Raw genomic sequence first — 72,089 nt, forward strand, 5'->3', positions numbered from 1 at the left:
CCTTTACTTTATTTTTACTTTACTTTAACTTTAATAATTCACTTTAATAATTCATACTTTAATAGTTTATACTTTAATAATTCACTTTAATAATTCATACTTTAATAATTCACTTTAATAATTCATACTTTAATAATTCACTTTAATAATTCATACTTTAATAATTCACTTTAATAATTCAAAAATCTATTATATATAGAATTCAATAGTTTCATTATTTCATAGAAACTTGAAAATATTTTTCTCTAAACTCTCTCAATCGATTTACATATATATATTTACTCCGTATTATTTCAAGATATTATTAGTATACATAAAATATTACGACGGAGTGTTGTCCGAGTGATTTCGAAATTGTTTTTCGAGTAGGATAGGATTAAGGAAATTATGGGTTATAGCTATGGAGGTGATTGAGTATGGTTCATGGGTATGCTCGTGAGGTCAATATAGTGTTTATCATTTTCGTTGCGTCTACGTACCTTTCCTGCAATATTGAATCTCAATATTGATACGTGAGTACTCATAATTTAACTTTTACATACTAATAGTGTATCCCTGACTAGTGCTCGAGTATTTAGGATTATGCATGCTTGTACTTTTGATATTGCCCTTAGACAGGTTAGGTTGAATCTTGAATTAGTTACACTTGCGGTTGAGATAAGGTATAAGATATGCATGTCCTTGGAAAGCTAGCGAAAAATTAAGAACTTTTCCTTTAGATATCGAATGGTTTCGATGAACGGATTAGAAGTTATAATTAATTGAATTTTCGATATTTTTATTAAAAATGATTATTATTATCGTCGTTTTTATCGTCGTTCTAGTTTTATCTTATTATTATAATTATTATTATCTTTATCAATAAAAGGGATTTATCATTAAAAATTGTTTTTTTTATTACTATCGTTATTATCGTTAAAGTTATAATTAGTATTATTATTATTATTATCCAATTATCATTATTATTATTATTATTATTATTAGTATTATTATATTATTATTATTATCATTATTAATATATATATATATCATTATTTAAAAATGGTTATTGTTATTGTTATTATTATTATTACTATATTATCATTAAGGTAATTATTAGTATTATCGTTAATAATATTATAGTAACTATCATTATTAATATTAGTATAATTAAAACAAATAATTGTAACACCTAAATATTTTGATTACTATTATTATCATTATTATGAACACGATATAAAAGACGATTAAAAGCTATTAAACGAAACGATTAGGAAATAATGAGTAAGAGTATCATGATAAAATTAAAATATTATAAGATATTAATTTAGATAAAATTATCGTTCTTATTATTTTTATCATTACTATTATTATTAAAAGTATCGTTAGTATTAAAACTATCATTTTAACAAAAATTATCATTTTAATAGAAATGTCATTGTTACTATAAAATATCATTATTATTATTATTTTAAAGATAATATTAAAAATTATCGTAAATATTAAAGTTATCATAATTAGAATTATCGTTTTATCATAATATCATCTTAGTAATTATAAATATTGATATTTTTATAATAATAATTATTATTACAAAATAATACAACTTTTACTTACTATCATTATAGATATTATTTTATCAAATAAATATGTGATACAAACATATTTTACTACGTGTAATAACTTACTTTAATAATACCTATCATATTATCTTTATGATATTAAATGAATCCTATAAATTTTATTACTTAATATATATAAAAGTATATTTTATTATATTAATTTAATATAAAATTTTATTTATTAATAAATAAATTATATTATTTACTCTAATAAATCTTTTAAAAATATTTAAAAATATAAAACGATGATATTTAAACTATATATTAATCATGTATAGATTTTTGGAAATTATTTTGAGTCAAATTTACTTTTGTTGACTTTTGCATATTAGTCTCGAGCATTAGGATTGTGGTACACTATGACTTGACCTAATTTGTTAGACAAATATTGACCAACATATAAATATATATAATTAATTTAGGTTCGTGAACCCGAGGCCAACCTTGCACTTGTTCAATGACGTTATATGTATTTTTACTACGAAATACAGTATGGTGAGTTTCATTAATCCCTTTTTAAATGCTTTTGTAATATATATTTTTGGGACTGAGAATACATGCAAATGCTTTATTAACTGTTTTACAATATTTATATGCGTGAGTTTCATTTGCCTTTTTACCCTTTATATTTTTGGGCTGAGAATACATGCGCAACTTTTATAAATGTTTTACGAAATAGACACAATTACGTGAAACTATATTCTATGGTTGAATTATCGAAATCGAATATGCCCCTTTTTATTAAGTCTGGTAATCTAAGAATTAGGGAACAGACACCCTAATTGACGCGAATCCTAAAGATAGATCTATTGGGCCTAACAAACCCCATCCAAAGTACCGGATGCTTTAGTACTTCGAAATTTATATCATGTTCGAAGGAGGATCCCGGAATGATAGGGGATATTCTTATATGTATCTAGTTAATGTCGGTTACCAGGTGTTCACCATATGAATGATTATTTTTGTCTCTATGCATGGAACGTATATTTATGAGAACTGAAAATGAAATTCTTGTGGTCTATTAAAATGATGGAAATAAATGATTATGATAAACTAATGAACTCACCAACCTTTTGGTTGACACTTTAAAGCATGTTTATTCTCAGGTATTAAAGAAATCTTCCGCTGTGCATTTGCTCATTTTAAAGATATTACTTGGAGTCTTTCATAGCATATTTCGAAGAACGTTGCATTCGAGTCATTGAGTACATCAAAGATTATTATTAAATCAATTTATAGTTGGATAGTGGATATTATGAAATGGTATGCATGCCTGTCAATTTTCGATGTAAAGAAAGTTTGTCTTTTAAAAACGAATGCAATGTTTGTAAAATGTATCATATAGAGGTCAAATATCTCGCAATGTAATCAACTATTGTGAATCATTTATAATGTATATGAACGGGTCCTTTCAGTTGGTATCAGAGCGGTGGTCTTAGCGAACCAGGTCTGCATTAGTGTGTCTAACTGATAAGTCGATAGGATGCATTAGTGAGTCTGGACTTCGACCGTATCTGCATGTCAAAAGTTTTGCTTATCATTTTGTGTCGAAAATTAACTACTTATCATCCTCACGAAATTACCTGCTTATCATTTTTAGTCTAAGACACGTCTTGCTGTATTGATTGCATGAATAGTGTATAGACAAAAATTCATATCTTAGCATATCTGCTAAATCATATCTTATCGTATCTGTTACTTTAAACTTTTCCTGACATATCCCGCAAAGTCCTCCGTAATCTATGAAATCTTTTGATCTATATATATATATATATATATATATATATATATATATATATATATATATATATATATATATATATATATATATATATATATATATATATTCTATGTAATTAGAATACCATCCGTTAGCCAAAATCATTTCATATCGAAAAAAAAATCCTTTATCCAATCGTACGAAATGGAATTCGTCATCAGTTCAAGTCACTCAGATTCCGAAATGGAATCCCATTCAAGCTCCGAAAGCAGTGTGACCGGAATAGATCAACCAATCAGTCATCACCTATTTTGGATGAATTGGGGATGGGTTCGTAGCCTCCTCAATCATTGGAGACAAGAAGAAGGTGATCCCTTCCATCCACCACATTGCCCTCTTGATGAAGAACCTGAAGCACTTACCGGCGAACCTGTCCGAAACACCATTTTCTCGCTCATTTCCAGAGTATCTCGTCACGATTATATATTACATCAAATTTTAGATTTTATTTATCCGCTCGTCCGAACCGACAATCACCCCGGTGTAATAGAAGAAGTCAACGAGCTTCGCGCTCGGGTAGTGGCTTTGGAGAATATGGTGCAGAGATTACAAACACCAGCAGCAGCATCAGCAGCATAACCAGTACCACCATCATCAACGCCAACAGTACCATTACCACCTCCAACCACAACCGCGTCGTAAACCTCAACTTCACAATCTGTCCCACGAGCATCAACGTCATACGCACCATAGATACCAAGGAGTACCAACAACAATAACTGACGAAGTATTAATTCATAACTTCATTGGAGAAACATTCCGTGGCGATTATGTAATCTCTAAAGTCTTAGAGATTATCTAATCTAGCCCTAACCATAAATCAGTTAAGCGAACCAAAATGATGAAAGGAAGAGTAGAAACCCTGACAAAAATGGTGTGTGATTAACAAGCTAAACTTGCTTTACCAACAACATCAATAGTACCATCAGCGTTACCAGCATCGTCAGTACAGTCAACATCCGAATCAACAACATCGATAACATCACAAACTCCATCAGTTCAAGAATCACTGTGGACATCATTACGAATCAATAACGTTTATATTGTAACAACGAGTTATGAAGAATTAACTCATTTCCTCTGAAGAAATTATATGTATATTATATATATATATATATATATATATATATATATATATATATATATATATATATATATATATATATATTGAAATAAATCTTTCAGTGCTAAGCTATTGTGTGTGAATCTTAACTACTCGGTTAATTCATATTACAAATACGCAATAATGTACGTCATTCGGTCGCAACTTAACCAGCGTTAACTACAATCTCTGTCGCAATTCAACAAATTCCAATTCATAATAAATCAAGTATATATTTGATTTTACACTTTCATCATCAATGTACCCGAAACTTTTCAGATAACATCATTCGTACTTTGCGAAATTCACAAGAATTCCACGAACCGAACACCATACATCAACAAATAACGAAGTATTGATTCATAATTTCAATGTCATTAAAGAAATACTGCGTAAAAGTTATGTACTTTTTAAAGCCTTTAGGGATTATTCAATTCTAGTTTCAACCGTAAATCAAATGAGTTTAATTTAACATTAACTCATTAAATCTATGTTACATCTGAAGAAAATATACATATATATAGTTTCATAAAGACTGTAATAAAATTCTTTTGTACAAAATATTAATTGTGAATTTTTTTTTAACGGGTACGTAATACCCGAGAGATATATAAATTCACAATTAATATGTTACATTCTTCGAATCTGATTCAGTAAATCATCCATTATACTCCCTACTTTCACAACAATATACATTCTTTTATAGAAATCAAAACAACCATACTCATTCAAAATTTAATTACATATTCTGATTTTGAAATCTCAAAATTTAACTTGAGATATGACCAAAATCATCACTCTTAGATCCTTACATCTTTCACAAGCTATATTTTGACTTCAAAACTGTGTTAGAACATCAAATGTATGTTAACGATTACAATCTGTGTTCAAACCCTTCGAAAATTTCTGAAGACACTTCGAATGATGAGCAATCGAGATGATGATCCAACCACATGTTACCCACAGTTATGTACCCGAAAAACTCTTGAAACCAAAGTAAAAATTTAAACAACGTATCCGCGTCAGATTCTTTGGCATTTATTAGCAAAAATAACTTTGCGACTCCTATTCAAAGTAGCCAGTTTTGTCACAGCTCCAGCAAGTCAACTTCGACTTTTCAGTCAGATTAACCTTATTATAACCTTGAGATATACACCATCGTTACCAGGGAACCTTTTACATTCCACCATATTATTAGCAGATGTACCAACAACTTCATTACCCTTTGACTTTAGCCTCTCCAAAAAGTCATCATAATTATTCATTGAAACCCCATCATTTACTCATTCGCATCTTGTAATGAGAATTTCCATACGAATCATTGGGAATTAGCAATCAGTATTTTGAAATCTTGCAGCATGTCTGCGCCAACAGTTATATGTGTATATATAACGTCTATCTTCTGGACTTAATTTGAATGTGAAGTTTCTGAAAAACACTCCGAACTACGAATTGGTTCTTCGAAAATGGAAAAAATGCTGATGAAGCAGCAAAAACTATAAACGACTTTAAATGGTAAAAGCTGGATAATAATGATGAAGTGTGCTGGCAAAGCGCAGAAAAAGAGAAGTTTTGGAACTGGAAAACGGATTGAGCAAAGTAGGAAGGAGGCTGTGGACAAATTACAAAGACTGAACCTGACTTTAAAGGATCCAAATGATTCAGTACCTGCTGAAGTCATTAACGAATACCTTGCTCCTGACTCTAAACCCCTGCGGACAATATTCTTCATCATCCTCTGATATTAGAAATTCTAAAATATCATCATATCTTTCATTATAAATATCCTCCATATTTCTGAAGATATTTTCTTAATTTTTCTTATTTGAAATCATTTACCTCTTCGCGCTATCTGTATTACATTATAAAAGAAACTATTTTAGTTTCTAAATTCTGAAAGATTCAAGTTTAAAATAGGAATATTTTGAAGTAGTGTTGAGAACTGAAGCATGAATTAGTATAATATAATGACACTTGATCAATGTGATTATATTACAGTAAGTCATGCTGAGTTTCTAAATGGAACGTGATGATTCACAGATCATAACATCATCATGTGCCATGTTATACGACTCTTGTATTCTATTTAACCTCTAAAATATCAAGAAAATATTTCTTGATGATTCGGCCTTTTCCAAGGTATTCTAGTAATTTGACAAGTCAAGATCGTGCCATCACAATTTCCTTCCTAGAACATTAACAATGTTCATTCCGAAATTCATATCTGTGAATTCTAGACCATTACAAGCGGTGCTTAATCGCAAGAAGAAGAAACGAAAGGACAAAACTCCGAAATAGAAATTGGGGTATAAATTGCAGCAAATAAAAGAGAGCATTAACTGTGAATGATAATGATTATAGAAGACAGAAGCAGAGACTTTGAAATATAAGGGAACATATAAAGCCCAACGACAAACCAGAAATTATAAACCATATATCGATGCATATAGCAATATAAAGACACGGGAGAACTAGAAACACTATAAACCCAAGAGTATAGTAGAAGTAAATAGATTCTTCCGGCGGTAGATGAAAAAGAAGAATGACCGATATGAAAGTTAGAAGTATATCGAGAATCAGAGCTGGATGGAGCATATTGTTGAATACTTTAAAATATGAGTTGAGGGAGAAAGAATAGAAGGTGATGAAACATGACTAGGAACTTAGAAATCAACAGATTTAACTCACACAATGGCAGAATAAGTGAATCAAACCCTCTAGTGAATAGGTTAAGTTTTTTTTTTTTTTTTGATTAATTTAGTCAAACCACAACTAAATCAAGTGTGATTAGATCAACACCTAGAGCTATTATTCACTACATGGGTGATTTGGACTGAGAGAGAATCGGAGGAGCTCACTAGATCTGAGTGTGTGTAACAAATAAGAGGCTTAACCTAAAATGAAGAACATAAGACTTTATATACCCCTGCTGTTGACTCACCCATACGATTCATTCATCACACGTACGAGTTGGCTTCATCAGCCGTACGGGTGATCACTCACTCGTGTCTTCTCATTTAGGTTGTAATTGTGACTTAGCTCAGCATCAACCGTGCGTATGAGCCTGTCAGCCGTACTAGTGAGGCTTCACTCGTACGTCTGACTAAGTCTAACATAGTCAAACATCTAAATCTCGTTCCTGCAGTTCCTGTAACCACATACAAACACAGGATAATAATGAGCAATCATGGTGGCCTGTAAACTGTTATACCTGCAATGGACGTGGGTAGATGTCTAGGGACTTGCATAAAATGCATCAACAGAAGGTGTGAGTTGTAAGGAAACGAAGGAGGTAAATTTATAAGAAAATCTCCGACAGAATAATTAAAATGGACGATCGCATTTAAAGCGGATCCTAATTTCCTTGATTACCGGAGAGTCAAATCTTATTAAGAAGATTTTCTTCAAATCCCTTGAAATCTGGGAATCAATCATATCTACGTCAAATGATAAGATGAATCTACACTTACTCATTTCACTCTTCTATGTTAGCTTCATTCGTACTCTTCATATAAATGGATTGTTTATCCAAATTATTCGCTGATGATAAAACTCTAATTTTCAGCCCGTATGTATCATGAAAACATACTTATTATCATTCACGACCTTTCCACTTAAATTTCAGGACGAAATTTCTTTAACGGGTAGGTACTGTGACAACCCGGAAATTTCCAACGAAATTTAAACTTTAATCTTTATATGTTTCCGACACAATAAGCAATATTTGTTAAGTTAAATTTCAAGAATTTTAAACTATATTCATACATTCATTCAACCTCGACCAAGTTCCAACGATTCACGAACCATTAAACGAATATGATTATATATGTATATGTGTATATATATTATAACTTGAAACGTAAACAAAATATTAGATTAAATACTTTATATGATTGTATCTGTTTCAAAATGTTTATCAATGGAATTAGAAGATAAGATCAAATGATTGAATTATCAGATATATTAAATTATGATTACAAGTCTCTGTTGAAAGGCCCACGTTGATTTGAGAAATCTTTCCATTTTAACAATATTCGGAAAATGGTAAAGTAATTTATAAATAAGAACAAATTGTCAATCATTGAGAACTAGATAAAGGATAGTGGAAGATTGAATCTCATAAAGACTCGATTGATCTATTTAGTTTCAAACGTACAAAAATGTTTTCAGTTTAAAAAGAACTTTATTATTAAAACGTATATAACTTTTATAAATATCTAGAACCACTTTTGACAACTCATTACTTAACTAGTATGATAAAGATAACGATATTTATATTTTATTTTATTAAATATATATAACGATTTAAATTAATATTATATATATTTATACGCGTATAATACGTACATAGTTTTATACTTTTACTATACTTAAACTTTACCTTTACTTTATTTTTACTTTACTTTAACTTTAATAATTCACTTTAATAATTCATACTTTAATAATTTATACTTTAATAATTCACTTTAATAATTCATACTTTAATAATTCACTTTAATAATTCATACTTTAATAATTCACTTTAATAATTCATACTTTAATAATTCACTTTAATAATTCAAAAATCTATTATAAATAGAATTCAATAGGTTTCATTATTTCATAGAAACTTGAAAATATTTTTCTCTAAACTCTCTCAATCGATTTACATATATATATTTACTCCGTATTATTTCAAGATATTATTAGTATACATAAAATATTACGACGGAGTGTTGTCCGAGTGATTTCGAAATTGTTTTTCGAGTAGGATAGGATTAAGGAAATTATGGGTTATAGCTATGGAGGTGATTGAGTATGGTTCATGGGTATGCTCGTGAGGTCAATATAGTGTTTATCATTTCCGTTGCGTCTACGTACCTTTCCTGCAATATTGAATCTCAATATTGATACGTGAGTACTCATAATTTAACTTTTACATACTAATAGTGTATCCCTGACTAGTGCTCGAGTATTTAGGATTATGCATGCTTGTACTTTTGATATTGCCCTTAGACAGGTTAGGTTGAATCTTGAATTAGTTACACTTGCGGTTGAGATAAGGTATAAGATATGCATGTCCTTGGAAAGCTAGCTAAAAATTAAGAACTTTTCCTTTAGATATCGAATGGTTTCGATGAACGGATTAGAAGTTATAATCAATTGAATTTTCGATATTTTTATTAAAAATGATTATTATTATCGTCGTTTTTATCGTCGTTCTAGTTTTATCTTATTATTATCATTATTATTATCTTTATCAATAAAAGGGATTTATCATTAAAAATTATTTTTTTTATTACTATCGTTATTATCGTTAAAGTTATAATTAGTATTATTATTATTATTATCCAATTATCATTATTATTATTATTATTATTATTATTAGTATTATTATTATTATTATCATTATTAATATATATATATCATTATTTAAAAATGGTTATTGTTATTGTTATTATTATTATTACTATATTATCATTAAGATAATTATTAGTATTATCGTTAATAATATTATAGTAACTATCATTATTAATATTAGTGTAATTAAAACAAATAATTGTAACACCTAAATATTTTGATTACTATTATTATCATTATTATGAACACGATATAAAAGATGATTAAAAGCTATTAAACGAAACGATTAGGAAATAATGAGTAAGAGTATCATGATAAAATTAAAATATTATAAGATATTAATTTAGATAAAATTATCGTTCTTATTATTTTTATCATTACTATTCTTATTAAAAGTATCGTTAGTATTAAAACTATCATTTTAATAAAAATTATCATTTTAATAGAAATGTCATTGTTACTATAAAATATCATTATTATTATTATTTTAAATAGAATTATTATTTTAAAGATAATATTAAAAATTATCGTAAATATTAAAGTTATCATAATTAGAATTATCGTTTTATCATAATGTCATCTTAGTAATTATAAATATTGATATTTTTATAATAATAATTATTATTACAAAAAATACAACTTTTACTTACTATCATTATAGATATTATTTTATCAAATAAATATGTGATACAAACATATTTTACTACGTGTAATAACTTACTTTAATAATACCTATCATATTATCTTTATGATATTAAATGAACCCTATAAATATTATTACTTAATATATATAAAAGTATATTTTATTATATAAATTTAATATAAAATTTTATTTATTAATAAATAAATTATATTATTTACTCTAATAAATCTTTTAAAAATATTTAAAAATATAAAACGACGATATTTAAACTATATATTAATCATGTATAGATTTTTGGAAATTATTTTGAGTCAAATTTACTTTTGTTGACTTTTGCATATTAGTCTCGAGCATTAGGATTGTGGTACACTATGACTTGACCTAATTTGTTAGACAAATATTGACCAACATATAAATATATATAATTAATTTAGGTTCGTGAACCCGAGGCCAACCTTGCACTTGTTCAATGACGTTATATGTATTTTTACTACGAAATACAGTATGGTGAGTTTCATTAATCCCTTTTTAAATGCTTTTGTAATATATATTTTTGGGACTGAGAATACATGCAAATGCTTTATTAACTGTTTTACAATATTTATATGCGTGAGTTTCATTTTCCTTTTTACCTTTTATATTTTTGGGCTGAGAATACATGCGCAACTTTTATAAATGTTTTACGAAATAGACACAAGTACGTGAAACTACATTCTATGGTTGAATTATCGAAATCGAATATGCCCCTTTTTATTAAGTCTGGTAATCTAAGAATTAGGGAACAGACACCCTAATTGACGCGAATCCTAAAGATAGATCTATTGGGCCTAACAAACCCCATCCAAAGTACCGGATGCTTTAGTACTTCGAAATTTATATCATGTCCGAAGGAGGATCCCGGAATGATAGGGGATATTCTTATATGTATCTAGTTAATGTCGGTTACCAGGTGTTCACCATATGAATGATTATTTTTGTCTCTATGCTTGGGACGTATATTTATGAGAACTGAAAATGAAATTCTTGTGGTCTATTAAAATGATGGAAATAAATGATTATGATAAACTAATGAACTCACCACCCTTTTGGTTGACACTTTAAAGCATGTTTATTCTCAGGTGTTAAAGAAATCTTCCGCTGTGCATTTGCTCATTTTAAAGATATTACTTGGAGTCTTTCATAGCATATTTCGAAGAACGTTGCATTCGAGTCATTGAGTACATCAAAGATTATTATTAAATCAATTTATAGTTGGATAGTGGATATTATGAAATGGTATGCATGCCTGTCAATTTTCGATGTAAAGAAAGTTTGTCTTTTAAAAACGAATGCAATGTTTGTAAAATGTATCATATAGAGGTCAAATACCTCGCAATGTAATCAACTATTGTGAATCGTTTATAATGTATATGAACGGGTCCTTTCACGAGCACCAGCAGCAGCACCAGCAGCATAACCAACATCACCACCAGTACCAACAGCATCACCACCAACAGCATCAGCTTCACTAACAACAAACACCATAATCTGTACCTCGGATATCAACATCATACGCCCCATAGATACCAAGGAATATTAGTAATAATGAGTTAAGATGTATTGACTCATTCTTCCTGAAAATTATATATGTATACTTTATATATATATATATATATATATATATATATATATATATATATATATATATATATATATATATATATATATATATATGGTTTGGAACAATAATAAATCTTTTCGTATTAAGCTATTACGTGTGAATCTTAACTAGTATGTACTACTTGGTTAATTCATATCACTAATATGCTATGATGTACATCCCTAGTTAATGACTTAACAATCGTTAATCACTGCTTCATCACAATAAACTCCATTTCATAATAAACTAAGTGTATTATTCAAATACATGTTTGGTTTTACACTTTCATTTTCGATGTACTCAAAACTCTTTAGAAAACATCATTCGTGCCTTGTGAATTTCACAAGAATTCCACGAGCATCAACATCATATACCGAGGTATATCAATAATAATGAACGATTGAGTATTGATTCATAACTTCATTAAAGAAAGATTCTGCGATGATTATGTGATCTTTCAAGTTTTGAAGATTATTTATTCTCGCTTCAACCGCAAATCAAATGAGTTTAATAGTATATTAACTCATTAAATCTATATTATACGTGAAGAATACATATATGAACGTAAATCTTCATAAAGATTGTAATTAAAAATCCTTTTGTACAAACTGTTAATTGTGAAAATATTTTAACGGGTAGGTAAAACCCGAGAAATATTTATATCTCACATTAATATCTTACATTGTACATTCTTCAAATTCTGATTCAATAATTAGTAACTATACTACTTACATCCACATATGTATCCGTTCACTAAAGAACAACCATTTTCATACAAATTTAATTACCTATTCTGATTTGGACATATCGGAATCCAAGTAAAGCTTTAGCAAGTGTAATCTTCCTAAAGATCACTACATTCATGAATTATATTCATTCGTATTCTATGATGAATTATCACATCAAACCACCGAAATTATCGTTCATTACTTTTGAAATCAACAACGCCTATTCATCAACCATTAGATCCGTTGACGATTACAATCAGCGTTTAATCATCTAAAAACAAAATTTCTTGAAACCATCTCGGATTGATAACCGATGAATCAAATATGGCTGCATTAAATGCAGAGGAAACAGCAAAATTGCAGATGGCCTCAATGGCCAAAAGTTTGATAATAAAGAATGGTACGTTGGAAAAGCTCAAAAGAAAATTTGGAACTGAAAAACGGATTGAGCTAACCATGGAGGAGACCAAGGACAAATACAAGGACCAAACCCTATATTCAAAGAATCCAGGTAATTCTGGATCCGATGAAATCTTTAGAGAATATCTTGCTCTGAAGTTATGTTAAAAGCTTGCGGAAAATTTTTCTTCATCAACCTTCGAACTTAGAAATTCCAAAATGTCGTTATAAATATCCTCTATATTTCTGAAGATATTTTCATAACGATTCTTGCCCACAATTAAGTATCTCTTTGCGATATCTTTATAAAGGAAACTATTTTAGTTTCTATATTCAGTAAAATTCAAGTTTAAATTATAAATGTTTTGAAGAAATGTTGGAAATTGAAGCATGAGTTAGTATAATATAATGACGTCAGACCAACGTGATTATATTACAGTAAGTCATGCTAAATTTTTAATGGAAGATGATGATTCATAGACTTTATAATCATCATTTGCCATGTTACACAACTCTTACATTCTACTTAATCTCTGAACATATCAAGAACATATATTCTTGATAGTTCTTTCCTCAGTAATTCTGGTAATTTACCAAATCAAATCGTGATATTACGCTTAGAACATTAGGTTCATTCGAAACTTCATACCTACAAATTATGGACCATTACTCACTTAACTTAGAGTCGAGAGCAGAATAAAAAGGTAAAGAGCTCCGACATATAAGGAAAAATACAAAGCCCGATAACAACACGAAAATTACAAATCGTGTATATCAATGCGTATAGCAACATAAAGACACGGGATAATTAAAAACACTATAACCCCAAGAGCATAGTAGAAGTAAACAGATTCCTCTGGTGGTAAAAGAAAAAGAAGCATGACTGCATATATGGTCAATATAATAACAAGTATCAATACGGGATTAAGCATATTAACAAATCTTTTGGAAGTATGAATATAGGAAGAAAGTATAGAAGTGGTGAAGATAATGAAACGGAAGAAGCTAATTTATAGCAAAATTTTCAAACACAACAATCGAGGCAATTCACCGCATTTAATCAAAGAAATCCCAAAATTCCGTAAATACCGGAGAATCAAATCTTATAGATTACGAAGATTTCCTTTAATCCCTTGAATTCCGGAAATCAATCGTGACTAAGTCAAAAGTTAAGGCGAACATTTAATTTACTCATTCACTCTTTTACGATAGCTTCGTTTATACTCTTCCTATAATCGAATCGTTTTATCCATATTATTTAATAGTGATAAAACTTTATTCTTCAACTTATATTCATCATTACAATATTCTTGTTGTAAACAATGATGATCTCTATCAAACTTCATGACTATAATTTTCATGAAATACTCTCTGTTTTGTCTACCCTAATATTGTGGCATAAACGCTCAAGGTTTAAATGAGCTCGATATTATTCATAACACATTTTATATATCCAATTTACTGAAATAACTTGTATAACATCATCATTTTGAATGATCTTTGCATTAATAATAAAATGCACTTCGTAGAAGAACTTGTAGAAATTATGGTTTGTATGATTTTAATTCTTGAAACAGAACAATATTCTATCCGTTGGAATTCACGCAAGGCCCCGAGCATACCTGGGAACGTGAAAACCAAATAAAATGTAAATATCCTCGTCTATGTACGAACAACACCGATTAATGGCAACAACTAAATTTCGGGACGAAATTTCTTTTAACGGGTAGGTACTATAACAACCCTCATATTTCCATGCCTGAATTGACTAATTTGACTATAGGGTTGTTATCCATACGTAATATATAATTAAATTTGACATTGATCAAATATTTATTTTTTGTCGACACTTTTTGTTAACTAAAGTTTACACTAATTATATAAAATAACTTTAGTTAATATTAATATTAATGCGTATTATATTTAAAACTATATGAAATATAATTATTAATTAAATGATAAGTTATTTTAATCATTATATATATATATTTTTAGCTTATAAAAAAAAGAGATTTTTTTTATAATTTAAATAATGAGCTCATGAATTTTGACTAAATATTTTCAAAAACAAAAACTTATTAAAAATATTTTTAACATGTTTTTATTTTTTGTCAAAATTGTCACCTTTATTTTATTTATATTTTTTCTTTTCACCAACAATTTTTTTCCTATAAATACCCACTTCCATTTTATAAAAACTTGTATCAAATCTTTGGAAAAACTCTCTCACAAACTTGGGAAAGTACTTGAGGTATTTTCTATATTTTTTATCGAATTGCTTTTATTTTTTTATATATTCTTTAAAAATTTGAATTTAATATATATAAATTATTTTTACATGTTATAATTAGTATTATATAAGTATTATGATGTATAAAAATAATTTTGATAATTTATGGAATATTATTTATAATTAAATACGAATTATGTAGTATTTAAACATAAAAACAATATAAAATTCGTAATAAAATATTAAACAGTAATAAAAATAATTATAATTTTTTTTTGAGATCATTATACTTTTATAAACAAGGGAAAATTATAAAAATTAAATAAATGGGAAGATTAGTATTTAAAAAGAATTTACTTTTGCATTATTCTAAACCGAGAGAAATAATAAAGAAAATACAAAATAAATACAAACATGTATTAAATATTTTTATAAAATTTTTGTATGATTAGTAGCATCACTAGATACTTTAAAAAAATATAAAAATTAATTTTAAATTATTTTTCCTATTTATTTAATTATAAGTCGATTACAATGGTTAAATAATTAGAAAACATTAACTAAATAATATTTTGATATAAAATTTGATTTAATAATTTGTATAACATTTTTACATAATATAGAATCTGTAAAAAATATAAAATTATTTATTTAGATCGATTTAATATTTATTACCTAATTAAATTTGATTAATATAAACCGAGTATATATATAAAGAAAAGTGGGAAATAAATACAAAAACTTGATAAAATTATTTTTATAAAATATCCTACTGAATTGTATAATTAACTAAGTTTATAAAAATTATAAATATAATATTTAATGAATTAATATTCGAATTAACATATATTAGTATGATTTTCGATTAACATAAGTATATTACATATACTAAATTAATATTATTATTATAACTTACGGTTAATAACTAAGTATACTATATAATAAAGTATAATGCTTATAATGTAAGTTAATAACAATACATTATTAATAAACACTTATTTTATAACTATGCTAATTTTATAATAATAACTTATAGTATATAATATAAGATAATCAAATTGTTAATACATTAATAAATATAATATAACATATATAATAACATATAAACTTAAAGTGAAGGTTAATCAAAGATAATGTACAATTCATGTGAACTTCATCGCTACTCACGGTCGTAAGTGAATGATGTCTAGGTTGCCATTTATGGGTAAGCTTGTGGATCTCGAATGCCATGACTTAGATTCTGGTCAAGAGTCCTGGGCCCCCGGTTACATCTGGTCATTCCTGACTTATTTGATAGCAACGAAGTTTGAGTAAAGTTATACAACGTCTTGCTAAAGATTAACCCGAACTTTCTAAAATTGAAAAATTACTATAAGTGGAAACTTTCCATAAATAGTAACCTTCCGAAAATGGATATTCTTTAGTGAACCATTACTATCAATATAGTACTATATACTATTGTCTGTTAGGCAATGTCTGATCATACGTTCTATCTCTAGGTTGAGATCTCGGTCACGTCCTTCCGTTCAATTCTTTCGTGGAATACTCTTTTGTGCTACTAAGGTAAACTTCATAGCCCCACTTTTTACTGTTTCATAACTGTTTTACAACTTTTGGGGTGAGATACATGCTTGCTTTATAACAGTTTTACGCTTAGACACAAGTACTAAATTGTTAACTATGCTGTCATGCTTTGATTCATGCTAAATCCCTACCGTAATATCGTTAATTGCTACGTTTAAATGCAAACTTAATTATTGTGAGTAGGCCTATTGAGAGTAACGTCTCTAACCATTCGACCGTTGGTCTTTGGTTACATAATAATGATTCCACGACACTGACAGTACAAGGTGTCATAGGGTAAACTTGTTTAGTAGCGATATTACAAAATGCAGCAACACTTTTAGATTGATATTTCTATATCAATCAACTTTAAACTAAATCTTGTGGTCTAAAACTTTGGATATTATTTATAAACCTGTGAATTTCACTCAACCTTTTTGATTGACACTTTAAGCATGTTTTGTCTCGGGTGATGATTGAGCTAGGTGTTTGCAACTTTGTGATGATATATTTGATGCTTGCATGGAGTCCACATCGCATATTATATTTTAGTTCATAAACATTTATTTTACGTTTTAATAATAATGTAAACATGTATTACTGCTTTCGCTGTTTTATTAACAAATGTTTTATTTAAAAAGTCTCATATAGAGTCGTTCTCGTTTATACAACTGTGTTATGATATGACTGGTCACAATTTTCTCTGGTCCATTTTGGGGGGTGTGACAGCTCCATTTTTCATCATTTTTCCTACTGAACTACATACACTATTCCAAACACATAAAACATTAAATGTTCACGAAAATTGTACACAATTTAGTTTAAATGAGAAGAATATCAACTCAAATTGATTTGCAGAACATATGTATTAGATGATATTAGACCCCTTACACTTAAGCTTTGCGTGTCCTCAAAAAAGGATTAGCTTAGAAACACATTTTAGCTAAATTAAAATTATGAGATTATGAAAAACTCGCAACTTTTAAAACTTTATGAGAGATGATAAAACTCGCAACTTTTAAAACTTTATGAGAGATGATAAACTTTGAGTCCTTGCAATTTATCTCACTAACATTTTACTGATGTTACTGTTTCATCTCATATATTTTTTCACATAGTCAAAAGATGTCATTTAAATTATGTACTTGTGGTAGAGACAAATCTTTAACCAACCATGAAAATTAATTAAGTGCTTTTTTTTTTTTTTGCTATCGTGTTTGACTATTCTCTACGGTAGGAGATATAGCTACAAACTTGACAAAATTATCTTTAAGTTGACCCTCACTATGACTCTTTTTCTGCCTCAATGGTCTATGCTTATTATGTCATATGCTATTCACTATAAGTTTGCAATTGTTTCACAATATTTGACGTTTACTTCATATCTTAAACATGTAGTCCGATCTCGCATTTAAGAGTAGTTCTATATCGTTAAGATTAGATTAATGAAAAGACATAATTTTGACTAAGAAATTAAACTTTAAAAAAGGGTTAGGATTGAGTATTTGGTTCATTTGTGTTAATCCTAAAAGGTTAAGGTATATATGGTAAATAATTGTTTCTAGCACGCATACTAGGTGTTATTCGACCTGGGTAATTTGCTGAAAACGGTGTAAAATAAAAACGTTAAATGAACTAAAATCAATCACATAACAGTTAAAAATTTAAAAGTTACAGAAGTTATAATTCAATGATTACTCAGTACACTCATAATTAACAAGGAACCTAATAGTCAATTAAGGCACAATACCTCACAAGCCAATTATAATTTACCAATAAGTCATTAAAATCAAAAGTAAATTCTCGAATACATTTTTTTACATCTATTACAAATTTAAAAGTTTTGAAGTTTCGCATAATCAACGAAAGAATACTTAAACTTATAATGTGAAATTAAACTACTCCATCCGTCCTATTAGAGGTGTCCACTATTGACTTTAAAGGTTTTTCTTTTTCAATATTGACTGTAAGTATTTTTGTTTGTTTTACATAAGACGAACACAAATATTTAAATTCAAAGTTGAAAAAGAAAAACTATCAAAGTCAAAAGTGAACACTTTTGATCGTACGGATGGAGTAATATTTACAACAATGGAAGTTTTTAGCCAAAGTGAAGAATTCACTCCCCGAAACTTGAGATTAGGTGATACCCTCATTGCATGAAATCGAAAAATAAAGGTAAAGAAGACATAAATTTAAGGGAAATAATGACTTCTTAATTGAGCAAAGTTCCCGGAGATGGATGTGCAAGACATGTTTGTTGCAGATACCTTAGTAGTGATATGTGGTGTATTTTTTGTGGGTGTTATTAAGGATGATCTCCTAAAAAGATCAAATCAGCTTTTAAGCATGATTATACTCAATCGTTACAGGTTAATTAAACAGTTAGAGATTTATCATCTCATGGACTTTCAATGACATTTAGGTGTAATGTAGTATCTTCCTAACTTACATTATTTTTCTACCGACATTGATATGATGTTATGTGATGACCCGTCCTAATCCACCTGGACGAATACATCAACATCTGGTCCCATTGCGAGGTTTTGACCTCTATGTGATACGTTTTGTAACATTGCATTCGTTTGAGAAGGTATTTCATAAATGAATATATTAATTCCAGGTTTTTAACATCTGACGATTCCTACGTATAGACAATCACCATTTAAATGGTTTACAATAATACATCTGTTGACAATACAGTCAAAATAAGGTACATGGTAATGGTTTGGTGAATGCAAGTTTCTTGTATATAGCATGTATGACTCCAAGCACATATCTTGTATCACGTATAAGCAAACAGCGGAAGACTTCTAGAAACCTGAGAATAAACATGCTTCAAGTGTCAACACAAAGGTTGGTGAGTTCATAGTTTTAATATTACACATAATCCGTATATCAATGTGGATTACAAAAGTTCAGTTGTTTCATTCAAAACGTTTATCAATATGTTTTAACATTTCAAATCATCTGTATGTAAAGGTTGATCACAAGATCTCGGTTGTTTTATTCAAAACGTTTATCAATAGGTTTTACATAAAAGGTGGACCACAAGATTTCAGTTGTTTCATCCGAAACGTTTATCAATCGTTTCTACAAAATTGAGCACCCTGGTAACCAAGCCTTAACGTTTATAATAAGTACCCCTCGTTTAACATGCAACCAACATGTATAATACACGCAATCCAACGTGTACTAACTTCAAATAGCATACGTCTATTTTATAGTTCAGGCTAGAGTTTCTTTCTATACCTGGAACAGACGGGGATGTCAAGCCCTATGGATCCATATACTACTACTCGCGCCTACCAGTTCTTATAACTGGCAGTTACTAGTTACCAAAGCTAAGAGATTTTCGGTTCAAACTCGGTGTAGAATTTAGTATGTACTTGTATCCATTGCGTTTAAAATAAATTGCATGTATTCTCAGCACAAAAATATATATTGCAAAAGCAATTAAAAAGGGAGCAATGAAACTCACACTTTATAATTATTGTAAAACAGTTATTAAAGCATTTGCATGTATTCTCAGCCCAAAAATGTAAAGGGTAAAAGGGATCATATGAAACTCACGCATATAAATCTAGTATTTTCAGTATTTATAAACAGTCGCATGTATTCTCAGTCCCAAAAATATATATAAAAAGGAGCAAATGAAACTCACTGTTTAATATTGATATACAATATTGCAGGAAAGCACGTAGACGCATCGGAGATGATAAACACGAGGTTTGATTCACAAAAATACCCCCGAACATTACCCATAATTTCCTTGGTAGTAACCCATATTTTCCTTAGCTCTAGCTCGCTCGGAAATTCGTTTTGAAAATTACTTGGACAGCACTCCGTCGTAATATTTTATGTACATTATTATTTTTGTATCTTAAAAATAATAACACTAATAATAAAAATAATAAGATTAATAATAATCTTATTAATAATAATAATAATAATAATAATAATAATAATAATAATAATAATAATAATTTAAATAATTTAAATAATACGGAGTAAAATTAAATTAAATCAGAAGTAGAAATGGTCGAGCTTTTATAGTGTGGCCTGATTTCTCCTTCCATGCGATCGCATGGTTTCATGGGCATATGGCCATGCGATCGCATGGCCAACTGTCACCAGCCTGGTTCGTTTGTTTTTATCTTTGTCGACATAATATAAATATTAATATATAATATATATAATTTATATAATTAATTATATATTATATTAAATTCACGTGCATAGTTGACTTGTAATTTTTGTTCCGATATGTCGTACGTCGTCACTCGACTTATGTCCCGGTTCCGGTTTCTCGAACGCATTTTCGTACGCTTAGAAAACTTGCATTTTACATTTCGTGACTCGTACCTTTGTCAAAATATAGTCTTAAATCATCCATAAACTATACCACCGTAGCAATTCACTGTAGCAAAGGCAATTTTTACTGTAGCAATTCACTGTAGCAAATAGTGATTTTCAAAAACACGGTAGCATTTTGGGTACTGTAGCAATTTGAAAATGTTACTATCGTTTACTAAATAACTTGAAATTATATATATATATATATATATATATATATATATATATATATATATATATATATATATATATATGTATATATCTTTTTAATATACATAAATCAGTTTTTAAATACACATTGGAAGTTATTTATAAATAAATTTTAATAATAAATATTTCAACTTATGATATATATTCAAATAAATATTTAAACCAATAAGTTTAATGTACGGTATCAAATAATTAATACATTGTTACCTTTTCAAGTTATAGTATATATGTATCTATTTACATATAATTGTTCGCGAATCGTCGAAAACAACCGAAGGGTATTTAAATATATAAAAGTAGTTCAAAAATTTTGAGATTCAGTTTTACAGACTTTGCTTATCGTGTCGAAAATGTTAATCATACAAAGATTAAGTTTAAATTTGGTCAGAAATTTTCGGGTCATCACATATTAGGTACTGTGGGAAGGCTTGGCTTAACCAAGAGCGTGAAATCCGCAACAATAGCTTCGGCTTTCTAGTAGTAACGGGTACATTTTGTCCGTAATCCAATTGCCCCGTGAGGTTAAATCCGGAGGTCTATCTAGGGTAACAGCTGGAGCATTGAGTACAATGGGTGAAAGTCTAAATTGTGCAGTCTGAAACGATCATTTACCTTGGTGGATGATCCTTGTACAAACTGTCTGTCAAATGATTATTTCGTAAAAATTAGAGCCTTTTGGGGCTAAAGCCAACACATGAGAGCTACTCGGGGTCAAATCCAATAATCGTTTATCTAAATATTAGTCTAGTAGGACTTAAATTCCACGACTTTCCTTCATTTGTGCACCATACTCTAGAGTCATCAGAGTGATCGTTTGTACAATTGATGAATGTTATTGTCCTGAACAAGAGGACAACTATTTATGGCACACCCACCTTGTAACTAGGTTTCATCCGTTTAAAGCTACTTGGTAATTTGAGGTTCGAAAGTTTCAAAATGATTATGAAGTTTGTTCGAGAAGAGATTTTATTGTTTAAAGATTTGTGAAGATATTTTTGAAGATTAGTGTTGTTTGAGGACAAGCAATGATCAACAATCAATCATGCCTTCTACTTCATTCGTTCCTATTTAATTGTCTAATTGATAATTAAACACAATCTAAAAAAATTACAATGATTAATGTGCTAGAAATTAGGTTGCATTCTTTCTAACTAACTTAAAATATTTTTGATTGGTTAAAATAAAATTTTGAAAATTAATTTTAAGCATCTTAAAAATGGAGTAGGAGGGAGTATTTTTTCAATACTGTACTATTTTTCTCAATCGCCTCTTGTGGCACTCCTTAAACACCTCTTACACCAAACGACAAGAATTTTTTCAACGTGTAAACAAGGCTAGATGACACATCAGATATTATAATGCATTTAATAACCTTACTCGCAGTAAGCGCGTGTAATTTAAAGTACAGTCAAGTAGTAAAAGTTACTTTATGTGTGAAAGCATGAGTTGTAAATGTTGACCCCGTTATGCGATTGGGGAAGTAACATAAATAAAAAGCTGGCCCACTGACACGTCATTTTACCTGCAAACGTACATACTTTGAACGTGACAATAAGGCTAAAAAATACTTAAAGTAATAATTTTTGGGTTAGTTTAGAATTATTTAATTTAATGTAATTGAATAAAATTATTTATAGATCGGCAGCTACTATTTAAATGGGACCCACTTAATTGTTTCTCGGTAGTTCCGTGACTGTGACTTCAGACTCCCTTATCAACACCTCTGTGTACCATTATTTTTTCCACCGTTGGATGTATTATAGTTAATATTCGGCACGTTGATCCAGGCCCTACCCAAAACCTAAAAGTAAATCGAACCGTTCATTCTTATACTTTTCAACATATAGAACAGCAAGACAACCGTGGATTTGAGATGGGCCTACCTGCATTGTTTATTAGCTAGGATTATTTTACTATACTTTAATTAATTTTTAATATTTTATACCTAATTTTATATATTTTATATATATATATTTCATACTCCATATATGTTAAATAAATTGATTGATAATTGATATTTTATTTTATGTGGTCATCTAGATTCATTGCGATCGGCATCTAGTCCCTTTTTCAAAGTATTTTCCTTTTTGTAGCAAATACCGGGAATAGCCGGTAAGTGATATCAAAGTGACGTGGCTGTTGGAGTATTATATTGTCCGCTTACATGTGCCCATAATATGACCATCACCACGTATTAATTTAAATTTATAAATTTATTATTATATTTAACTTTTATATTTTAAATTAAAATATTAATAAAAGTGAGTATGAGTATTCAATATTTATAATGAATTAATAATTTAATAATTAATATTTAAAATGGATGGATTCAACTTAATTTTTTAAGACGAAGGTGGTCAGGAGCGATGCCAGAATTTACAAATGATGGTGGCTTAGTCGTTAATCGGATAATTACAAACAAAAGTTACATTAACAAGCCATAACATTATATTTGATACTTGAATTTTGCGGGAGGCTTACAATTATTTGTGCCTAATAATACAAATGAAATTTGGGTCTCGATTGGACCTTGGGGGAGGCTGAACACCCCTCATTCCCCCTTGTCTCCACCCCTGAAGGTGGTAATATTAATAATTTGAAGTCTTGAAGTTTTTTTTTTTCCAGAAAAAAAGAGAACTATATAAATCATATGGGACCTTCATTTAAAAAATAAATACCCACAAAACATATAATCAGAAAATTCTTGGACTATTATAACTGACTAGTTTATAACTTAAAATTTCAAGAAAGTAATATTTAATAATTAACAATTAAGTGTATAACTAATACGAGTAATTAATAATTAGTACCAATATAGAAAATTAATATTATTATTACTAACATAATAGTTGAAATTCAAATTAATGTTTAAAAAATAAAAGAGACAAAAAAAATATCATTATTACCTAAATTGATTAATAAAATTCAAAGTTACAAGTTCATTAAAAAATGTTGACATGATATAAATTATCCTTTATCCTACTATATAAAATAAGAGATATAATGTACACTATAAGAAAACAAGTAAATAAGTGTTCTAAAGCAAGAACTCCTTCACTTTTAATACGAAAAATGATATTTTCGTTATATATCCAGAAAATTCGTCATAAATGTATATTAATATCGAGTGGCATCAATGGCTTGTTAATTCTCGTTTTTATCTCGGCTCAAGCACTCGAAGAATGGGTATCGGTTGAGTTTCTGGTTCATTGGATGCTAATAGAATACATGTAAATTGTAATGTGTTTTTGGTTGTTGTGTGATAAGTTTTTGTATTTTATACGTGTAATCTTTGTCATGCTTCTGTAAATGCATATATATGCATGAAAAAGGTAATGTTTCCTGTAATGTTTTTGTTTTTGTTAATAAAAGTTGGCTTTTCTAAAAAAAAAATGTATATTAATATAAATTATATACTCCGTGTATATTTTTAACGGCTTTTAATTTTTTTTATCACTGTCTTACAGTATAATTATGTTTCTAATAGCAATATTATATAAGTGTGTATCATATATTGTATTATTGATTGATATGAAAAAAGTATTAGTATTTTATTTTATCAATAGTATATAAGTGTGTATCATATATTGTATTATTGATTGATATGAAAAAAAGATTACTATTTTATTTCATTTTGATTAGATTATATATGTAGTTTATATATATATATATATATATACATACATATATATATATATATATATATATATATATATATATATATATATATATATATATATATATATATATATATATATACTCGTAATATTATAGTTAAAGTTAGTATAAATTTATAAAATCATTGTGGAAATCAATAATAAATTAAAGTAATAGATTTTTTTGAGACGGAACAAGTAATATAATATATTTTTTTGAACAACTATTGGGATCATCCGAGGGGAACTAAACCACCCGTTGCGACCATCTTATGTTTCGACTATGCCGATGCAACGATAATAACCCCGCCCCATCGCTGCCCAGGAAGAAACCTTGAAACCGATCTAAGGCACGACCAAGTAAAACCCTCTTCCCTTTACCTCCCAAACGATGTGTGAAAGGTGTCATGGGTGGATACTTCATGGCAGAGATTAAATTGTGTTTTTAATATGTAGCCAACGAGGGTCGAATTCATGACCTTCTCTAAAGGAGGCATGCCACCAACCGCTGGACCACATCACAACTTCGGAAGAAGTAATATATTAAATTAAATTAAATAATGCTTTATAATACATAATAATTTATAATTAATTAAATTTTAATGAAAATAAAAATTATTTGTTTTTCTGATGGGTGATTAGGAATTTAAGGGAAGGTAGTTGAATAGATTATTTATTTATTATTATTTCACATAGTACTATTACAATTACAATAAAGTAATATTATATATATTACAGTATATATACTATATTATATATTATATTATATATATTTATTTATTTTATAGTAGCAAGAAAGGAGTAGTATTATATATGGAGTTTATTAATTATAACTATTATTATTATTATTATTATTATTATTATTATTATTATTATTATTATAAATTATAAATATAAATAAATTATAAATTATAAATATTAAATAAAAAATAAAATAATGGAAGCTTGTCTAGTAAGCAAAGACCGACACGTGTAGGTATAAGATCCAACGGACGATATACAGCCATGTAGGACAGAAGAAAAAAGATAGCCATGAGATTTAGTAGTGGGAAGGAACCGTCAAGATGAAAGTCTATGTGGAAAAAGAAGAGATCTGAACCGTCGATTAGGTTTGGGAGTAGGCTTCGTGGATAGTGAAATACCGAAAAGATGATGAGATAGAGAGAGTGTTGTGTGTGAGAAAAATAAGGAAGAGAGAGAAAAGAGAAAGTTAAGAAGATAGAAAGAGATCTGAGAGAGTGTGATTCATAAAAAAAAAAAATCATCAATCAACCTCTTCAATTCAATTTAAGAATAATAATATTTCAATTTCATTTCATTTGTGTATCTATCTATATCTATATCTATCTATCTCTCGGTTGATAATTTAGAAATTCGCCGGAGTAGCTGTTTTGTTGTAGTAAATTAGGTTTCCGGTAAGTTATGTGATGATAGATACAAGAGTATTAGTAGATCTGAGATTATTATATCTATATCTATATTTATCAATTATAAATGGATAGAAATCGAGAAGCAAGACGAGCAGCAGCTACTAATAATAATCATAATCATCATATGGCCGCTCCACCAAACGGATTATCATCTTCATCATCTAGACGAAGACATCGTAGTAATAGTCTACGTGATTCACCTGGTAAACTTTTTTGTTTTAATTGATAATTAATTTATATTATTTAGATCTGTTACCTAATTAATTGTGAAACTTACAGATGAGGATGGAGGTGTGGAGTTACATGAACAACAACAGCAACAGGGTAGGTTAAGAGAACGAGAACGGGAGCGGGGCGTGGTTAAAAAAGATCGAGATCGAGAACGGGAGAGAGCGAGTAGGAGTAAAAGGAGGAGAGAAAATAGGATGATGATGATGACTAGTCATAATAGTAATAGAGATACAGAAATTGATGATACATCTGAAGAAAGTGTAAATGATGAAGAAGAAGAAGAAGATGATGATGGTGGAAATGGTTTACAGCGGATGTTACCACCACCGTCGTCGAATCCGGTAGCTTCAGGAACAGTTGTGTCTACTAATCATCATAGTTTACATTCTCAACAGCAACTTCATCATCGGAAAACTTTTCCTCCGGCGGCTAATAAAGTTATTAGAGCGGCTGCGCCGCCGCCGGCGTGGAAAGCTGCCGATGAGATGATTGGTGTTTCTGTTCCAAGAAAAGCTCGGTCAGGTAAAAGAAATTAAATTATAATTTTTTTGATTTTTTAAAATTTGTTTGGGGTAAAGTTTTGATTTTTATCTGAAATGATTGCAGCATCTACAAAGAGGTCACATGAATGGGTTTCTGGTAGTGGTGTGGTTGGTGGAGGTGCAAGTACAGAGCAAAATCACCGGCAATCATCAGCGTCACCGGTGCATCTAGCTTCAGCAACTGCCTCACCGGTGCCGGCGGCTCCGCCATCTCCTTCTTCTTCAAGTGTTTCAGTCAGAAAGAAGATGGTTTGTTTTTTTGTTGTTGTGATTTTCACCGAAATATTAATAAAAAGTTTGACATTTTTGTGGTTTTTGCAGAAAGCAAATGGAGGGGGGTCAAAACCAAGGCCACCAAAATCATCATCAAAGTCATCATCTTCAAATCCAGAAGAGCTTGAAATAGAGATAGCAGAGGTTTTATATGGTCTTATGACACAATCACAAGCACCATCTAAGAAAGAAATCACACCATCAAATGATAACAAATCAACTAATGATAACAGCAAATCTAGAGTTTCATCTCCGATCTCAAACTCTACAGTCATACCTAAAAATTCAACGTCTTTGTCAACAGTAGGTATGATGATAGATTTACTTATCATTACTCTCTATTTAAGTCTTATCTTTAAAGTTAATGCTATTTTTGGATTTGTTATTGACCATCTGTTTTGTTGAAATTTACAGCACCAAAGAGGAAGAAACCAAGGCAAGTGTCAGAGAATACTTTTGGTGTACGAAACAATCCGGTCAAAACTGAGGTTGATCAACATAATCAGCAACATCATCATCATCATCAGTCTCCCAAGACTGATAGCTCAGGATCTGCTGCTGTTCCTCCTGTTGCAGCTGAGAATGGTGGCTCTTTTGGATTCACTAGTTTGCCAGGTCAGCAGCCTTCATCGACGCCATCTTCGGCGTTACCACAGGCGGTGGCGGCTAATGAGAGTAAATGTGATGTGGGTGTCGTGTTGACCAAACAAGAGGTTGAGAAGGAGGCTTCTGCTGTTGGTAAAAGTAAATTTACCGATGGCGTGACAACAACCACTGCATCGGTGACAACGACTACCCTGTGAGTAAATTTAGTGATACTACGCTTTTAATTGTTTGGTTTGGTGGATACAAAGGCATCTATGATTTTGATTATAAGTTGAATAATCTTCGCTTTTTGGTGTTTTCTGCAGGAAAACAGCAAATTTGGAGGCCGAAAGTCAAAAGGAAGAAAAATTTGAAATAGATCTGATGGTGAGATATTTCAAGCTTCATTTTTTCTTCTAAATTTCTGGCTGCTTTTCTCAAATTATGAATTCTGATTGATATTTATTACAGGCACCACCTCCTCAACAGAGAACTTCGCAAGAAAGTGATGGCGATATCGATTTTTCGGATCGGAAACAGATTGCAACTCAGGTGATACTGCGTTTCTTGATTTTTCTGTTCTTTCTCCAACTGGGGGGAGTTTTATTTTATCTTTAAGCTTAGCTCTAATTCTGACATTTATATTAATTGTGTGCAGGAATTGAACAAGATTAAGGAAGATGAGAAACTTGTGAAATGTGGCAAGTTAGAAACTTTGAGTTTGACTGAGGAGCTCAAGAATTCAAAGGCAGAATCATTAAAGCAATCTATGAATGAACAACTTCATATTGATTTGGAAAAACCGAATAAGGACAGTGCCAACTTGGTAAGTTGTAGCAGCAACAAATCACTTCATCAAGCTCTTAAGCATCAGCAATTATCAGCTAAACCTGAAACTCACTCTGAAAAGACAGGTAATTTAGTCTCATAACTTCCTCTTCATTCTTCTACTCTCAAGTTTCTATCTAGATAATCAACGTCTTTTTCGTCTTCTGAAATATTTAATTGGATTATTGAGTTTTTTTTTTTTTTTTTTTTCCATTTGCAGCTCAGCCGAGTTCTATGCAAATTCCAATGTCTGTGGCTAATTGGCCTCCAATGGGGTAAGCTTAAAAAGTTGTAAACTTTGTTCCCTTGAAAGTATGGAAACAACAAATACTGATCATATATGGCAATTTCAGGTATGTGGCACCATTGCAGGGAGTCATATCAATGGATGGCAACCCAATGCCTTCAGCAGCACCCATTCAGGTACTAAATTGTTTCCGACTTCGTCACCAGCCAAATGACAAATTTCTCGCTTACTTGTATCTGTACAAATTGTTGATTACAATTTTTGTATACACTGCAGCCAATATTTACACAGCCAAGACCAAAAAGGTGCGCCACACATTGCTACATTGCAAGGAACATTCACTATCTTCAACAATTCATGAAGATAAACCCATTTTGGCCAGCTGCATCTGCCCCTGCGCCAATATTTGGGGGCAAGCCTCACAATGTAAATGTCATGCCTTCTACCGAATTACATGGAAACATTCCACAGTCTTTGCAAGACAAATCACCCGGACTCAATATCTTCCCTGGTCATGCAGCTGCTAAAGAAAACAAGTCGTCTCAACCCACAACCGTTCCAGACCCTGCCCAAAGAAAGCAACAGGTTTTGCTTCAACAAGCAATGCCACCTGTCACTCCCAACAATATACTAGTAAGTTGCTCCTATTTCAATTCCTTAAAGTTCTTTCCTTTTGAAAGTTCAATATGTGTGTGTTAGTTTGGAAAGTTTGATTTTTTGTTTATATTTAATTTTGCAGCATGGGCCTGCTTTCATCTTTCCTTTCAACCAGCAACAAGCAGTGGCAGCTTCTGCTTCTGTTAGACCCGGATCTTCAAAGCTTAATAGTACTAGTGCCGCAGGTGGTTTGGTTGGTCCTTCAGGTGCTGTAGCAAATACAGCTACAGTTAGTACATCCACTTCAGCGGCTGCTCCTGCGTTGAGCTTCAATTATCCCAATATGAGCGCCAACGAAACACAATACCTGGCAATTTTGCAGAACAATCCATACACATTCCCAATACCTGCAGCAGTTGGAGCCCCACCGAATTATAGAGGCAACCCTCATGCACAAGCCATGCCTCTTTTCAACGGCTCTTTCTACTCATCTCAGATGATCCACCCGTCTCAAATCCCACAAACGTCCCAACAAGCCCCACCTGCTCAATCTCTGAATCATCACCCTTCGCAGTCTCAACAAGTCTCACAAACTCATCAGAACAGTAGTGGCTCTACCTCATCTTCACAAAAGCACTTGCAAGCTCAGCAGCGGCAGCAACAGCAGCAACAAGGCGGTAGTGCGGCGGTTAACGGTAGTGGGAGTGGAAATGGTGCAAGTTTACATAATAACTATCCTGCTGCCCATAAAAACAGATCAAATCAACCTTCCCAGCACCTGAACCCACCACTACAAGCTCGCCATCTTGAAAATGAAGTGACTGGTGGCGAGGATAGCCCATCGACTGCCGACAGTAGAGCCTCTCGGGCTGCAAACACTATGAGTGTTTATGGACATAATTTTGCTATGCCCGTTCATTCCCATAACTTTGCTCTCATGAACCCTCAAACTGCAATGTCAAATACTGCTGTTAGTGGCAACTCGAATGACAAGAAACAGCAGCATCAGCAATCGCAGCAACAAGGGTTAAAAAGGGGTGGTGCCGAGTCATCTTTGCCACAAACTTTTGCGATGTCTTTTGCTCCCATGAATGGTAGTACTGGTGCCATGGCTCAAAACCATGCAGCCATGTTTCAAAACTTACCGGAATCATTAAGGCAAACTTATCACCATATGATGACGGCGCCTGCATCAGCAGCATCGAGTCACCATTCTCAACAAAAGAAGGAATCTAGAGGAACCGAAGATGCTTCTCGAACCGCAGGTCATGAGTTTTCGAATGTTGATGAGGATAGAAAGGGCAGTGCAGGGTTGACCGCTAAATCCGGTCACTCCATTGCTTTTTCAAGACCAGACCTTGCCAAAGATGCCTCTGTGTCATCACCGGCTGTCTCTAGTACCTCTGTGATTGATAGTTCTTTGAGGACTAATATCAATCTTGGCGCAAATAACCGATCGACTCCTCGATCGGTTATTTCAAATTCTGTTGCAGCTCCTCAATCTAATCATCAGTTAAACACTCAATTACAGCAGCAACATCATCAACATCAGCAGCAAGTCCTTCAGCTTCAAAAGCAACAACAGCAACAACATCAACAACAACAACAGCATCAACATCACCAATTGAATGCTAGGAGTAAAAATCCACCATCAAGCAATGGAGGTGTGTACCCAGATCATCTTGTAACTTCATCATCTTCAAATGCTAATGCTAATAAGTTCCCGAGTTCCTTATCTTCATTTCCACTTCAAACAAGCAATGCTAGTAGTAGCCCGGTTCAATCTCCTCAGTGGAGAAACTCGGTTAGGGGTCCCGCTACCTCCCAAGTTCCATCATCACTTGCTACGTCAACCACATCATCTCTCAAGAATCTTCACCAATCCCCCCACCAAACCCAGCAACAACAGCAGTCAGGTAGACCCCACCAACAATCGCATACACAGATTTCGTTTGGTGCAGCAAGTCAGAAACTTCCTTCCACAACATCATCATCAACATCACACGTGCAACAACAGTCTCAGAATCAAAATCAAAATCAAAATCCAGGAAGCAATAGTAATAATAACCAGAGTCCATCTCCGCCAATGTTGGTTGGTTCTCCTACGACATCTTCGATGTCCAAAGGCGGTGGCGGAAGCCCCAGAATGAATGCTGCTGGATCAGCATCGACAAGTGGTAGACCTGGTCAGATTTCTTCTTTGTCATCGTCGTCTCAACAACCTAAAAACTCCCCCGTAGGAACCCAGAGACCTTCACCTTCCATTCTTGGTAATCCTCACAACTCAAATTCTGCCAAGTCTCAACAGCAGCAACAGCAACAACATCTACAACAACAGGTGCCAAAACAAGTGTTTCAGCAACACCAAGCCCAAGCCCAAGCCCAAGCCCAAGCCCAAGCCCAAGCCCATATGTTCTTTACACATCCTTACATGCAAGTTCAACAGGCTCAGGCTCAGGCTCAGGCTCAGGCTCAGGCTCAGGCTCAACAACATTCAGGCAGCCCAAATACAGCGGCAGGGTATTATGCTCCTAGAAAGCAGCACTCATCACAGCTGCAGAATCATCAAACATCAACAGAAATGCTGTCGCTCTGTCCACCTGTGACGTTAGCAAATACCACCACATCGGATCCTGCAAAAGCAATAGCAGCAGCTACTAGTAATTTAAAAGGTGGTGGTGGTGTAGGGTTGGGGTCACAGCAAGGGATTTTAAATGCAGCTCCATATGGTTCTGGACCACAGTCTTCCATGCCTGCTGGCTTCCCCCAGTATGCCCCTGCTGCAGTTCAGGTCAAACCCGTTGAGCAAAAACAACCAGCTGGTGAGTAAGCCTCTTTTTGGCTGTTGTTAATGTTCGTCCCGTGGTTAATTCTGTATGTTGATACCAAACGATTCAATTTTAAAAGTAGATCAAACATTTTTTAGCTGGAACTCAATGTAGTGTTTTTTTTTTTTTTTTTTTTGCATCTATTGTTCTCAAAAAGTTTGAATGAGGACTATAAATGAGAAATACGACTCAATTTTTGACCAGGAAATGACAATTTGCGTACGTGGCAGCCTGAGAAGAAGTAAAAGTCATATATGCTGGCAAGCCGAGCTGTGTTGTGCTGGTATAATCAGCCCGAGCCGGGATGCAGATGAGCCAGACAAGTGTTTTGGATCAAAGTTTTTGATGGGTTGGGGCTAAAATTCTCCAAGGAGCTTTGAAGTTGTGATATAATTGGGGGCACGAATCATTTTGTAAAGGGAAGGGAGGGCCTGTCTGTTTGGTGGATAAAGAAGTTTGGTGCTTCTTTGTGTTTTAGGTGATAGTCTTTTTTTTGTGGGGGGTTTTCTTTTTGTTGAATGATCTCCCTTGTTGAAAGATAAGATGAAGTTTCAAATGAAAATATATCTAGTTGGACATATAATTATATATTTACTAATATGAAACAGAAATGGGAGGGTGTGCATGTTTAGCATATATATTTATATTTTATATATGTATATATGTCTGGCACAATTTAAAAAAGAGTGAACCCCTTCTATTTTTATTTGTTTAATCTTTTGGTTGGTGGTTAGTTTATGCCTTATTATTTTTTTATTTTATTTCTATATATCTGGTGGGAAAACAATGATGCATGCTTATGTTGTTATCCTTCTGGGCTCTCAATTCCATGTGGTGGTACTAACATCTTCATTATATATTATTCCAAGCAACTGTTTCATCTACAACTTGTACGTTGTATGCATATAAATATCACAATTTTTTGAATGTTCCGTAATCAAATTAAATTCCTTGTTGATGTCAACAATATTTACCTGCCACGTGCGTGTAGGTGGTGTTGAATGCGTAGTAGCTAATATCAACACCCATTACTTTACCTGCATTCAACCACATGTAGTTTCGTTACATTGAATGCATGATTATTTCCGAAACTTACATATGATAGGGGAACCGTTTGATTGAATATCGAGTAAAAAGTTAAGCAAATCGAATTTGGGTAAGATGTTGAAAATTTTGATTTTTCAGTTTTAATCCAATCTGAACTGAATTTAAATCCAATCTCGTTTTCGATGTTTTAATTTGGTCGAGTTTTCAGTTTTACTTCAAAAAATTTCATAACCAAAATAAACTGAAAATCGACCACTACATAACGTAGAAACATATTATGTTAGTCGGTGACTGTAGTTTTAATTGATGGGCTTACATATTTAAGTGATAAATGAACTCATTTATTGACATGTGGTCAGATCTCATAGACTATACAACTTTGTTTCGATTGATATGAATGAACTTTAATTTACTGAATGAGATGTCTTTCATATTGTACTATTGGTATTCTAGTAAAAGAAACCATACTTGCTATATTTGCCCAGGTAATGTGATGTTTGGATTTTTAACAACCACCTAACCTCATCTCCAATTGAAGGTGACTGATCAAGCAGAAAGATGACTTGGGGGCTGTTTAATTTTTTTCTGTAAGTCCTGTTTTCATTTGCTTATATTTCTGGAGGGGTGTCTGATTCTATATTTTCAGATTAAGTGATAAAGAATAACAAATTTACTTACTAAATTAAGGGGTATACAACAAAAGATCATTAATTGCATTATAAACAGACCCTTGATGCGATATAGAGGATTTGGAACTTAGTTAAGCTAAAATTCTTTTGATAAGTGAATAATCCTAGGATTAGAAAATCGATAGACGGTGCTTATTCGTTAATTGTTTGAAGACGGATGATTGAGAATTCGTCGGCAATAAGGGAAAAGGTACGATTGTTGAACTGTTAATTCGTGTGAAAATAAGGTGTTTTGAATGAAAGCTTATGGTTTGTATATATAGGAAAACATCAGCTTCTAGATTACTTTCAATTGTGATTGTTCGATCTCCGCGTATAAAATAGGAAAGAATGATAGTTAATTATGAATTTGATCAAAACTATTCTATCATGTATTGTCCCCACTATAAATGTGTGAGCAAAAGGGATACTGATTTACGGTGCGTTAGTGATGCAAAGCCATATATGGTGCGAAGTTTGGTGGCACAAAACTTTAAGCGTAAACTATGCGCATGGTTAGTGACCCTTCTATCCCTTTAATTGACTTAATCACAAGTTCACAACCTACTCGTGTGAGCGATAACGATAGAAATATGTGTCATTTTGTAACACTTTAAGAAGTAAATAATAGTTGTGAACTTTGAAATGTACGTATTAATAGAATTCTGATATCCTAACTTTTACTCTTCTGCAAACAAATTTTGACACGGAAATGATAGATAAAGGTTTTAGCAATTGATTATTTAAATAAAAATCCAAGAATGTAAATCATGAACTATTTCAATAGAGATCTATAAAAGGAGTTATGTGGTGGGCTCCATTTATGGACTTTGAAAATAATGGAGGAAAGTGGACCAGTACTTTTGTCTCATGTGGTGGGCCTACTTCTCGGATGCATTGTATAAAGTACTCAGAAACAACAACAGGGTACTTCGCTTTCCTATTAAAAAAGTTTATATTTATATTCATGTTAGGAGTATAAATTATATTATTTTAATTATTTTATATTTTAATGTAAAAAGTAATGCTAGTGTCATGTGCTTTGCCAGTATGTTAATCACCAATTAAAAAAATATTGAGTAGATATTCCTCAAACAGATGTAGTACATTTCCAAGCATTTACTATTTCTTTTTGAATATTGTTATTAGAGACAAATTAGTTGTGGAGCCCTCGCTTCGCGTCGGGAGCTCCGTTTTGAATGCGAGTTAAAAAAAAATCTTGATCTATTTTGTAAAAAAAAAAATTTTCGACATAACATTGAAGGACTGTTCCTTTTGTGAAAGTTGCTGCTTTTAGCGTTCGGGTTTTATTTAAAAAAAAAAGTTAGTAAAGTGGGGGTTCGATTTGTATTTTAATAAAAGTTAGTGGGTTAAGTTTGTGAAATTTGAAAAAACTTTACGTATAAAGTGAGGGTTCGATTTGTATTTTAATAAAAGTTAGGGGGTTAAGTTTGTGAAAATTGAGTATTAGTAAAAAATAAAAAGTTAGTAAAGTGGGGGTTCGATTTGTATTTTAATAAAAGTTAGTAAAGTGGGGGTTCGATTTGTATTTTAATAAAAGTTAGGGGGTTAAGCTTGTGAAATTTTGGGAAAAATATACGTATAAAGTGAGGGGTTCGATTTGTATGTTAATGAAAGTTAATGGGTTAAGTTTGGGAAAAGTGGAGAAATGAATAGTACTATTCATTTCCGCGTTACTTTTTAGATATAGGTATATAATACTAGACTTTTTTTGTCGCATTCATCACTAATGTTTTAAAATATCGAATAAGTATCGAGCTAGACACTTTACAATCACTAGGATACACCTATATAACATGTTCAAATTGTCTAAAAATTGAATTGGGTTATTAAATACTAGATTGACATATACTTCCTTCGTCTCATATTATTAGTCTAGTATTTCATTTCATTTTACGATGTCTCAAATTAATAATTCACTGAGTAAAAAGCTTAAGTTCTGTTATGTTATTAACATATGTGGATAGGATTAAAGGATAAATAAAATATAAGGGTAAAACTGAAAAGTAAACGGAAATTACAGTACTTTTATGACATTTTTTTAAACTGTGTGTTTTTTGTGCAGAAGGAGGATTAGTAATCATACAAAAGTAAAAAATGTATATTGACAAATTCTCATACAAAAAGTATCATACAAAGCTAATTACATAGAATAGAAATGAACTAATGGTCCAACCAGATTTCAAAGGTTAACTAAGAAAGGTTTCATAGAAATATACAAGTACTATTAATTCTCTTCATATTTCTAGCATTTTTTTACCTTACAAATTATATTTCAGTTTTTTTACCTTACAAATTGTATGTTTATTACGGAGTATATTTTTATTTTCTACAGTGTAGAAGAACGATCGTCTACACCTTATCTTTTACATATCTAACATTCGTGAAATTAAGTATTTTTATTGTTGTATAATGTTTTCACTACCCATACTACCGGGAGAATACGAGACCTAACAGGCTTGCCCCGTGACCACTATACTACCGGGTTGCTAATCTCGGAATGGTTACGTTTTATCTCATGCATGCATGAATCACAAGCAAAACTTCATTCTTCAATATTTACCCGTTATCATTTTCAAATCGATGTTGTTGATACCTACTAAAATTTTGATTTTTGTTGTTGTTCTAATTCCACATGAATCAGAGAAGCGAATGTGCAATTACCCGATCAAACTTTAGATTCTTTTGAGTTATCTAAAACATATTAACTAATTAACTGACAAGTGACAACTATATATGTACAACGTACCTTCACTTGATATAATATAATGTGCACTCGTGAATATACACCAGCAATTCAGAATCTTCGGACCTTAATTCTTTGAACCGTCCATTTGTTGAAAACATGACACTGATTGTGTGTGTATTTTCCGCATACATATCCAATTATGCAGGCTAATCAATTTATTATACGGTAGAAACTCGATAAATTAATACTCGATTATTTAATAAACTCTCTAAGATAATATTTTTTGCCAGTTTCTACTCGGAGATAGAGTGCTAAATTAATAATTCACAAAAATTATAAGATAATACAATTTTGATAATTTCTTTGGATCCCATAGAAAATATAAATTAATAATTTCTTATACAGTATATATCATATTACATAAAAAAACAAACCTGGTTCATCCATATTAAAGACGTCTTTCATTTCAAACTGATCAACTTTATCTCTTATGAATTTTAATTTGTCCTCCATGCCCTCCATTTCAACAGATCCACTATTTTCAAAACGCCGGAAAATTTTAATTCCATATCTTGCTTTGAACTTATGCATGGCAAACGAGTCGAGTTGGGTCGTGTTAGGTCGAGACCCAAATGGGGTTGGGTCGAAACGGGTCATGGGTCGAAACGGGTCAGAATTTAAATGGGTCAAACGGGTTGGGTCACGACCCGGGTTGGGTTGGGTCTGAGTGGGTCGAGACCCAACGGGTCGGGTCGGGTCGAGAACCATTTTATTCAATACAATTTTAGTTTTACATTTTTTTTTTTTATCATTTTATCAATTTTTATTTTTATCATTTTATTATTTTATTATTTATTTTAAAAAATTACATCGTGCGATTAAAATTCAAAATTTTACATCTTGACCCGTTGGACCCATATACAAGACCCGTTGGACCCGTCTCTATTTGTTGGACTTGGTGGATTTGAACCCGATCGACCCATTTCTTATTTTTTTTGTCTAAGACCCAATATGTACTAAAAAAACTCATTGGACCAATTTATAAGGATGTGAATCTCAAAAACTAGAAACTTTACAACTCGACCCGTTTGACCCATATGCAAGACCCATTAGACCCAAATTCAACACTTTGGGTTTGGTTTGCCAGGTATATTTGAACTTTTCAAGCCAACCAATAGAAAAAGTAAAGTCTGGAGTATCCACTGGATACATATCTTTGATAAACTTTTTCGCCTTCTCGATGATTAGTTCACCTGTCATATTCACATGTTCTTGATATTGAAGAATCCATTCATAGAGAGATTTTTCTAGGTCAGAAAATTTTGCCGGTTTGTGTCGCTTAACATCGCCTTTTTCGGGAGCAAGTGAGAGATACTCTAAAGACCGCTTAACTGTATTCGATATTGTCGCTTGACTCACCTGCAAACCATAGTTACTATGAACCCATTCTTGCAATTGCTTTTGAGTGAGACTTGGATTATCCTTGTTGTGCTTGCATAATGTTCTTCGAATCTCGTCTGTCATTGTTGTTTTTTTCACACCTTTAAGATGGGAAGCCATGTTGTGTGTATGATTTGTTTGTGTTAACCTATTTTGATCTTGTATTTATATAGAAAATATTTTTAATGTCCATAAAGTGATACATTGAACACAAGAAGCATAATAAGGTGGGAGATTGAAGGTTTCTTTCAAATTGGGTCGTTCATTTGATATACATGCATTGTATACAATAATTAAGTGGAAGGTTGAACGGTGTTTGTAAACTAAGTATTAATAAAATATTAATTCATATGCAAATTAATAATTATTAATTTATTTATTAATTAATAACTCTTTTAATTAATAAATTTTGATGGTCCCAAGTGTATTATTTTATAGAGTTTCTACTGTATATGTTTTTATTAACTGTGAAAACAACATAGATGATGATTAATAGGTAATTAATAAAATAACTAATACCAGGACATAACTAATAGTTTGTAAATAACTAATACCAGGGCATAACTAATAGTTTGTAAAATCTATCACTCAGACGTTGTCGGATCTGAGTCAATGTTGTAATATAATTAGATCTTTTCAATCAACTTTAACTTAATTTATATTTTTTTAATATTAAAAAGTAAACTAATAGCTACATTGCTCAATCTAAAAAGATGGATTATGAATTTAATTGTCATCAGTTGATTTATGTACGCTAATAGTTTACTTTCAAAAGTTAGTTACTACGTGCTATTTATCTTATATACTAAAACAACCTCAAAAAACTGTCACTACTAAAACCCTTAAAACGACATTTCAGTGCTCCCTTAAAACCCTTACGACCTTCTTCTTCTTCCATTCTTCTCCCAAAAATATTACATCGTCATCTCTCCTGCTCAACACCAAATCTTCACCTACTCTTCTCTTATTTAACTCTCCACCCAATATTTACACCAACTTCCTATCTTAAATTATGAATCCCAGACTACTTCATCTCCAATCCACTTCGTCACCACTGCCATTTCTAATGACCCGTCCTAATCCATCTGGACGAATACATTACATTTAGTTACATCGCGAGGTACTTGACCTCTATATGATACATTTTACAAACATTGCATTCGTTTTTGAAAGACAAACTTTCATTTCATCGAAAGTTTCCAGCATGCATACCATTTCAAAATATATCCAATTATAATTGACTTAATAATAATCTTGATGAACTCAACGACTCGAATGCAACATCTTTTGAAATATGTCATGAATGACTCCAAGTAGTATCTCTAAAATGAGCAAATGCACAGCGGAAGATTTTTTTCGTACATGAGAATAAACATGCTTTCAAGTGTCAACCAAAAGGTTGGTGAGTTCATTAGTTTATCATAATCAATCATTTTCATAATTTTAATAGACCACAAGATTTCCTTTATCCAATAATCATACACTCGCAAGTGTTTAAAAAATCATTCATATGGATTGAACACCTGGTAACAGACATTAACATAATGCATATAGAATATCCCCATCATTCTGGGACACCCATCGGACATGATAAAATCGAAGTACTAAAGCATTCCAAATTCTAGAATGGGGGTTGTTAGTTCCCGTAGATCTACCTTTAGGATTCGCGTCAATTAGGGGGTCTGTTCCCTAATTCTTAGGCTACCAAGCTAAAAGGGGCATATTCGGCTTCGATCCATTCAACCATATAATGTAGTTTCAATTACTTGTGTCTATTTCATAAAACAGTTATAAAAATAACGCATGTATTCTCAGTCCCAAAAATATATATTGCAAAAGCATTTAAAAAGGGAGCAAATGAAACTCACAATACTGTATTTTATAGTAAAAATACATATGACGACATTGAACAATGCAGGGTTGACCTCGGATTCACGAACCTATATCATTTGTATATATATATATATATATATATATATATATATATATATATATATATATATATATATTGTAATTGAAAATTTTCATATTTATATCTTATTTATCTTTTGTATACACACACACACACACACACACACACACACACACACACACACACACACACACACACACACATATATATATATATATATATATATATATATATATATATATATATATATATATATATATATTCAATTTGTGTATATATTCAAATTACTTATTATCTATATAGTTACATTAATATATATATATATATATATATATATATCTGATTAGTATTATATATAAAATAAATATTAATTTGTTATATATGTATATTTATGTAAAAGTCATTAATATCATTAGTACATACTTATATGTATTGTTATTTATAAATGTTTTTATATACATAATATTTATTTGGTAAAATAATAGTAATAAAAATTGTATCTGATTATAATGATAATATTAATAATAACAAAACTAATAATAATAATAATATTTATAGCAAATTTTATTACTAAAAATAGTTAGGATAATAATTTTTAATAATATAATAATAATGATACTCATATTATTAATATTACTACATATAATTATCTAATTATATTGATCATAATGATATTGACAATAATAATACATAATGATAATACTAATAAATTTAGAATGATATTAATACTAATATTTATGAAAATGATAACACTCTTAGTTTGATTAATGATAACAATACTTCTAAAAATGAAATTTTAATAATAATGATAATATTAGTAATGTTAATAATATCAATGATGATAGTAAAAATGATGATAATCGCTAATAATACTAGTAATACTTTTAATAATAATAATACTAATAACAACATTAGTAATAACAATAACAATAATAAAGATAATAATAATAATAATAATAATAATAATAATAATAATAATAATAATAATAATAATAATAATAATAATAATAATAATAATAATAATAATAATATATAATCGTGATAATGATAATAATAATAAAAATAATAAGGAAATTAAATGACTACCTCCAAAGAAGTTTTTAACAAAAATATTGTTACGAACCGGACTCGAACCCGCGACCTCCCGTATACCCGTCATTACATGAAACCAGTTGGGCTGTTGCCCAATTTTTGAATTAATACAGAACCTATTTCCATATATCCCGTAATCTTATTTGTTCATATTCCTTCTTCTCAATTAAATCAACCACGATCAAACCAAAAAAAAATATTCAACGGTTTTTAAATTTTGGAAAACATAAACAGAAACGAACGTACTGGTACTTGAAATCAATCAAAGATAGAATGAATAGAAGTAAAAAAAATAATATATATATATATATATATATATATATATATATATATATATATATATATATATATATATATATATATATATATATATATATATAAACAATCATAGCTGCTGTCGCGACTTTGTTTTAAAAAAAATATTGATTTCAAGATTGAGGACGTTTTAGATTATACATATAACATGAAAAAGATTCTAAATTGTATATAAAAACTTTATGTATACTTAATTGTACTTAAAACATGAAAACGATTTCGAATTTTAACGAAGAACATATGGGTTGACTTTTGAAAATAAAAGTTTGACTCCAAAATTAACACTCGATAATAAGAATTGGAATTTGAGATTGTGCAGATAGTATGAGTAAAATATTTCTAACAAGACTACATTTTTAGATTTTGTAAATTGATTCGAATTCAATCTTTGGCTAAAAAAAATGCGTACAGAGTACCAGACCTGTTTCAATATTAATTATTTGATTTTTTTTAAAACAGCAGCAGGAATTGTTAATCGAGCAATTGATGATGATGGAAGTATTCTTGTGATTAAGGTAGTTAATAAGGATTACTTGTTGCCTTATAAAAAAAATGGTCGACCTATATAACTCAGGAACTTAAGAACGGACAATAAATAATAATACAAAAAAATAAAAGGTGAAACTGATGCTTAACGGAATTTGTCACAATTTGATCAGTTGTTTTCGATATATAACAAAATCAGATACAGGAATCAATTTGCAGCAGTAGAAGAGATAAAGTAGATAGGGATAGAAATGATTTTCTATTTTCTGTCATTGTTTTTGAAGTTAAATAGTATTAATAATTGATAATAATAATAATACTAATTAATATTAAATACATTAATAATATTAATAATAATAATATTAATAATTAATTATAATAAATATAAGTCTCAATAATAATAATTTTTGTGGGATTTATAATAATATTACTAATGATAACTATAATAATAATAATACTAATTATATTTATTTTAATAATATTATTAGTAATAATAATTATTTATATCAAATTTCATATCTATATATTATATTTTTAAAAATAATCATATTAATAACACTAGTATCGATATTATTATTAAAAGTAATAACAATATTGTTATAACAATTATAATTAATATATTAGTATTACAATTTATAGATTATGTACTATAACTATATAACATATTATATAATAATGAGTATTATATATTTCAGTAATGATAATGATACTATTATTAATGATACCAATAAAATTAGATATAATAATATTAATATTATTAATGATAATAATAATATTAATAATAATATAACATCTTGTACATATCAAATTTTATATATTTCATATCAAAATTAATAATATTAATAATACAAATATTAATATCAATACTAGCATTAGTAATGAAAGTAATAATAATAATATTGATATATCATTTATATTCTAACTTGTAATTTCAAATAATATATTAACTTTACATTTCATTACTTATGTAATATTCATTCTATAAAATAACATATTTGAATATTTATATATATTTTATGTATATATTACAACATACATATTTTATTAATTGTGTATAAAATTCATATATATATATATATATATATATATATATATATATATATATATATATATATTTATATATTTATTTTAATAATATCTTAATTATTTTGTATATTTCTCTACATACTTAATTCAGATGATCAAATGGTATTATATTAATTCAACTTAATATATACACTTATATTTATATTTACACACACACACACACACACACACATATATATATATATATATATATATATATATATATATATATATATATATATACTTACACACTTGTTCGTGAATCGTCGGGAATAGTCACAGGGTAAATGAATACATGAACACAGTTCAAAAGTTTTTGAGACTTAACATTACAGACCTTGCTTATCGTGCCGAAATCATATAAAGATTAAGTTTAAATTTGGTCGGAAATTTCCGGGTCGTCACAGTACCTACCCGTTAAAGAAATTTCGTCCCGAAATTTGAGTGGGATCATCATGGCTAACAATAAGAATGTTTTCCTGACGAATATGAACTGATAAGTAGAGTTTTATTACTGTTGAGTAACATGGATAAGATAATTCGATTACTCGAAGAGTACGAGTGAAGCTATCACAAAAGAATGAAATGAGTATATGCAAGTTCGTCTTAACCGGTGACGTAGTCACGGTTGAATTCCGGAATTCAAGGGATATAAAGAAAATCTTTGAAATCTAAAAGATTTGATTCTTCGGCGAGTAAGGAAATTAAGATATCTATAATTAAATACGGTGATCTGTGAAATGTCCCGTTCATATTGATTATAAACGTTCCAAATTAATTGATTTCGTTGCGAGGTTTTGACCTCTATATGAGACGTTTTTCAAAGACTGCATTCGTTTTTAAAACAAACCATAACCTTTATTTTATCGACAAGGTTAAAAAGTCACCACCTAGATTATCTAGAAATGATAATCTAAAAATATCACACTTACACACTACCAATACATATTGGTTTACAATATTAATATGTTACAACAAAGTAAATCTCGAATGCAGTTTTAAACAATATAATACAAGCATGCTGACACCAAATCTTGTCTATAATTTAGCATGCAACAGCGGAAGCTCTTAATAATCACCTGAGAATAAACATGCTTTAAACGTCAACAAAAATGTTGGTGAGTTATAGGTTTAACCTATATATTTATCAAATCGTAATAATAGACCACAAGATTTCATATTTCAATATACATCCCATACATAGAGATAAAAATTATTCATATGGTGAACACCTGGTAACCGACATTAACAAGATGCATATAAGAATATCCCCTATCATTCCGGAAAATCCTTCGGACATGATAAAAACGAATTTGAAGTACTAAAGCATCCGGTACTTTGGATGGGGTTCGTTAGGCCCAATAGATCTATCTTTAGGATTCGCGTCAATTAGTAGATCGGTTTACTAATTCTTAGGTTACCAATCAAAAGGGGCATATTCGGCTTCGATAATTCACCCATATAATATAGTTTCAATTACTTGTGTCTATTTCGTAAAACATTTATAAAACTGCATGTATTCTCATCCTAAAATATTAGATTTTAAAAGTGGGACTATAACTCACTTTCACAGATTTTTACTTCGTCGGGAAGTAAGACTTGGCCACTGGTCGATTCACGAACCTATAACAAAATATGTACATATATATAAAAGTATGTTCAAAATATATTTACAACATTTTTAATACATTTTGATGTTTTAAGTTTATTAAGTCAGCTGTCCTCGTTAGTAACCTACAACTAGTTGTCCACAGATAGATGTACAGAAATAAATTGATATATATTATCTTGAATCAATCCATGACCCAGTGTATACACGTCTCAGGCTAGATCACAACTCAAAGTATATATATTTTTGAAATCAACCTCAACCCTGTATAGCTAACTCCAACATTACTGCATATGGAGTGTTTATGGCTGTTCCAAATAATATATATAGATGGGTCAATATGATATGTCAAAACATTTGCATACATGTCTATGGTATCCCAAGATTACATAATATATTAGAATACATGTATAATAAAATATAAGTTAGCTAGGATATGATTAATATAGATTTGTTACCAATTTTCACGTAGCTACAACAAGAAAAATTATCCACTCTTGTTTTACCCATAACTTCTTCGTTTTAAATCCGTTTTGAGTGATTCAAGTTGCTATGGTTTCATATTGAACTTAAATTTATGAATCTAAACATAAAAAGTATAAGTTTATAGTCGGAAATATAGGTTACAAGTCGTTTTTGTAAAGGTAGTCATTTCAGTCGAAAGAACGACGTCTAGATGACCATTTTGGAAAACATACTTCCACTTTGAGTTTAACCATGATTTTTGGATATAGTTTCATGTTCATAAGAAAAATTATTTTCCCAGAAGAACAACTTTTAAATCAAAGTTTATCATAGTTTTTAATTAACTAACCCAAAACAGCCCGCGGTGTTACTACGACGGCGTATATCCAGTTTTACGGTATTTTTCGTGTTTTCCGGTTTTAAATCATTAAGTTAGCATATCATATAGATATAGAACATGTGTTTAGTTGATTTTAAAAGTCAAGTTATAAGGATTAACTTTTGTTTGCGAACTAGTTTAGAATTAACTAAACTATGTTCTAGTGATTACAAGCTTAAACCTTCGAATATGGTAGTTTTATATATATGAATCGAATGATGTTATGAATATCATTACTACCTCAAGTATTGTGGATAAATCTACTGGAAATGAGAAAAATAGATCTAGCTTCAAAGGATCCTTGGATGGCTTGAAAGTTCTTGAAGCAAAATCATGACTCGAAAACAAGTTCAAGTAAGATTTCCACTTGAAATAAGATTGTTAAAGTTATAGAAATTGAATCGAAGTTTAAATATGAGTATTACCTTGTATTAGAAAGATATATTATTGTCAATAAGAAAGATTTCTTGAGGTTGGATGATCACTCAAAGTGGATTTGCAAGATTGGAAGTAAGCTAGCAAACTTGGAAGTGATGTTGGTGTGTTCTTGAGTAGTTGTTTTATAACTTGATTTATGTATGGATTTATGAACTAGATTGAGCTAGATTTAGATGAAGATGATGAAGAACACTTAGAACAATGTAAGAACACTTGAGAGAGAGTAATTTGATTCAAGAAAAATTGAAAATGAATGTGTTTGTGTACCCTCCATTCACGTGAATCTTAAACATCCATATAGGCTCCATTAGTTTGTTATTTTGTGAGATATTTCATGCTAGATGTTAAATGATGGTTCCAAAATGGTTAGGTGACTCACATGGGCTGCTAAGAGCTGATCATTGGAGTGTATATACCAATAGTAAATACATTTAGAAGTTGTGTATTGTACGAGTACAAATACGAGTGTATACGAGTAGAATTGTTGATGAAAATGAATGAGGATGTAATTGTAAGCATTTTTTTTAAGTAGAAGTAATTTGATAAGTGTCTTGAAGTCTTTAAAAAGTGTATGAATACATATTAAAACACTACATGTATATATATTTTAACTGAGTCGTTAAGTCATCGTTAGTCGTTACATGTAAGTGTTGTTTTGAAACCTTTAGGTTAACGATCTTGATAAATGTTGTTAACCCATTGTTTATTATATCTAAATAGATGTTAAATTATTACATTATCATGATATTATGATATATTAATATATATTAGTATGATATATATACAGTTAAATGTCGTTACAACGATTATCGTTACATATATGTCTCGTTTCGAAACCCTTAAGTTAGTAGTCTTGTTTTTACATATGTAGTTCATTGTTAATATACTTAATGATATGTTTGCTTATCATTTATCATGTTAACTATATATATATATCCATATATATGTCATCATATAGTTTTTACAATTTTTAACGTTCGTGAATCACCGGTCAACTTGGGTGGTCAATTGTCTATATGAAACCTATTTCAATTAATTAAGTCTTAACAAGTTTGATTGCTTAACACGTTGGAAACACTTAATCATTTAAATATCAATTTCATTTAATATATATAAACATGGAAAAGTTCGGGTCACTACAATCTGCCTCGATTACTCTGTCTGATATTTCCATTATAAATTAAACTCTTCCATTCCATTATTCTCACCATTCCTATACTTTCTTTCTTAGTTTCTACATCCAAAAGATTGTGAAAATGCTTAATCCCGTTCTAATCCTTGATATTTTTCTAATTATCATTTCTGTCATCCTTCTTTTCAATCTTTCACCAGAAAAATCTGTTTACTTCTACTATTACCTTGGGGTGATACTATTCTTAATTCTACCATGTCTTTATATTGCTATTCATATTAATATCCACGGTTTGTAACCTCTATGTTGTTATTGGGCTTTATATTTTCTCTTATATTTTGGAGCTCTTTGCCTTTATATTCTCTTCTCGACCTCTAGTAAAGCGAGTATCGGTCCAGAATTCGTAAGTATGGAACTTCGAATGAACTTAATGTTCTAAACAAGAAAGAATGTAATAGCACGATTTGACTGGTCAAATTGCCAGAATCACTGAGAATAGAACTATCAAGAATATACTTTCTTGATATGTTCAGAAGTTAAGTAGAATGAAAGAGTTATGTAACATGGCACATGATGACGTTATGAACTGTGAATCATCACGTTTCATTAGAAACTCAGCATGACTTAATGTAATATAATCACGTTGATCAAGTGTCATTATATTATACTAATTTATGCATCAATTTCTTTACATTTCTCCAAAATTCATTCATAAATTAAACTTAGATTTTACAGAAGTTCCCAATATAATGAAACACAGGAAGCACGAAGAGGTATATAATTTCGAACGAGAATATTTTTGAAAATATCCTCAGAAATATTGAAGATATTTATGATGATATTTTGGAATTTCTAAGTTCGAAGGTTGATGAAGAAAAATTTTCCGCAGGATTTTAACATGACTTCGGAGCAAGATATTCTCTAAAGATTTCAAAGGATCCAGAATTACCCGGATTCTTTAAATATAGGGTATGGTCCTTGTATTTTTCCTTGGTCTCCTTCGTGGTTAGCTCAATCCATTTTTCAGTTCCAACTTTTCTGAGCTTTTCCAACGTATCCTTCTTTATCATCAAACTTTTGACTGTTAATGTCGTTTACAGTTTTTGCTGCTTCATCAGCATTTTCAAAATTTGATGTTTTGATTCGTAGACTGAATGCTTTTCAGAAAGTTCAGAATTGAAAATCATAATTCTAAGAGGTAACTGTTATACGTATCCACATAACTGTTGATGTAGCAATGCTGCGAGATTCGAAATACTGATTGCTAATTTCCCGGTACTTGGTATGACAATTCTCGTTACAAGATGTGGATGAGTAATTGAATATGTTTTATTGAACAACTATAATGGTTCTTCGAAGAGACTTAAGCCGATGAGTAATGAAGTTACTGGTAAGTTTCTGCTAATATGGTGAGATATAAATGATTCCCCGGTAACGATGACGAAAGGCAAACTTATATATCAAGGTTATAATAAGGCTTATTCGAATAAAACATTAAAGTTGATTTGCTGGAGCTGTGACAAAATTGGCTAATTTGAAAAGAAATTGCGTTGTTATTTTCGGAAATAACAATGCCAAAGAAGCTAGCACATATACGTTTTAAACATTTACTCAGGTTCCGAGTGTTTTCAGGTACATAATTATATGCATCAATCTTTTCTTCCGTAGATGAAATGCGATTGGTTCATCCTCTCGATTGAGGTGTTTTCAAGAATCATGAAAGATTTGAACGCAGATTGTAATCGTCAAGGTACAAATGAGGTTTAAGATGAAATCAAGTGGCAAACTTGAAGAATTGTTTAGTTTCATATGTTATAATCAATATTTTAATTCATTTTAATTGTCCAATATTGGTAGTCCACAGTTAGCAGTTCAATAATTTAATATATAATATTCGAATTAATTAATATGCATCGTTGATGTTATGCGAGGTGTATATAAAATAGTATTATTTTTAGTGCGAAAATACTATTAAATACGATACAATTTTACACAAGATATTTATTTATTTATAGAATGGATATACTTAAACCTTGCTACAACACTTATAGGCAGTGTACCTAATCGTACAGTAGTGTAGTTTTTAGTAAGTCCGGTTCGTTCCACAGGGAAATCTTTAAACAAAGCTCAACGCTATATTAGTTTACTTTTATAAAAATACAAATATATATATATATGTAATATTATTATTATAAAGGGGGGTTTTTACCGTTTAATGACCGGTTTGTCGATTTTAAGACTTTAGTCGCAGTTAAAACCTAATGTAAAATATAAAATAAATACAAGACTTAAATTAAAGCGTAAAATAAATAACGATAATGAAATTGCGAATAATAAAAGTGCGATAAAATAAAATTGCGATAATTAAAAAGTACGATAATTAAAAGTGCGATTAAATAACAATAAATAAAAGTGCGATAATTAGAAGTGCAATTAAATATAAAATAAAGGAAATTAAATATGAAATAAAAGAATTATGCTTATTTAAACTTCCGTAATCATGATGTTTGACGTGTTGATTTTAGTTTTATGCCCATGGGTTAATTGTCCTTTGTCCTGGATTATTTAATCTGTCCGTCTGGTTTTTGTCCATAACAGTCCATCAGTCATAAATATAAAGTGCGAGTGTCCTCATCAAATTATTCTTATACCCGAAGTTAAATATTCCAACTAATTGGGGATTCGAATTGTAACAAGGTTTTAATACTTTGTTTAATGAATACACCAGGTTATCGACTGCGTGTAAACCAAGGTTTTACTACTTTGTTAACAATTACACCAATTACCCTTGAATGTAATTTCACCCCTGTTTTAATTATTCTAGTGGCTATTAATCCATTCCCGTGTCCGGTTAAATGAACGATTATTCGTACATATAATTACCCCGCCCATCGTGTCCGATTGAGTGTATATGGTAATTTATAGGGACGCCTAATTGTAAATCTTTATATTAACATTAACAAACTTTCATTTAGTTAAACAAATATAAAGCCCATTAATAGCCCATAGTCTAATTTCCACAAGTGTCGTTCTTTTGTCCAAACCCCAATTATGGTACAAAGCCCAATTACCCAATTTTAGTAATTAGCCCAACATCATGATTACTTCGTTTTAAATAAGCATAATAATAACTTAGCTACGAGACATTAATGTAAAAAGGTTGAACATAACTTACAATGATTAAAAATAGCGTAGCGTTACACGGACAGAATTTCGACTTACACCCTTACAACATTCGCTAACATACCCTTATTATTAGAATTATAATTAAAATTAAAATATAAATTATAAATATAAATATAAATTTTACGTATGAATGAGGAAGAAAAAGATGATGGTTTTTGATCAGAATTCGGTTGGCTTTATAGGCAGTTTTCAAATTTAGGGCTCCGCGACTCGCGGTAAAAGCCTCTTCAAACTCCGCGAGTCGCGGAGAATGAAATTACAGCTCAGTCCTTGGAGTCTTTCTCTGCCGACGGTTTTTTTATTTATAAATATAATATATATATATAATTAATATAATTAATTATATATTATATTATATTTATATACATAGTTAACTTGTAATTTTTAGTCCGTTACGTCGAGCGTTAAGAGTTGACTCTGGTCCCGGTTCCGGATTTTCGAACGTCCTTGCGTACAATTTTATATTTTGTACTTTGCGTTTTGAATCTTGTACTCTTGTGATTTCGAGACGTTTCTTATCAATAATTGGAACCTCTTTGATTGTCTTTTGTACTTTTGAGCTTTTTGGTCGTTTGCGTCTTCAATTCGTCGAATCTGTCTTTTGTCTTCACCTTTTATTATTTAAATGTATATCACTTGTAAATAGAACAGTTGCAATTAAAAGCTTGTCTTTCTTGAGGAATAATGCTATGAAATATATGTTCGTTTTTAGCATTATCAAATATTCCCACACTTGAGCGTTGCTTGTCCTCAAGCAATATCGTTTTGAAATACTAGAATCACTTCTTTATTCTTCACACTTTGTACATCAGTGATTTCTATACGGCGGTATAAACAATGGTAGTAACGATATGGTTTACAGTCCCACATGACTATAAAAATTTAGATCCATTAAGGAAATTGGATCTTTATGAAAACATTTGATCTTTTGAAAATTAAATCTAGTTTTTACCCTAGATAAGTTTTCCGGGATAACCCTTTACCGGTGTTTGCAAAATATTTTTGTGGGTTTGGTGGGGTTCAGAATTGAAAATTTTAGCTCAAAACTTGCTGTTTTGTGTCACCCACTTGCTAACCTTGTATTAGGAAAGCAACACGTCCAGTTTACTTGTTCCGTATATTACCTTTCGGCAAACTACCGTCCGGTTGTAAAGGAAAGCGTTGAACAAGCAACTGTTAAGGCAATGTCCCGTGACATGCTTTTGATTATGGTCTATAACGTGTCGGACGCAATTACTATCCTTGGTAGGAGCAATAGTAAAGCTCACCCTTATAATTTTTCGGTCTGGCACAAGGTCCTGTCTTTGACCATGCTATGCAACCACCGTTCTTACGGTTGACACCCGATTTGGTTCAGGTGACCTAATGAATTTCAGGTGAATTCCTAGGATTTTACGTTCAATGGTAATGAACGTATTGAAAATAGGGCTTTCAGAAAACAAATCGGTTTGTAATTTTGATCAAAATATTTTCTCGTTTAAGCTCGAGTTTAGATATCATCGAATTTCATGAGTTTGTAATTCTCAATCTTTAAGGTCAATCTCTAGGATTGAGTAATATCAGTCTTAAAAGCTGATTTTTAATCTTTAAGGAGATTATCCTTTCCGGGGATCTGATTCATTAGTCTTATCAAGCTAATTTGCACGGTGCCTCCCCATTGTACGAGATAAATCCTTCTCATGGTTAGGATAAATCTGACCACTTGGCGACCCTGTTTAATGCTGAGGTCCGTGGATTTCCTACTGATTTTAGTGATGACTTTTCTAGATTTTTCGTCAACCTACAGCTGGTCTGGACGACAACTTCATGACCTAAATCAAGAAGCGCGTGTCTTTTTCGGAAGACTTTACTTCCTTTTAATGATGGAATTGATTCATCGTGTAGATCCATCTCTTCTTTTCTTTCATCGGGTAAAACAGTTTAGTTTAGTCCAAAGCAAAAGTATTTTCAGTTATTTGTTACAGATATATGTGACATATGTTTAAGATAACTTGGTAAATTTTCCCACACTTGGCTTTTATTTTCCTTTTTATCGTCCTCTATTCCATTTTAAATGAATTTTAACATTTTAGTTTGTTTCTTAATTTATGTCCTTTCCGAGGTAACAATAATTTCGGTGTTAAAACCTAGTTTTATCGTTCATAAATATGTATAAACATGATTTTGAATTCATTTAATTAAAAATTTTGAAAATTTTTACTAGAATTGGGTAGTCAGTATATAAGACTAGGGCTGTTCTTTTTTATCAGAGAGCACTAGATTCTAATACAACTACTGCTTTACTAGTATTTTTAATGGTAACCAAGTGTTTAAGATAAAAATTTTAAAAATCCGAAAGAATTTAACCCCTTCCCACACTTAAGATCTTGCAATGCCCTCATTTGCAAGAAATCAGTAACAATTTAAATTATTGAAGGTGATTAGTGTGAAAATGATTAAATTTTTACCAAAGTTTCCAATTATATTGGCGTTTGTTTGCTGAATGATAAATGGTGCACATCATTTGTTCATTCCGTCTTGTTGTTATTTCACATATATTTTGCATCTTGTCGTCAAAATTAGTTGCTTTTGCTGAACTTAATGCCAGTCTTTGAAAATGCGTTGTTTTACCCTGTTGTGTACATAAGATAAACTTGCAAACATATATACATATTTTTGAAGTTTGGTATATTACCCCACATTCAAAAATTATTAAAATCTAAGAATAAAAGTTAGATAATTATAAAAATGATTACAATATTAACAAAAGTATTAAACGTATCAATAATTACAAATTACAAAATAAAAAAAAATAATAAGTAAACTAAGGATGATATTGGTACCAATAGGGGTTCCAGGCATAACCATAAGTGCTATAGAATGCTTCGGCAGGGTCATACGTAGGATACGGTGGCTGCATCTCTATAGACTAAGGAGGGAAGATGGGTTTCGGTGTAGGAATATAGTTTCTACCTATATGTTGGCAATGAGCTATGATCTGGTTCTGATGAACTTGCCAATCTTCAAATGCTCTCTGTCTAGCATTTTCGTATTCCTGAGAAGCTATAAACCTATGCATTTCTTGCATCTCATTCCCCCCTCCTACATTACCTTGCTGCTGGTTTCTCTCCACCTGTGGATGTCTACCATGGTATCGTACTGCGGCGTTATTTCGCCTCTTCAAAACTTTCGCACCATGGTATACATTTAAACCTATAGTATCGCGGGGTTCCGGCTCTTCTAGTAATAATCCCCCCGACTTATATCCACACCGAGATATTCACCAATCAAAGTAATAAAAATACCACCTCCTATTATGCTATGTGGTCGCATCCCCCGAACCATAGCTGATAAATAATAACCCACACAATATGGTATACTTACAGCGCTTTGTGGGTCTCGAATACATATGGTAAAACAAATCCTATTCATTTACTTTTTCTTTGTTCTTACCCCTTTGTGTAATCGAATTAGCTAAAAACCTATGTATCACTCTTAATTCGGCTCTATCTATATCCAAATAAGAGTAATTTCCCCCTTTGAAACGGTGATGGCTTGTCATTTGACTCCACACACCGTGTGTATCAAAATATTCATCTATCTTTCTACCGTTTAGTATCAATCCTCTACAATCGGCAGACGCTAACTCCTCAGGCGTATATATACGTAAAGCCTGAGCCATGTCCAGTAAAGACATGTGGCGCATCGAACCGCCTAACAAAAATCTAATAAAAGAACGATCGGTTAAACTAGCTACCCGATCATTCAACTCTATACTACATAACAATTCTTCACACCATACTTTATATACAGGTCTACGTATGGTGAATAAACATATCCAGACATTAAAAGAAGAATTACCATACCTCTGTACAAGTAATTCCCTAATTGGCCCGGCCAATTCTACAGCTTCTAAGGGTCCCCATTCTATGACCCTCGGTACCTCAACAACCTTAGAATGAAGAGTATGCAAACCCCTTTGATATTTTGGATAATCTATCCAAAGTCTGTCAAATCTCAGGTTCGGGTGCAACTCTTCCAAGTGCATATCGGAAAAGGTCATGACTGGATGAGGTACATCCTGCTTGTAGTAGTTATCCACCTCCTGTTGTTCCAAATTCTCAGCAGGAGCATTGCGGGCTTGGGATGAAGATTCACCCCTTTCATTCTGCAAAACACATCAAACACAATTTTTGTGCATCCAAATATGCATTAGTGTCAGCAAAATCATCAATCAAAATAATTACAATGACATTATCAATTTATATCAAACTTAAGCTTATTTTCACATTTTTATCAAATCTACACTTTTTCAAATAAGCATATACGAAAATTTCCGCCAAGTTCATAAGCATTCAACTCAAATAACATGTCAAAATAATCATTACTAGCAATCAAACAAGTCTCAAATGGCATTATCTTTCAAAAATCAAGTTCATGAATTTTAGACTTGAAAAAGTCCACTTTAATTCTCAAAATCATGTTTAGGCTCAAAGTTTGGATCATTTAATTACCTATACATGTTACACTACTCAATTTAGCAACAATTCATGACAAAAATCGGCCATAACCTGTTTATATCAAAAAGCCCCAAATTGCTCAAGAACACAAACCCTAGATTATTCAAAATTTGAAGTTTAAGGCTTCTAATCATGTTAAACAGCATCAATCTAGTTTATACAAGCATAATACATAAACAATTTAAGCCTAATTACACTAAAAAGCATCAAAATCAAATTGGGGAAAAAATAGCTCAAGAACACCAAATTTCGGATTAAATGGTGTTTAGGTGTAGAAATTTACCGTTTTTCTTGAGTAATTCTTAGATAGCATCCTTCTCAACATGATTTTAGCAAAAGATTTGGTGATTAACGGTTAAAAATTGGGATTTTTGGGTTTTTTTCTCGGGTTTTTCGGGTGCAGTTTTCGCAGGTTGTTTGAGTTGAGGAGTATGAAACTGAGCTGTTGCAGCTCTTTATTTTTTTTTTCTGTAATCCGACCTCTCCGCGACTCGCGGAGGTTTTGCACTTCAAACTCCGCGACTCGCGGAGTTTTTTTTTTTTTTTTTTTTTATAATCATTAACTTATTAAAACAATTAAGTACTTAATTTTAAAATTTTGTTTCCCTTGTTATTTAGGACGAGGTCGTTTCGGATCGATGTCCTAGTCCGTCTCTCGACAAAATTTTAAAATTTGTCTTTTTGTAGCGATTGTTTTAAAAGCTAAGATTTTTGGGTTTTTTCAATGTTTTTGGCATACTTTAATTCAATAAGATTAAAAATAATGATAATAAAAGTTCTCGTCCCTCCCTCGGGTAAAGCAATTTCGGTTCAAAGACCTAGTCTTCAACTTACGACGAATTTTAAAAATCATATTCTTAACTTAATGAGATAAAGTAAATTTTTGTTTTTAAATTCACACAACTTAAATATAAAATTCAAAATTAATATTAAAAATTCACACCAAACTTAAAATTTGAAATGCATAAAATTAAAAATTCATATTTTAAAAATTAAAAATTCACACCAGACTTAATTTTAAAAATTCAAATATTTACAATTTTAAAAATATTGTTTTTACAAAGTTTACAATATTAATTTAAGATTTAAATATTTATTTTAAAAACATGGTAAAAATAAAATTAAAAATCTTTTTGGCTTTTTTTTTCCCACTTTAATCAATCAAATATTATCAAAAATATGCGCCCCTCTTTTCGGTAAAGTAATTTCGGTTCCAAGACCTAATTTAACTCATGACGAATTTTTGAAATATTTTGGGTTGATTGATTAAAGATATTTATACCTTAAGAATAAACGTTAAATTTCGCAGTGATGTAATAAATTTTTGAATGATATCAATAATTTCGGTCGCCAAACCTAATTTTATTTAATACCAATATAATACTTTTTAGCGAACAAATTAGCGTTTATTATCAAAAGGTTAAAAATAAAAAAAATAAAAATAAAAACTGTACAGACATACCTGTGGAATAGATTTCTTAGTTATATTATCTATCCCATTCATAAGATAGTCGGTTTAATTGATTTTCCATGGCTACATAGGCGTAACCTCGAGCATTCAGTGTCTTTTCTTCTAAACATATGAACGGTCCGTCTCTGCATAAAGTAACAAATTCGGTATTTGAATAGGTTTGATTATTTGAACATTTACCTCCATGTGACCATTTTCCGCATTTGTGACATCGTTCTAGGTGTCGTGCTCTTCTTTTCGCTGCGGATTTTGATTTTCCTTTACCAAATTGTAACTTATTATCTTCGCATCTGGATTCTTTTCTAACTCCGTCCATTCTTTCTCTGATTACTGATACTATTTCACTCGGTAGTATGTCATTATTTCTTTTAGTGATCAAAGCGTGTAGCATTAGACCATGGTTTAGTTCACAGGCAGTCTTCATTTCGTAAAAACCTAAAAAAAAAATAAAAATTCAGAATGGGGGGAGAAGACTAGTTCTTTAGGGTCTGCTAGGGAAAGACCATACTTGTTCCATTTTCGAGAACTACACGAAAACAGACAATCTAACTCTAACAGAAATACATATTATCCTTTAAAGACTTGATTCTCCCCACACTTAGTTAGCTGTGGTGTCGAAATTGTGATTAACTTCGTTGTCGACTTCCATCGGACCATGTATGTAATGTTTAACTCTGTGACCATTAACTTTAAATTCAATCCCATTTGAATTTATTAATTCTATCGTTCCGTATGGGAAACCTCTTTTGACTATGAATGGTCCAGACCATCTTGATTTCAATTTTCCAGGAAATAGCTTGAATCGTGAATTGAAAAGAAGAACTCTGTCTCCTTCTTTAAATTCTTTTGAACTTCTGATTCTTTTATCATGCCATTTCTTCGTTCTTTCTTTATAGATTAACGAATTTTCGTATGCTTCATGTCTTAATTCTTCTAATTCATTTAGTTGACTTAATCGTAGACGTCCGGCTTCATGTAAATCAAGATTACATGTCTTCAAAGCCCAAAATACTTTGTGTTCAATTTCTACTGGAAGATGACATGCTTTTCCATAAACAAGTCTAAAAGGTGTGGTTCCAATTGGAGTTTTGTAGGCTGTTCTAAAAGCCCAGAGTGCATCCTCCAATTTAATGGACCATTCCTTCGGATTTGATCCTACGGTTTTCTCTAGAATACGTTTTAAAGCTCGGTTGGTATTTTCAACTTGTCCACTTGTTTGTGGATGATATGCGGTGGAGATTTTATGAGTTACTCCATATCTTTTAAGAACTTTCTCAAGTTGATTATTACAGAAATGAGTACCCCGATCACTTATTAAAGCTTTCGGTGTTCCAAACCTTGCAAAAAGACGTTTTAAAAAATTAACTACAACTCGTGCATCGTTAGTTGGGAGAGCTTGTGCTTCCGCCCATTTAGATACATAATCAATGGCTACGAGTATATATAGATTATTATGAGATTTTGGAAATGGACCCATAAAGTCAATACCCCAAATGTCAAATACTTCACATACTTGGATGACATTTTGTGGCATTTCATCACGTTGACTTATTTTTCCGGCCCTTTGACATGCATCACAGGATTTGCAAAGAAGGTGTGCGTCTTTGTAAATTGTAGGCCAATAGAATCCAGCTTCATAAACTTTTCTTGCTGTTAGTTGAGGCCCATAATGCCCTCCTGTTGGTCCTGTGTAACAATGGTTTAATATTTTACTAGCTTCATCTCCAAATACACATCGGCGTATTATTCCATCGGGACAACTTTTAAACAAATGTGGATCTTCCCAGAAATAGTGTTTTATATCACTGAAGAATTTCTTTCGTCTTTGGTACGATAATCCTTTTTCAAGGAATCCACAAACTAAGTAGTTTGCATAGTCTGCAAACCATGAGATTTCTTTATAATCTATCTTCAATAGATATTCATCAGGAAAGTTGTCTTGTATGGCTGATTCATTTAGAACTTCTAATTCGGGATTTTCAAGACGAGAAAGATGATCAGCGGCGAGATTTTCTGCTCCTCTTTTATCTCGGATTTCAATATCAAACTCTTGTAAGAGTAAGATCCAACGGATTAATCTTGGTTTAGCATCTTGTTTTGAAAATAGGTATCTAAGAGCAGAATGGTCGGTATAGACCACCGTTTTTGCTAGAACGAGATATGATCGAAATTTGTCAAAAGCAAAGACAATAGCAAGGAGTTCTTTTTCAGTAGTTGTATAGTTTGTTTGTGCTCCTTGTAACGTCTTACTAGCATAATATATAGGTTGAAATCGTTTTTCAATCCTTTGTCCTAAAACGACTCCCATTGCAAAATCACTTGCATCGCACATTAGTTCAAATGGTAGATTCCAATTTGGTGTTATCATGATCGGTGCATTAGTGAGTCTTTCTTTAAGAATATTAAAAGATTTGATACACTCATCTGAAAAGATGAATGGAGCATCCTTTTCTAGGAGTTTATTCATAGGAGTGGCAATTTTAGAAAAATCTTTTATGAAACGTCGGTAAAAACCGGCATGCCCTAGAAAACTCCTAACTCCTCTAACATTGGTGGGATGTGGAAGTTTAGCAATTACATCTACTTTAGCTCTATCCACTTCAATTCCTTCTTTTGAAATTTTATGTCCAAGAACGATGCCTTCTTTAACCATGAAATGGCATTTCTCCTAATTAAGTACTAGATTTGATTTTTCGCATCTAATTAGCATTCGTTCCAGATTAACTAGACATGATTTAAATGTATCACCGAAGACTGAAAAGTCATCCATGAATACTTCCATGCATTCTTCTATCATGTCGTGAAAAATCGCCATCATACACCTTTGAAAGGTTGCAGGGGCGTTGCAAAGTCCAAATGGCATGCGTTTGTAAGCAAAAGTACCATAAGGGCACGTGAATGTGGTTTTCTCTTGGTCCTCGGGCGCTATTGGAATTTGAAAATATCCGAAAAATCCATCTAGAAAACAATAGTAACTATTTCCGGCTAATCTTTCCAACATTTGATCTATGAAAGGTAAGGGAAAGTGATCTTTTCTGGTGGCGTCATTTAATTTTCTATAATCAATACATACACGCCATCCTGTTACAGTCCTAGTAGGAATAAGCTCATTTTTCTCATTTGTAATGACAGTCATGCCACCTTTCTTAGGCACGCATTGAACTGGGCTTACCCATGGACTATCAGAGATTGGATAAATTAAACCTGCATCTAGCAGTTTAATAATCTCTTTTTAACTACATCTTGCATATTAGGATTTAGTCTTCGTTGGCGTTGCACATACGTTTTATGACCTTCTTCCATAAGGATTTTATGTGTGCAATACGAAGGACTTATTCCTTTAATATCATGAATCTTCCATGCAATGGCTGGTTTATGAGCTTTCAACACAGAAATGAGTTGTGATTTCTCATTTTCAGTAAGAGAAGACGATATTATTACAGGTAATTCAGATTCACCATGTAAATAAGCGTATTCCAAATGGTTTGGAAGTGGCTTTAACTCTAATTTCGGAGGTTCTTCTATTGATGATTTATATCGATATCTGTCTTCTTCTTTTAGCATTTGAATTTCTTCTGTTGTTGGTTCATATCCATTAGCTATAAGTGTAGCTAACATTTCAGCTTCATCAATTGGTTCATTACCTTCTCCTAAAGAACATTCTCCTGTTCCTTGTAATTCTGGAAATTCTTTTAATAATTCTGCATGTGCATCTATAGTTTGAATATAATAACATGTATCATCTGCAGATTGTGGTTGTTGCATTGCTCTATCAACTGAAAAGGTAACACTCTCATCCTCTATACTTAGGGTCAGTTTCTTACCGAACACGTCTATCATTGCTTTAGCCGTGTTTAAGAATGGTCTTCCTAATATGAGAGGAACTTGAGAATCTTCTTCCATGTCCAAAACAACAAAATCTACTGGAAATACTAAAGTACCAACTTTAACTAGCATGTTCTCCATTATCCCTCTAGGATATTTTATTGATCTATCGGCTAGTTGTATGCTTATTCTTGTTGGTTTCAATTCTCCAAGGTCTAGTTTAGCGTATAGTGAATACGGCATTAAATTTATACTAGCACCTAAGTCTTCCAATGCTTCTATTGAACTAAGACTACCCAGAAAATATGGAATTGTGAAACTTCCTGGATCAGATAATTTTTCTGGTATCTTATTCAACAGCACTGCTGAACAATTAGCATTCATAGTAACAGCCGAGAGTTCTTCCATTTTCTTTCTATTTGAGATTAGATCTTTCAAGAATTTAGCATATCTTGGCATTCCTGAAATCACATCAATGAAAGGAAGATTTACATTTATCTGTTTAAACATATCCAAGAATTTGGATTGCTCGGCTTCAAGTTTTTCTTTCTTCATTTTACTCGGATAAGGAAGTGGTGGTTGGTATGGTTTAACATAAGGTTTATCCTTAACTGTGTTATCTTCATTAACCTTTTCAACTACCGGTTCTTTTTCCTTATCTTGATCAGGTTGTGGTTCTTGTGGAGTAGGAATAGTTTCATCAGAAGTTACAGGTATTTCAGGTGGTTTAAGTGTTGTACCACTTCTTGTGGTAATGGCTTTAGCTGTTTCATTCCGGGGGTTAGCATTTGTATCACTAGGTAGACTTCCCGGTTTTCTTTCACCTATTAACCTTGCTAGGTTACTCACTTCTTGTTCCAGATTTTGAAGAGAAGCTTGTTGATTTCTAAATGCTTGAGCATTTTGTTCATTGGTTTGTTTTTGAGATGTGAAAAACTGCGTTTGAGTTTCAACTAGCTTCGTCATCATATCTTCTAAATTCAGCTTTTTATCATCGGTTTGTTGTGGTGGTTTGTTTTGAAAATTCGGTCTTTGCTGGTTGTAAGTATTATTGGATACTTGTTGATTGCTAGGACCTTGTTGGTTGTTGTATGGAATATTTCGGTTATAATTCTGGTTTTGATTGTAAATTGGTCTTGGCGGTTGATAATTATTCTGATAATTATTTCCAGACCTTTGGTTTATGTATGAAATATTCTCTCTTTGTTCCATTGTTTGTTCAATACTGAGACAATCTTTTGTCAAATGTGGTCCTCCACACTGCTCACAACTAATTCGTATAGCGTGAATATCTTTAGTCATCTTTTCCATTCGTCTCTCCACAGCATCTATCTTTGCGGAAATGGAATCTAAGTCATGGCTAGAATCGGCTCTAGCTGCTTTAGATGATCTAATGATATCTTTTTCTTGGTGCCACTCATGTGAGTGGGAAGCAGTGTTATCAATAATTTTGTAAGCATCAGTTTCGGTTTTTTTCATAATAGAACCACCAGCTGCTATATCTATGTCTTTTCTTGTAGTGATGTCGCATCCTTGGTAGAATATTTGTACTATTTGACAGGTGTCTAAACCATGTTGCGGACATCCTCTTAATAACTTTCCATATCTTGTCCACGCCTCATATAGAGTTTCATTTGGTTTCTGTGTGAACGTAACAATTTCTGCTTGAAGTCTTACGGCTTTAGATGCAGGAAAGAATTGTTTAAGAAATTTGTCAACTAAAACGTCCCATGTATCGATCGCCCCTTCAGGTAACGATTCCAACCAATCTTTGGCTTCTCCCTTTAAAGTCCAGGGAAATAACATGAGATATATCTGTTCATCCTCCACTTCTCGGATTTTAAATAGTGTGCAGATCCTATTAAAGGTACGTAGATGTTCATTTGGATCTTCCTTCGGCGCACCACTAAATTGGCATTGATTAGTCACCATGTGTAGAATTTGTCCTTTGATTTCATAATCTGGCGCATTAATGTCTGGATGAGTAATTGCGTGACCTTGGCCAGTGCGTTTAGCTCTCATTCGGTCTTCCATACTTAAAGGTTCCAGATTCTCCATAATTGAATTTGTTGAATCGGTATCACTAGATGATTCTGATTTAATGGTTCGTTCCTCAACAATCTCTGTTTGAATGATTGGTGGTTCCGGAGGAAAGTTTAGTGGTTCAGGATCTACGAACCGTTCCTGAATATTCTCCGGATTCTCAATTGTGATGTTGGGTTCAAAAAATGGATTATCGGAAATTTGAACTGAAGTATTTGGTCGACTGGATGACGATTCTAAAGAAAAATCAACGGCGGTTATATTTGCTAAATGTCTTGATCTAGTTACAGGTGGTGAACGTACAAAAGGTGATGAACGTCTTGCTCGGTGCATTCACTGAATATCCTATTAGTTTTTAAAAGGAAAGAAAAATTATAATAAGTTATCCAATCAATAGACTTTTCTGATTTTGCCCACGTTTCGAATAGCCAAAAGATGCAGCAGAGAGGCAGGATTCGTTTGGTCTCAATATAATTGAGGACTGTTTGGCTCCAATAATCCGGTCCACGTACAAATCCAACTATTACTACGAACCAGAAAATTTTGATGTCTATTAATTTAACCACTTAAAATAAATTTTCGTAATTTTAAGAAATTTAGATAAGAAGTAGAAAAAATTCTAAGTCCTAAAAACTAGAATGGCGAGAAATAAGAGAGAAAAAGAGTTCGTCGCAAAAGGTCGAAAAAGAAAAAATGGTTGAAAAATAAAAGGTGACGGAAAAATAAAAGAAACTTATAAAAACTTAAAAATACTTAACTAACCTAATCTTATTACTACAACTAACTTAAAATTATAATCGCAAATTGAAATTACTAATTGGAATGATAATTGATACATAGTAAAAGGTCTAAAAATATTAAAGCTTACAGGAAAAACTAAATCCCAAATGGAAATAACTTAAAAAGAAACTAAAACTTAAAAAGGCGTCGCAAAATTCTAAAGTACCTAAATCTTAGTCTAAAGAAAAAGCACTTAAGGAATTCTACGGCAAAGCCTAAAAATCTAGGAGTAAAAATAACTATGGCAAAAACTAAATTTAAAATTAATTATGAGAGAAAAATACAAATATTATGCTACAACGATTAAAAAGGGACAAAATATAAAAATATACAAAAAGTTGTAAAAAGTACAATTTTTATAAAAATATTATTTTTATATTATTTATTTTATTAAACTATTAATTTTACAATTTAATTAAACTTAATAAACTAAAATATAAATTAAATAAAACTTAAATTAAAATAAAACTTAATTATAATATTAATTAGGGTTAATAATAATAATAATAATTAATAATCCGTAATAAATGCTGAATTAGGGCTTCTGTCCGTGTGTCAGGTACCCTCCGCGAGTCGCGGTAATTTATAAAGAAAACCCCGCGAGTCGCGGGGTTCAAAAATTCAGATGACAGCTTATAATTTCAACGCGTTTTTCTTTATTTTTTTTATTTTTTTTATTTTCTGTTTTCTGTTTTTTTTTATAAATAAAAGATATTTAATAAAACTTATATTTTTATAAACTAAACTAAAAATAAAGAAACTTATAAAACTTAAATATTTAACAAAATCTTAAAAATACTTATATTTTTGTTTTTCTTTTTATATTTTTCGAATATTTAAAACGTATTTTTACAAAACGAATTTTAATAAAAGTAAACAAAAAATCTTTTTTTTTTTTTTTTTTTTTTATATTAGCGTTGCGTTTCCGGCTTTTAAGATAGTTCCCCGGCAGCGGCGCCAAAAATACTTGATGTTATGCGAGGTGTATATAAAATAGTATTATTTTTAGTGCGAAAATACTATTAAATACGATACAATTTTACACAAGATATTTATTTATTTATAGAATGGATATACTTAAACCTTGCTACAACACTTATAGGCAGTGTACCTAATCGTACAGTAGTGTAGTTTTTAGTAAGTCCGGTTCGTTCCACAGGGAAATCTTTAAACAAAGCTCAACGCTATATTAGTTTACTTTTATAAAAATACAAATATATATATATGTAATATTATTATTATAAAGGGGGGGTTTTACCGTTTAATGACCGGTTTGTCGATTTTAAGACTTTAGTCGCAGTTAAAACCTAATGTAAAATATAAAATAAATACAAGACTTAAATTAAAGCGTAAAATAAATAACGATAATGAAATTGCGAATAATAAAAGTGCGATAAAATAAAATTGCGATAATTAAAAAGTACGATAATTAAAAGTGCGATTAAATAACAATAAATAAAAGTGCGATAATTAGAAGTGCAATTAAATATAAAATAAAGGAAATTAAATATGAAATAAAAGAATTATGCTTATTTAAACTTCCGTAATCATGATGTTTGACGTGTTGATTTTAGTTTTATGCCCATGGGTTAATTGTCCTTTGTCCTGGATTATTTAATCTGTCCGTCTGGTTTTTGTCCATAACAGTCCATCAGTCATAAATATAAAGTGCGAGTGTCCTCATCAAATTATTCTTATACCCGAAGTTAAATATTCCAACTAATTGGGGATTCGAATTGTAACAAGGTTTTAATACTTTGTTTAATGAATACACCAGGTTATCGACTGCGTGTAAACCAAGGTTTTACTACTTTGTTAACAATTACACCAATTACCCTTGAATGTAATTTCACCCCTGTTTTAATTATTCTAGTGGCTATTAATCCATTCCCGTGTCCGGTTAAATGAACGATTATTCGTACATATAATTACCCCGCCCATCGTGTCCGATTGAGTGTATATGGTAATTTATAGGGACGCCCAATTGTAAATCTTTATATTAACATTAACAAACTTTCATTTAGTTAAACAAATATAAAGCCCATTAATAGCCCATAGTCTAATTTCCACAAGTGTCGTTCTTTTGTCCAAACCCCAATTATGGTACAAAGCCCAATTACCCAATTTTAGTAATTAGCCCAACATCATAATTACTTCGTTTTAAATAAGCATAATAATAACTTAGCTACGAGACATTAATGTAAAAAGGTTGAACATAACTTACAATGATTAAAAATAGCGTAGCGTTACACGGACAGAATTTCGACTTACACCCTTACAACATTCGCTAACATACCCTTATTATTAGAATTATAATTAAAATTAAAATATAAATTATAAATATAAATATAAATTTTACGTATGAATGAGGAAGAAAAAGATGATGGTTTTTGATCAGAATTCGGTTGGCTTTATAGGCAGTTTTCAAATTTAGGGCTCCGCGACTCGCGGCAAAAGCCTCTTCAAACTCCGCGAGTCGCGGAGAATGAAATTACAGCTCAGTCCTTGGAGTCTTTCTCTGCCGACGGTTTTTTTATTTATAAATATAATATATATATAATTAATATAATTAATTATATATTATATTATATTTATATACATAGTTAACTTGTAATTTTTAGTCCGTTACGTCGAGCGTTAAGAGTTGACTCTGGTCCCGGTTCCGGATTTTCGAACGTCCTTGCGTACAATTTTATATTTTGTACTTTGCGTTTTGAATCTTGTACTCTTGTGATTTCGAGACGTTTCTTATCAATAATTGGAACCTCTTTGATTGTCTTTTGTACTTTTGAGCTTTTTGGTCGTTTGCGTCTTCAATTCGTCGAATCTGTCTTTTGTCTTCACCTTTTATTATTTAAATGTATATCACTTGTAAATAGAACAGTTGCAATTAAAAGCTTGTCTTTCTTGAGGAATAATGCTATGAAATATATGTTCGTTTTTAGCAATATCAATAGTGACCCGTGTACATGTCTCAGACTCGATCACAACTTAAAGTATATATATTATTGTAGAATCAACCTCAACCCTGTATAGCTAACTCTATCATTACTGCATATAGAGTGTCTATGGTTATTCCAAATAATATATGTAGATGCGTCGATATGATATGTCAAAACCTTGTATCCGTGTCCCGATATTTAAAGTGCGTAAAATAAATAACAGAAATTAAATGACGATAAATAAAGTGCGTAAAGTAAATAACAGAAATTAAATGAAGATAAATAAAATTGCGATAATTAAATTGCGATAAATAAAATGTAATCAGTTAGCTAGGAACAGTTAGCTAGGAACAGTTAGCGTGGATTCTTAACAAAATTTCAATTAGTTAATTCGTTTGTTTCTAACAAATTTTATTTTGTCCAATGTTTTCTTCATTATGCCACTTGTTGGATTATGATAAGTCAATATCCAAATATGAAATTGAATAAAAATGGTTATTCTGCGGTGAATGGATTCGTATCTCTGTAGATGTAAGTAGGATAGTAAATGAATGTTGAATCAGATTCGAAGAATGTACAGTATAACTTATTAAAGTGAAATCTAAATATTCCTCGGGTATTACCTACCCGTTAAAATATTTTCACCATTAACAGTTTGTACAAAAGAATTTTTAATTACAATCTTTATGAAAACATATATACATATATATTTTCTTCAGATGTAACCATGGATTTAATGAGTCAATATAATATTAAACTCATTTTCTTTTCGGTTTGAGCTAGAATAAATAATCTCTAAGACTTTAGAGATTACATAATCGCTGCATAATAGTTCTCCAATGAAGTTATGAATCAATACTTCATCGTTGATTTTTATTAGTACTCCTTGGTATCTATGGTGCGTACGACGTTGATGCTCGTGGGACAGATTGTGAAGTTGAGGTTTACGGTGCGGATGTGGTTGTTGATGGTACTGGTGCTGATGTTGGTGGTACTGTTGGTGCCGGTGATGTTGCCGAAGCTGGTAAGTTTTGCACCACATTCTTGAAATTGATTACTCGAGCGCGGAGCTCGTTGACTTCTTCCATTATTCCGGGATGATTGTTTGTCGGAACAAGCGGATGGATAAGGTTTAGAATTGTGGTTAGAATATAATCGTGTCGAGCTACTCTGGAAATGAGAGAGAAGATGGTATTACTAACATGTTCACCGGTAAGTCCTCCAGGTTCATCGTTAAGAGGGCAATGTGTGACGATCGCTCCAAATCCATATGGACGAACACGTCATTCATTGATTTCATTGCGAGGTATTTGACCTCTATATGATACGTTTTGTAAACATTGCATTCTTTTGAAAAGGCACACCATAAATGAATATTTAAATCAAAGGTTTTCGACATCTTATGATTTCTACATATAGACAATCACCATAAATAATAGTTTACAACAGTATTTCCGTTGACAATGCAGTCAAAATAAGATACATGGTGACGATTTGGTGAATGCAACGTCTCCTTGAAAAATATGTCATGTAAGACTCCATGCACATAGCTTGTTTAACATCTAAGCAAACAGCGGAAGACTTCTAGGAAACCTGAGAATAAACATGCTAACAAGTGTCAACACAAAGGTTGGTGAGTTCATAGTTTTAATGTTGCGCATAATCTGTATATAAAGGTGGATCACAAGATTTCAGTTGTTTCATCTAGAAACGTTTATCAAAATATTCTACAAGATTGAGCACCCTGGTAACTAAACTTTAACGTCTATATAATAAGTACCCTTTGTATAATCATCTTAATAATACACGCAAACCAACGTGTACGCTTCTCAAATAGCATACGTCCGTTAAAAGGCTAGTGCTCTAGCTCGGACGGGGATATCAAGCCCTATGGATCCATATACTACTACTCGCGCCCACCAGTTCTTATAACCGGCGGTTACTAGTTACCAAAGCTAAGAGATTTTCGGTTCAAACTCGGTGTAGAATTTAGTATGTACTTGTATCCATTGCGTTTAAAATAAAGTGCATGTATTCTTAGCCCAAAAATATATATTGCAAAAGCAATTAAAAAGGGAGCAAATGAAACTCACGCATATAAATATTGTATATCGGTTAATAAAGCATTTGCATGTATTCTCAGCCCAAAAATGTAGAGAGTAAAAGGGATCATATGAAACTCACACAAAATCAGTTTTAGTATTTGTATCCATTTATTAAAACAGTTTATAAAACTGCGCATGTATTCTTAGCCCGAAAATATGTATAAAAAGGGATCAATTGAACTCACTGTTTAATATTGATATACAATATTGTAGGAAAGCACGTAGACGCATCGGAGATGATAAACACGAGGTTTGATTCACAAAATACCCCCGAACATTACCCATAATTTCCTTGGCAATAACCCATAATTTCCTTAGCTCTAGCTCGCTTGGAAACCATTTTGAAAGTTACTTGGACAGCACTCCGTCGTAATATTTTAGGTACATTTTTATTTTTGTATCGCAAAAATAATAATACTAATAATAAAAATAATAAGATTAATAATAATCTTATTATTAATAATAATAATAATAATAATAATAATAATAATAATAATAATAATAATAAATAAATACGGAGTAAAAATAAATATCTGTGTGTGTGTTTGTGTGTGATTATCATCGAGCAAAACGAGCAATTTATAGCAATCAGAGCTGAAATCTATCCCCATGCGATCGCATGGGGTTTCTTCTATATGGCCATGCGATCGCATGGCCTCCAATTACAGCTCACATTTCTTTTGTTTTTTGTTTGTCGACATGAATAAATAAATATATAATATATATAATTTAAATAATTAATTATATATTATATTAAATTCACATGCATAGTTGATTTGTAATTTTAGTTCCGATAAGTCGTACGTCATCACTCAACTTATGTCCCGGTTTCGGTTTTTCAAACGCATTTTCGTACGCTTAGAAAACTAGCATTTTACGTTTTGTAACACGTACACTTGTCAAAATATAGACTTAGATTATCCCTAAATTATACCTCTCAAAATATAACTTATACATTTGAGTGTTTTGGTCATTTACTTCTATAAATCATCGTCTCACTATTTTTTTGAAATACATTTTAAAATAGTGTTTACTGTAGCAAAGTTACTGTAGCAAAGTCAATTTTTGCTGTAGCAATTCACTGTAGCAAAGTCAATTTCACTGTAGCAAATAGTGATTTTCGAAAACACTGTAGCATTTTGGGTACTGTAGCAATTTGAAAATGTTACTATCGTTTACTAAATAACTTGAAATTATATATATGTATATATTTTTTTTAATATACATAAATCAGTTTTTAAATACACATTGGAAGTTATTTATAAATAAATTTTAATAATAAATATTTCAACTTATCATATATATTCAAATAGATATTTAAACCAATAAATTTAATGTACGGTATCAAATAATTAATACATTGTTACCTTTTCAAGTTATAGTATATATGTATCTATTTACATATAATTGTTCGCGAATCGTCGAAAATAACCGAAGGGTATTTAAATATATAAAAGTAGTTCAAAAATTTTGAGATTCAGTTTTACAGACTTTGCTTATCGTGTCGAAAATGTTAATCATACAAAGATTAAGTTTAAATTTGGTCAGAAATTTCCGGGTCATCACACAATGTGATGGATGGAAGGGATCACCTTCTTCTTGTCTTCAATGACTGAGTAGACTACGAACCCATCAGATGAATTGGGGATGGATGATTGGTTGATTCATTCATTCTGGTAACGCTACTTTCGGAGCTTAGGTGATCATCTATGTCGGAATAGTTGTTGGAATCCGAGGAACTTGAACTGGTTTCTGATTTCCATCTCGTACGATCAGGGAATTGATTTTCGATAAGAAATAGATTATAGGATGTAGATTAGTACCCTGCAATACATATTTTACATATGCATATATAATACTAAAATCTCATAAGTTACGGAGGAATCTACGGAAGCTGTCAGGAAAGGTAACAATAACATATACGCTAAGATAGCAATTTATCTATACACTGTCTATGCAATAGATGCAGTAAGACGTGTCTAGACTTTAAGGATGATAAGCAAATAATTTTCGACACTAAATGATAAGCAAAACTTTTGACATGCAGACACGGTCGAAGTCCAGACTCACTAATGCATCTAAACAACTATCAGTTAGACACACTAATGCAAGACCTGGTTCGCTAAGACCACCGCTCTAATACCAACTCTAATGACCCGTCCTAATCCATCTAGACGAATACATTACATTTGGTTACATCGCGAGGTACTTGACCTCTATATGATACATTTTACAAACATTGCATTCGTTTTTGAAAGACAATCTTTCATTTCATCGAAAGTTGCCAGCATGCATACCATTTCAAAATATTTCCAATTATAATTGACTTAATAATAATCTTGATGAACTCAACGACTCGAATGCAACGTCTTTTGAAATATGTCATGAATGACTCCAAGTAGTATCTCTAAAATGAGCAAATGCACAGCGGAAGATTTCTTTCGTACCTGAGAATAAACATGCTTTCAAGTGTCAACCAAAAGGTTGGTGAGTTCATTAGTTTATCATAATCAATCATTTCCATAATTTTAATAGACCACAAGATTTCCTTTATCCAATAATCATACACTCGCAAGTGTTTAAAAAATCATTCATACGGATTGAACACCTGGTAACCGACATTAACATAATGCATATAGAATATCCCCATCATTCCGGGACACCCATCGGACATGATAAAATCGAAGTACTAAAGCATTCCAAATTCCAGAATGGGGGTTGTTAGTTCCCGTAGATCTACCTTTAGGATTCGCGTCAATTAGGGGGTTTGTTCCCTATTTCTTAGGCTACCAAGCTAAAAGGGGCATATTCGGCTTCGATCCATTCAATCATATAATGTAGTTTCAATTACTTGTGTCTATTTCATAAAACAGTTATAAAAATAGCGCATGTATTCTCAGTTCTAAAAATATATATTGCAAAAGCATTTAAAAAGGGAGCAAATGAAACTCACAATACTGTATTTTGTAGTAAAAATACATATGACGACATTAAACAATGCAGGGTTGGCCTCGGATTCACGAACCTATATCATTTGTGTATATATATATATATATATATATATATATATATATATATATATATATATATATATATTAAAACATATATTTGTAATTGAACAATTTCATATTTATATCTTATTTATCTTTTGTATATATATATATATATATATATATATTCAATTTGTGTATATATTCAAATTATTATTATCTATATAGTTACATTAATATATATATATATATATATATATATATATATATATATATATATATATATATATATATATATATATATATATATATATATATATATATATATATCTGATTAGTATTATATATAAAATAAATATTAATTTGTTATATATGTATATTTATGTAAAAGTCATTAATATCATTAGTACATACTTATATGTATTGTTACTTATAAATGTTTTTATATACATAATATTTATTTGATAAAATAATATTAATAATAGTAATAAAAATTGTATCTGATTATAATGATAATATTAATAATAACAAAACTAATAATAATAATATGTATAGCAAATTTTATTACTAAAAATAGTTAGGATAATAATTTTTAATAATATAATAATAATGATACTCATATTATTAATATTACTACATATAATTATCTAATTATATTGATCATAATGATATTGACAATAAT

General features: G+C 30.9%; 2 protein-coding genes across 4 annotated transcripts; one reads left to right on the forward strand and one right to left on the reverse strand.

Moving 5' to 3' along the window:
- The first annotated feature begins 26,428 nt into the window (after positions 1 to 26,428).
- Positions 26,429 to 33,517, forward strand: LOC139839659 (protein TIME FOR COFFEE). Of its 3 annotated transcripts, none has more exons than XM_071829791.1 (13): positions 26,429 to 26,880; positions 26,957 to 27,430; positions 27,515 to 27,699; positions 27,772 to 28,030; positions 28,138 to 28,522; positions 28,635 to 28,695; positions 28,780 to 28,860; positions 28,967 to 29,222; positions 29,357 to 29,411; positions 29,490 to 29,559; positions 29,660 to 30,016; positions 30,123 to 32,802; positions 32,966 to 33,517. In XM_071829791.1, the coding sequence occupies exons 1-13, from the start codon at positions 26,742 to 26,744 to the stop codon at positions 32,968 to 32,970; spliced, it is 5,007 nt and encodes a 1,668-aa protein (XP_071685892.1). In that variant the 5' UTR covers positions 26,429 to 26,741; the 3' UTR covers positions 32,971 to 33,517. The 3 variants fall into 3 exon arrangements, with proteins under 3 accessions (XP_071685892.1, XP_071685890.1, XP_071685891.1); XM_071829789.1 differs by having other exon boundaries at positions 33,013 to 33,517; XM_071829790.1 differs by having other exon boundaries at positions 33,039 to 33,517.
- A 4,127-nt stretch (positions 33,518 to 37,644) lies between these two features.
- Positions 37,645 to 38,793, reverse strand: LOC139842663 (ARS-binding protein 1-like). The gene is made up of 2 exons (XM_071832781.1): positions 38,383 to 38,793; positions 37,645 to 37,806 (listed from the first exon to the last, which is right to left on the reverse strand). The coding sequence occupies exons 1-2, from the start codon at positions 38,791 to 38,793 to the stop codon at positions 37,645 to 37,647; spliced, it is 573 nt and encodes a 190-aa protein (XP_071688882.1).
- Between the last annotated feature and the right edge of the window lie 33,296 nt (positions 38,794 to 72,089).

The sequence above is a fragment of the Rutidosis leptorrhynchoides genome, chromosome 4 (genome assembly GCF_046630445.1).
Source record: "Rutidosis leptorrhynchoides isolate AG116_Rl617_1_P2 chromosome 4, CSIRO_AGI_Rlap_v1, whole genome shotgun sequence".
Taxonomy (NCBI): domain Eukaryota; kingdom Viridiplantae; phylum Streptophyta; class Magnoliopsida; order Asterales; family Asteraceae; genus Rutidosis; species Rutidosis leptorrhynchoides.

Coding starts and splice junctions, on each gene's coding strand:
- LOC139842663 (XM_071832781.1), bottom strand. CDS start 38,793: ATGGCTTCCCATCTTAAAGGTGTGAAAAAAACAACAATGACAGACGAG. Junction 37,807..38,382: donor GGCTTGAAAAGTTCAAATAT/ACCTGGCAAACC, acceptor AAGTTCAAAGCA/AGATATGGAATTAAAATTTT.
- LOC139839659 (XM_071829789.1), top strand. CDS start 26,742: ATGGATAGAAATCGAGAAGCAAGACGAGCAGCAGCTACTAATAATAAT. Junction 29,223..29,356: donor AACTCACTCTGAAAAGACAG/GTAATTTAGTCT, acceptor TTCCATTTGCAG/CTCAGCCGAGTTCTATGCAA. Junction 32,803..33,012: donor TGAGCAAAAACAACCAGCTG/GTGAGTAAGCCT, acceptor ATTTTTGACCAG/GAAATGACAATTTGCGTACG.